The sequence below is a fragment of the Capricornis sumatraensis genome, chromosome 2, assembly GCF_032405125.1.
Source record: "Capricornis sumatraensis isolate serow.1 chromosome 2, serow.2, whole genome shotgun sequence".
NCBI classification, from domain to species: Eukaryota; Metazoa; Chordata; class Mammalia; order Artiodactyla; family Bovidae; genus Capricornis; species Capricornis sumatraensis.
The window spans coordinates 83262765-83334853 of NC_091070.1; positions in this window are offsets into that span (position 1 = coordinate 83262765).

Consider the following 72089-nt stretch of genomic DNA (forward strand, 5'->3'; position numbering starts at 1 on the left):
GACTGCCGAGGCCTTAGGAAGCACGGCAGCCACCAGCCAGACACACTTCTCTTCCTCAGTGAGCTGTTACCAAGGCAATGAAGAAAGATCCTTTATCATTCTCTATGTCTCGATATCTGGTCACTGCACAAAACCTCCCTTCCCGGACTGGTGACTACAGCTCTGGCTCAGCCTGCAGAGCTGTCCTCTCTAAATAGTCAGATAGAAGCAGCTTGGCGGGGTGCCTGGCTTTCATTTTGTGGTTGAGTCCAAAAGCTCCAAATATATGTGACCCTGAGACTATAAAGGAAGATCAAAGGTTTCCTGGCAGTCCGGGCTGAATGCTGCCTTAAGTCCCTGCATCTGAGTGGCCACTAAGGCTCAAGGAGATGGGAGCAGCCTTCTAATTCACCCTGTTGTCTGCATCCACCCGCCAGGCCTTACTCTGGTATTCGGATGCCTCCCTTGGGATCCTGCCGCCCCAGGGCACCAGGAGATCCAGCTCTCTGGGAGGCCAGGAAACCATCCCAAAGCCGTGTCTCCCTGCTGAGGGACACAGCATTCGCCCAAAGCCTGGGCAATCCTCTTAGGGCTGTTCCCCATTGTAAACAGCATGGTAGGAGTTTCCAAGCAGGAGAGTGCACAGAGGCCTGGTTGAGCTCTCTGGGAAGCCCTGAACCATCTACCCAGAGGCTCCTCCCTCCTGCCTCTCTCTGCTCCCCTTTCACTCCCCGCCCCCCCCCCCCCCCCCGCGCCTCGCCCCCACCCCCCCCACCTCCTCATTCTTTTCTTTGGCATTTGCCTGTTATTTTCTTTGAAGGAAGGAATTATTTTGCCCCAGGAAACTCATTTATAGTGAAATGAGTGAAAGGTCTGGGCATCTGGCCCCACGTGGGGCTTGTTCTCGGGTTATTGCTTTAGCACCGTTTCATCTGGCTCTCTGGAGCTTGGGACATCTCCCTGCCAACATCACACCTGGTTTCAACTGGAAGGGAGAGGACTTCAGATTTTCATCTTCTGGGCCTCTTTGTTATTATTGGAGCCAAGGTTTGGCCTGGGCTCAGATGGGGGCGTGGGGATGCCTGAGAACTGAATCTGGAAAATGTCCGGGAGGCCAGGGAAGAGAAAGCTTCCCAGTGCCTTGGAGTGCCTGCCCCTCCTGCCTGGCACAGGGCTGACCTGCAGCCAGACCAGCCTGGCGAAGCCTCTGGTCTTAGGGTCATTGCTGATTTTAGATGCACGAGAAAAGGCCTTCCTAGGCCTCTGAAGATGAGGAATTTTAAGTGATTTGGCTTAAGTCAGAGATGCATGAAAATGTGAAACAGCAAAAGGGTTAATCTGGGAGAGAACCATATGCTAAATTTCCTGAGTAGGAAGATTGCTTTTTGGGACAGTTTATAGGTTAGTGGTTAATATTTCCTTAAAAGCTGGCTTATTTCTATCCCTTATTTATTATTTTTTTAAATGTCGCTTTGAGAAAAACCAAATTATCCTTTAGCATGCCTAAGAGGATTTTGTCTATCGTATGTTTCAGGATCTTTATGGTGTGCATATCTAGCAAAAAACATTTCCCATAAAAATACCAAGGGAGGGCATTTCGATGGAATTTTAAGCTTATTTAAAATTAATTGCAGATTCATTTCACTGCACATTTGTTGAGGGTTTTTCTTTTTCATTATTAATATGAAGAAATGGTGAAAGCGCTGCCAAAAGTCTGCGAGGAGAAAGTGGCTGCTGTAAAAGGTTTCTAGAAGTAGCAGACATCTGCCTAAGATAGGCATTCCTAGGGTAACCAGGCTTTGGCCTGTCTCTGATTAAAGGGAGCCCATGGCTGGGTTGGGAGTGAGACTCGTGGGGCCTCCACCCTGCTTCCTGCTTCCCTCCCTCCTCCCCTCCAGCCTGGGCAGCAAATCCCAAAGAGGACACAAACGGCAAGTCTGAGGTTGCGCAGAATTCCAGGATGGTGGAAAGCACAGACTGGATGGCCGGAGAGCGGTGTGCCTGGGGGTGGGCGTGGGAAACAGATTTCTTCCTGGATTGTCTCAAGGCGAAACTCACATAGGCTTCTTAGCTCTGGGTTGAGTTACCTGGGAACTTGGAAGGGTACCTCCCAGCAGAAGCAAGTTGGTCACTAGGTTAGATAATCACTCTGGAGGTCTTTGTGAGGAGACCATTGTAACTAAGTTCAGTTTCCTTGAATTGCTGAGGTCCCAAAGATGTATGCATCGGAATTTGGTCTTGGTAAAGTCTATGGGTCCTGAAGATGAACAAAAGGACTTGGTAGGCATTTAATGCGCCCACTTATTTCACACTGGGAATTGAATAGGGTGAGGGACTTTTCCCAGGTCACTCAGCTGGCTGGGGAAGAAGCAGGATTAGGGCCCTGGCCCCTGATGCCCAGTCAAGTGTGCTCCATTCCACATCCATGCTATGGGAAAATAAGCTCTTAAATTGGAGAGCAGAGACACCAGGAGAAACTGGGAAAAGTTGATGAAAAGGCATAGTCCCATCTCATGGGAAACATGGGGGTATTGAGTGGTATTCAAGACTAGTTAGTGAGAAGATTGTTTATTTTTAATAAGTTCATTAGTTTTAAAAATAAAATTTAAGAATATTTGTTTATTTATTTGGTTGCACTGGGTCTCAGCTGTGGCATGTGAACTCTTAAGTCTCGGCATGTGGGATCTAGTTCCTTGACCAGGAATCGGGCCCAGACCCCCTGCATTGAGAGTACAGAATCTTAGCCATTGGGCCACCAGGGGAGTCCCTAAATATTTCTGCTTTTCCAAGATTGGCTTAGGGCCCAGCTTTCTTATTATTCAGCTGTAAAACAAATGGGCATTTATCACTGGTCAAGATGATATGTGGACTTGTGAGGGTGTCATTCAGATCTCTCATTTTGTGGCCAGTGCCGTCATGAGCACCGCTGTGCAGAGACCAAGGGCGTGATCTGAGAGGGTCCACCCCTCTCACCATCCTGTGCTTCCTGACCCCTGTAAGTCCCCACTCTACCTGGACGCCCACAGTGCCATTTCAGCTCCCTGGGCATCAGTGCCAGACAGACCCGGTGTCCAAGATTCCTTGAAAATCTGAGTGTTCTCTCCCTGCACAGTTACTGCAGGAACTGGCTGCAGGACTTTGGGGGAAAGAGTCAGGAAATGGTTTACCGTTTATACTTGGGATCATAGTGCTGGGGTCTTTCTCAAGGCAATATGCTCTGCTCTCCAGTCAAGGCTCTCCTTTTCAAACTCACAGTTCCTGAGAACCATGGAAACCGGATGCAAAAACATTGCATCCCAGTGTGACAGCTGCTGCTTGCTAGCTCTCAGGTTTTTGGGGGCTTTCTTCCTTCCTTTTTTCCCTTCCTCTTCCTTCCTTCCTTCCTTTCTTTCTGGCTATATGTGTCAAATAATGCTCTAGTCCATTGTCTATCTACCATGCCTCAGAACAGCACAACCAATTAGCAATCACCAATTAGATTTTCACAGGACAAGGTGGCTTGATTGCTACTCTAGCCTTGCTGCCCTATTACAGCAATTATGTCTACCTTGCTCCTGCTGATTGAACGCTTGCCTTAGCATCATCTTGCCTGGAATCCTGTCATCTCCACTAGGATTCTAGGGATTCCAAGTCCATGGCAGTATCTGCTATTTTCAACCCTGTCCTACTGAGAATTGCTACAATCACCACTGAGCTAAAAGATGCTGGTGAACCCCTTTCCAGTGCCATCTTGATTGCCTTAGAATGAGGTTAGGCTCTGGTAGCTTTGAGAAAACAAAGTGAGCTCTGTGCTTTCACATAATAGACCAATTCTAACAGTCCCACTTTTCTGAGAATTGTACCCCTTCCTCAGTATCATGCCAACATTCTATCATCTTTATCTCCTGGGCCACAGGCCATCACTGAGCCCAGTCTTGAATAAGGCCTCAGTCCTTGCCAAGACACAGACATGTTCCCGTGTTAATAAATAGAAAGGATATTCAGCCTTATCTTTAGCCAACTAGAGCAAGCCCAGACTCTCAGGACTCACACCCACACGTGGTCCCATGGCTCTTACAGGTGTTCGGCACCAGGGACAGCCACTCCTCTGAGGGGCAAGCAGTTTTCTCCCAGAGCAGCCACTGTGCTTCTCCTCTTGGGCTGTGCTGAACCCTGACCCTGGTTATTGGCTTAAGACAACAAGTAATGGTGCATGAAGATCTTGAGAAAGCCAAGAATCATTTCGGGAGGTGCCTGTCTCAGGTAAAGTTTCTCTGTGGTCTCCAGGCCTGGGGAGGCCACTCTTCTCTAGCAAAGAGAAAGGAGCTTCTTTTTTATCCTGAGGATTCAGGTCATCTGGGGTCCAACATTCTTGGGCTGGCTCACCCAATGTCATCTGCTCTACATCTCAGGGCCCATTCTCGCTAGGAAGGTTTTGGGTTTGATCTCAGAGACGTGTCCTCCTGGTAGCATTGCCACCTGTACTATTAGACCTGGGACCTGAGTTGGAGCCCAGGAGTCCTTGTGAGTAAAAGAGATGAAGGTGTCCACAGAGGCTCTCTGGCTCTCACAGTGAACCTTGAGATGATTGCTACCTGATCTGGGTCTGTCATTTTCTTTCTCTTCCCTTTCTTTTAAAAAATAGACTAATTTTTAGAGAAGTTTTGGAGTCACAGTAAAATTGAGCAGAAAGTACGCATAGTTCCCAGATACCCTCTATCAACCCCAACACACACACAGCCTCCCACACAATCAATGTCCCACACCAGAGTGGCACATTTGTAGAGTAAAAAGTGAGATAGAAAAAAGAAATTAAAATAGGTCAGTAATCACAATAAATATAAAGTAGCTAAAAATCTTGGTAAAAGATAAAAATTTATTTCTTAAATATGCAAAATTCAGCTTATATGCTGTCTACAAGAAACATAAGGATACGCAAAAACTGAATGTAAAAGTGTGGAAGATATATGCAAGGTAAGTACTAAGCCAAAGAAATGGTGTGGTGATATTACTATCAGACAAAATAGTATTTAAGGGAAACAGTGTAACTCACAGAAGCAGAGTATCTCATAACCATAGGACATTCTTGACCAGAAAGATGTAACACTTCTAAGTGACATGCAAAAAAAAAAAAAGATTTAAAATATGTAAGGCAAAAATGGACAGGACTGTAAGGATAAATTCACCAACTTATGACCAAAGTAGATTTTTAACATCCTTTTCCTATTAAATGATTTTTCTAGGAGATAAAAAATTAACAAAGATATAGAATATTTGAACAAAACAAAGTTTGACCTAATAGAAATGGACTGACTTTTGCACACAAAAAACAACACACATTCTTTTCAAATATTAGTACCTACAGAATATTTATGGAGATTAAAAGTACTCTTGCCTGGAAAATCCCATGGATGGAGGAGCCTGGTGGGCTGCAGTCCATGGGGTCGCTAAGAGTTGGGCACGACTGAGTGACTTCACATTCATGTTTCGCTTTCATGCATTGGAGAAGGAAATGGCAACCCACTCCAGTGTTCTTGCCTGGAGAATCCCAGGGATGGGGGAGCCTGGTGGGCTGCCATCTATGGGGTCGCACAGAGTCAGACACGACTGAAGTGACTTAGCAGCAACTATAAGAAAGGCCATGGAGTAAGCCTCATAAATTTCAAAAAGATTACTGTCATACAGACCACATAATCTAATCACAAAGCAATTAAGATGTCAATAACCATAATGACAGGAAACTACAATGAAAAAGGAAACACTTCTCAATAACTCATGGGTTAAAGAAATCATAATATAAATTAGAAAATGTTTAGAATGTAACCCTAATGAAAATATTACACATCAAAACATTTGAATCAGTTCTAATGAGGTGGATGAAACTGGAGCCGATTATACAGAGTGAAGTAAGCCAGAAAGAAAAACACCAATACAGTATACTAACACATATATATGGAATTTAGAAAGATAGTAACGATAACCCTGTAGGCAAGACAGCAAAAGAGACACAGATGTATAGAACAGTCTTTTGGACTCTGTGGGAGAGGGATGGGTGGGATGAGATAGGGTGGGATGATTTGGGAGAATGGCATTGAAACATGTATAATATCATATAAGAAATGAATCACCAGTCTAGGTTCGATCCAGGATACAGGATGCTTGGGGCTGGCACACTGGGATGACCCAGAGAGATGGTATGGGGAGGGAGAGGGGAGGGGGGTTCAGGATTTGGAACACGTGTACACTCGTGGCAGATTCATGTTGATGTATGGCAAAACCAATACAGTATTGTAAAGTAAAATAAAGTAAAAAAAAAAAAAAAACACCAAAACATGATGATGCAGCCAAAGCATTATGTATAGGAAAGTTTATAGCCTTAAAAGTAATTCTATGAGAAATGAAGAAAGCCTAAAAATTATTGGGCCAAACATCAAATTTAAGAAGTTAGAATAAACTCAGAAGGTGAGGGAAAGTGATAATAAAGATAAGCAAAGAAAGAGAAAAGAAGTATAAGCTAGAGGTAATTTTAAAAATCCTATATGTTAGTGTTTGAAAAGATTAATAAAATAAACATTTGTCAAGATTGATCAAGAAAAAAGGGACACAGTTGAAGGAATGGAAAAGTAACCCCAATATGTAAAGTGTTAGTCACTCAGTCATATCTGACTCTTTGTGACCCCATGGACTGTAGCCCACCAGGCTCCTCTGTCCCTGGGATTCTCCAGGCAAGAATACTGGAGTGGGTGGCCACTCCCTTCTGCAGTATGAAAAGGGGTCTCATATCATTCTTAGCTTTTTAAAGATGAGATTTAAGATTCCTCCTAACTTTGGCCTAAGTTCTTCGTGGGAAACTTGAGCCCCGAGACTGAATGTGACTCGAACAGGGACAGAAGAGCTGATGGACCTGTCTGCCATCACCCTTTTTCTTGTCTGATCTTGTCTCTTCCTTTACATAGCCTGACATTTCTCACAGAAGAATTGTCCCTTTGATTTATAGGCTATAGCACCTCTTAAAATAGTGGTTGAGTATTGCAGAGTGTGTATCTCAGGGTTCCCTTCAGTCAATTCTATGCTATGGAGCCCCTACGTTGTGCGAAACATGGTATCAAGATAAATGAAGTGAGAGTGAAAAATTAGTGCTCTTAACCTCTAGTAACAGAATTTATCGTAGAGAGGAATACAATAGCTTTGGAATAATAGCTTGGTAAGCCACTGGGACAGAAGATGAGGGTGCTCTTAGGAGTCTAAGCCACAGAGGTGATGTTTAAGTTGCTGTGAGTGAGAACATGAGAGAAATCGGGTTTTGCTCATTTGAGGGCTAGGGAGGGAAGATCGGAGGAGAGGGACACAGGGGAGAGGAGGCAAGAGGTTGTGAACCTGGGGACTGCATGAATGGACCTGGTCAGAATATATTCCCTAGGGGTGTGGAGTGAATGAAGGACTTCTCAGAATGAAGCTTACTACTCTTTAGTCTGAATAAATGTGAGATGCTGCAGTGAAGCATGTCTATGTCTTTACCGAAAATATTTTCACTTAACCTACTTCCCACTGTGAAATTGTGAAAATGGAAGGCTGGTGGCTTGTCACTTCAGGCTCCAGGATGAAAAAGAAAAATGAGTAGGAGCTGAATATCAGTGGTTATGATGAGAATGTGAGCTCATTCTCTTGGGTGAGGAGATGGTTTGTATCAGTTATGACTGAATTCAGCTGCAACTAAGAAAAAACCCTCCAAGGAGTGGTTTAAACAAAGAATTGGTACAGTGTCTCAAGTTACCATGGGGGACTCAGGTTCCTTCTGTCTTATTGCACTGTGTGTGTGGCTTCTGTCCTCATGATTGCAAGGCTGCTTTTCTTCTACAGACCTCTTGTCCACGTTCCAGGAAAGAAAGGAAAAAGGCCAGATGCATGAATCTGTCCTCTTTTGAACAGCTTTCCCAGAAGCCCCATCCAGTGACTTCTGCCTGGGGTGGGTCACATGGTCACACTTAGCTGCAAGAGAGTCTAGGAAGGAGATTATTTCAGCCAGGCATATTGCCTCCCTGAGCAAAATCCGGGTTCCATCATTAAGGAGGAACTGGAAAATGGCTATTGGGTAGGCAATTAGCCGTGTCTGCCATGAAACTCATCTAAACTAGAGCTAAATGGGCTGGGAGATCCCAGGAGCCATCTGAGTTATTTGGAGATGAATAGGACAGACTTTGAGGAGCTCACAATTTAGGGGGGAAAATAAGTGCCTAATTGGAACAACAAGAACATTGAATTGCATTTTAATGCAATGGGGTTAAGAGAAGTGATAGAAGTGAACACAGTGGGCTCTGAGCACAGAGGCAAGAAAGCTTCCCCAACCAAGCTTGGGGAGGCGGAAGAGCCCCAGAGCAGAAGCTGGCCATGTGGCTGTGTGCCCGTGGCTGTGCAGAGGGAAGGACCCTCCTTGGCAAAGCAGCCCCTGTAAGTGAAGTACTAGGGTGAGTACGGTTCTGTGTTACGAGAGTGGATCACAGACAGGTGTATGGGGACCCTCAAGCCTAAAGTGGGAAGAGTCAGAAGGGAAATTGAAAGCAGCAGCAGGAGCAGATAGTCAGGAGCTGTCTCGGCTAGGCTGTGGATCTTGGCCTGCATCCTCAAGGCTCTGGGAAGCGACTGGAGGGTGCTGCTCAGGGAGTGACCTGGTCAGAACTGTGTTTCGGATGGCCATTCTGGCAGCCCGATCGTGGGGGCACAGGCTGTTCAAATAGGAGGCAGAGAAGTAGCGAGGGTGCAGGGGGAAATGAAGGCTGCACAGGTGAAGGGATGGAGGGAAGGGGTCCCTCCAAACTCTCAGATGTGGGGGCAGAGTACATGCTTCCCCCTCCCCAGGTCTGTTGTGCAGGTGATGAGTCTGTGGTGGTGCTCCCTGTTAATTCAACCAGGCGTGGGGGAGGGGAGAGGGGCTGTAATTCGGGGAGGGTGAGGCCAGATGATCTCTTGCCATTGTGTATGGATTCTGAAAAGAGAACTTTAATCAAGGGATTTCGGATATGAACAGAACCTATCCTTTCTCAAAGTTGAAGAAATTCCCCAAGGGTCACAAGTTTGCTGAACGCGTTTCCTGCCTCCTACATCAATGCTCACTCAGCTCATGGACTGTACCTTTTTGTCTGTCTATCTGTCCAGTTGGCTTGACTGTCGCCTCGGAAAGAAAGGAGACTCTGTTCTGGGGAGCGGGATTGCTGAGGGGCTTTGAGGTTTAGCAGCAACTAGCCTTGGCTGCACTGTTAAGGGTCGAGGGAGGTTGCAAGGAGGCAGAGGCCGCTCAGGAGGGGAAGGGGTGAGCCACTGGGCATCAAGGAGGAGTGTAGGGATACTGAAGACTGCCGGAGAGGAGGCGAAACACTGCCAAGGACGTCGCCCCAGTAGCTGCGGTCCTCACAGCAGCCCGGGAGGCTGGCGGTCCTTCATTTGTGCACTGAGTGACCCTCACAGGTGACCTGGGTTCAAGTCGTCCAGCTGACCTCGAGCTCAGAACCCTAGAATCCTGTGCTTGCTGGACCGACTGCCTTCTCAGTGCTCACCCACCCAATTCGGCCTTTGCTGTGGTGTCGGCTGATGGACCGGACCCTCGGCTGGAGAGGGCTCGGCGATCGGTCCGCAGGTGGCGCTGCGCACCCAGGCAAAGGCACAGCGCGGGCCGCGGGCCTGGGGGTGGGGCTCTCGACCCGCTTGCCCAACCTCAGCGCTCCGGCAGGAATTAGAGGACAGGGTGCTGGAATGAAAGGGCTTCCAGACTTCACAGGAAATTCCCCGAATTTCCAGAGCGGCCAGCGAGGACAGCCGAGCGCGTGCATTCACGGCTGGAAGCGGAGACCTGGGCTTCCCAGCAGGAACGGGGCCTCCAGAGCGTGTGGCATGGCCGCGTGGAGACCCTGGGACTTCTAGGGGTGTCCTGTCCCGCTTTTCCTGGGTCTGTGATGGGGGGTGGGAGGCCGCAGGTCTCTGCCACCTCCAAGGCCACGTTTAATGTGGAATCTGCCCAGATGATTCCCACCAAGGCCACTGCCACAAGAGATCCCACTTAAGATCTGCGAACAGGTTTACAACCACGTTTTGCTGAGAAGAGTAATGGAGGTATCCAGGCGGAGTTTATTTTGCGTGGCTGGTGAAAGCCGAAAGGCTGGTAGTCCCTTGCTAGCAGTGGTCTGGGCGCTTCGCACCTGTCTAGCGACTTAGCTTACTCAAATGTTAAGTGAGCGGATGAGGCTGGGACTTGGCCTTTGAGCTTGGAGCTTCTGAGATTTTGGAAGTAACAACCCCTTGCCACAAGGCTGAGCTTAGCTCACCTGTTTCAGCAGATTGGGGTGGGTAGCTTAGGAGTTCTTCTGGAAGTTATTTCCAGTCTAGCATAAGGGAGGTAGAGAGCCTCTGATGTCAGGCTTTAGAGGGGAGGAAAAGATAAAATTCAGACATCGGGTGTGGTGTCAGGCCCCAGGGGAGGAGGAAGGGGGAGTATGGCACAGTGAGTGCTGCCTGGGGACCAACAGAAATGAAAACAACCAAAGGAGGGAGTGCAAAGACTCCACTCTCCCACTTGGCCCACCATCCTGAGGTTTCCTTAGGACCTCCTGCTGCAAGACCCTTTGCCACCCCAGGACGTCAGCCGCTGTTGTAGGAAGTGTTGGGCACTAACCTGAGGTGTGAACTGTGGGAGGGGCCTGCTTGTCACACTCTTTCGATTTCTTGCCCACCCTGCCTGCGGTCCAGGTTGGGGGTAACCGAGTGAGTTGTTGTTCAGATGTTAAGTTGTGTCCAACTCTTTGCGACCCCATGGACTGTAGCACACCAGGCTTCCCTGTCCTCACTCTCTCCCAGAGTTTGCTCAAACTCATGTCCATTGAATCAGTGGTGCTATCTAACCATCACATCCTCTGCTGCCCGCTTCTCCTTTTGAGATGGGAATCCGAGTTCTTGTCCGCAGAGCTGAAGAATGGAATCCATGAACACACAAACACTCATGGTAGCAAGCACATAGCGTCTATTAAAGAGGAGGAAAGTACAAAGCTCTCAGCATAGACACTGAAAGGGGGATAAAGAGTACCCCCCAAGGTGGGACTTACAGCAGTTTTTATATCCTTCCTTAAATCATATTATTTCTAACCGATCAATTTAAAGGTCAAGATACTTAACATCTTTGTGGCTTCTCTTGATCCTTGGATTAAGTCACCACCCTTTTTCATACCCTCTGGCCATTTAACCATGGACCAGATGTATGGGTTTAAGATTAATGATCACCAGTTGTTTTTCCCTCAAGCATATGGAACAGAATTTAATTACTGCCCTTCCCTGGATCTGAGTGCTGATTATTTATCAGACTAAAGACACATTCCAGGAATTCAAGACAAGTGGGATATTTATTGAAAACAAGACTGAGGTCTCAGAGTTCTACACTGACTGCCTAGTAATTTCTACCTCACTTTTGCCTCAATCTTTCCCAGCATCAGGGTCTTTTCCAGTGAGTTGGCTCTTTGCACCAGGTGGTCAAACTATTGGAACTTCAGCTTCAGCATCAGTCCTTCCAATGAGTATTCAGGATTGATTTCCTTTTGGATTGACTGGTTTGATCTTACTGTATTCTCCAGCACTGCAATTTGAAAGTGTCAATCTTTGGTAGTACTCAGCCTTCTTTATGGTCCAACCCTCACATCTTCTGAGGGATTCCTGCCTGCAGTAGTAGATGTAATGGTCATCTGAGTTAAATTCACCCATTCCATTCCATTTTAGTTCACTGATTCCTAGAATGTTGACGTTCATCCTTGCCATCTCTTGTTTGACCACTTCCAATTTGCCTTGATTCATGGACCTGACATTCCAGGTTCCTATGCAATATTGCCCTTTACAGCATCGGATCTTGCTTCTATCACCAGTCACATCCACAACTGGGTATTGTTTTTGCTTTGGCTCCATCCCTTCATTCTTTCTGGAGTTATTTCTCCACTGATCTCCAGTAGCATATTGGGCATCTAATGACCTGGGGAGTTCCTCTTTTGGTATCCTATCATTTTGCCTTTTCCAACTGTTCATGGGGTTCTCAAGGCAAGAATACTGAAGTAGCTTGCCATTCCCTTCCCCAGTGGACCACATTCTATCAGGCCTCTCCACCATGACCCGCCCGTCTTGGGTTGCCCCGCGGGCATGGCTTGGTTTCACTGAGTTAGACAAGCCTGTGGTCCTAGTGTGATTATATTGACTAGTTTTCTGTGAGTATGGTTTCAGTGTGTCTGCCCTCTGATGCCCTGTTGCAACACTTACCATTTATCTTGGGTTTCTCTTACCTTGGCGTGGGGTATCTCTTCACGGCTGCTCCAGCAAAGCACAGCTGCTGTTCCTTACCTTGGACGAGGGGTATCTCCTTACCGCCACCGTTCCTGACCTTCAACCTGGGATAGCTCTTCTAGGCCCTCCTGTGCCTGCGCAGCCACCACTCCTCGGGTTGCTCCTCCTGGCCACTGGCCCTGGCCTTCAGCGTGGGTGGCTCCTCCCAGCTGCCGCCCCTGGCCTCGGGCTCCGGGTGGCTCCTCAAGGTCACCACCCCTGGCCTTGGGCACGAGATGGCTTTTCCTTGCCACCCCTGATCTTGGACGCAGGGTGTCTCCTCCCGGCCGCCACTTGCCTCGGACATGGGGTAGCTCCTCCTGGCCACCGCCCCTGACCTCGGACGCGGGGTGTCTCCTCCCGGCCGCCGCCACTGACCTTGGACGCAGGGTAGCTCCTCTTGGCCGTTCCTGTGCCATCGCAGCCTGGCACTCTAGGCCGCTGCCTCTGACCTCAGACGTGAGGTAGCTCCTCTCAGCCACGCTTAGTGGGAATCCCTCAGAAGAAATGGAGTAGCCATCATGGTCAACAAAAGAGTCTGAAATGCAGTACTTGGATGCAATCTCAAAAACGACAGAATGATCTCTGTTCGTCTCCAAGGCAAACCATTCAATATCACAGTTATCCAAGTCTATGCCCCAACCAGTAATGCTGAAGAAACTGAAGTTGAATGGTTTTATGAAGACCTACAAGATCTTTTAGACCTAACACCCAAAAAAGATGTCCTTTTCATTATAGGGGACTGGAATGCAAAAGTAGGAAGTCAAGAGACACCTGGAGTAACAGGCAAATTTGGCCTTGGAATGTGGAATGAAGCAGGGCAAAGAGTTTTGCCAAGAAAATGCACTGGTCATAGCAAACACCCTCTTCCAACAACACAAGAGAAGACTCTACACATGGACATCACCAGATGGTCAACACCGAAATCAGATTGATTATATTCTTTGCAGCCAAAGATGGAGAAGCTCTATACAGTCAACAAAAACAAGACCGGGAGCTGACTGTGGCTCAGATTATGAACTCCTTATTGCCAAATTCAGACTGAAATTGAAGAAAGTAGGGAAAACCGCTAGACCATTCAGGTATGACCTAAATCAAATCCCTTATGATTATACAGTGGAAGTGAGAAATAGATTTAAGGGTCTAGATCTGATAGATAGAGTGCCTGATGAACTAGGGAATGAGGTTCGTGACATTGTACAGGAGACAGGGATCAAGACCATCCCCATGGAAAAGAAATGCAAAAAAGCAAAATGGCTGTCTGGGGAGGCCTTACAAATAGCTTTGAAAAGAAGAGAGGTGAAAAGCAAAGGAGAAATGGGAAGATATAAGCATCTGAATGCAGAGTTCCAAAGAATAGCAAGAAGAGATAAAAAAGCCTTTTTCAGCGATCAATGCAAAAGAAATAGAGGAAAACAACAGAATGGGAAAGACTAGAGATCTCTTCAAGAAAACTAGAGATACCAAGGGAACATTTCATGCAAAGATGGGCTCAATAAAGGACAGAAATGGTCTGGACCTAACAGAAGCAGAAGATATTAAGAAGAGGTGGCAAGAATACACGGAAGAACTGTACAAAAAAGATCTTCATGACCCAGATAATCATGATGATGTGATCACTGATCTAGAGCCAGACATCTTGGAATGTGAAGTCAAGTGGGCCTTGGAAAGCATCACTATGAACATAGCTAGTGGAGGTGATGGAATTCCAGTGGAGCTGTTTCAAATCCTGAAAGATGATGCTGTGAAAGTGCTGCACTCAAGATGCCAGCAAATTTGGGAAACTCAGCAGTGGCCACAGGACTGGAAAAGGTCAGTTTTCATTCCAATCCCAAAGAAAGGCAATACCAAAGAATGCTCAAACTACTGCACAATTGCACTCATCTCTCATGCTAGTAAAGTAATGCTCAAAATTCTCCAAGCCAGGCTTTAGCAATATGTGAATCATGAACTTCCTGATGTTCAAGCTGGTTTTAGAAAAGGCAGAGGAACCAGAGATCAAATTGCCAACATCCAATGGATCATCAAAAAAGCAAGAGAGTTCCAGAAAAACATCTCTTTCTGCTTTATTGACTATGCCAAAGCCTTTAACTGTGTGGATCACAATAAACTGTGGAAAATTCTGAAATAGATGGGAATACTAGACCACCTGACCTGCCTCTTGAGAAATCTGTATGCAGGTCAGGAAGCAACAGTTAGAACTGGACATGGAACAACAGACTGGTTCCAAATAGGAAAAGGAGTACGTCAAGGATGTATATTGTCACTCTGCTTATTTAACTTATGTGCAGAGTACATCATGAGAAATGCTGGACTGGAAGAAGCACAAGCTGGAATCAAGATTGCCAGGAGAAATATCAATCACCTCAGATATGCAGATGACACCACCCTTATGGCAGAAAGTGAAGAGGAGCTAAAAAACCTCTTGATGAAAGTGAAAGAGGAGAGTGAAAAAGTTGGCTTAAAGCTCAACATTCAGAAAATGAAGATCATGGCATCTGGTCCCATCACTTCATGGGAAATAGATGGGGAAACAGTAGAAACAGTGTCAGACTTTATTTTTTTTTGGGCTCCAAAATCACTGCAGATGGTGACTGCAGCCATGAAATTGAAAGATGCTTACTCCTTGGAAGAAAAGTTATGACCAACCTAAATAGCATATTCAAAAGCAGAGACATTACTTTGCCAACTAAGGTCCGTCTAGTCAAGGCTATGGTTTTTCCTGTGGTCATGTATGGATGTGAGAGTTGGACTGTGAAGAAGGCTGAGCGCTGAAGAATTGATGCTTTTGAACTGTGGTGTTGGAGAAGACTCTTGAGAGTCCCTTGGACTGCAGGGAGATCCAACCAGTCCATTCTGAAGGAGATCAGCCCTGAGATTTCTTTGGAAGGATTGATGCTAAAGCTGAAGCTCCAGTACTTTGGACACCTCATGCGAAGAGTTGACTCATTGGAAAAGACGCTGATGCTGGGAGAGACTGGGGGCAGGAGGAGAAGGGAATGACCCAGGATGAGATGGCTGGATGGCATCACGGACTCGATGGACGTGAGTCTGAGTGAACTCCGGGAGATGGTGATGGATAGGGAGGCCTGGCATGCTGCAATTCATGGGGTCGCAAAGAGTCGGACATGACTGAGCGACTAAACTGAACTGAACCCTCACATCCCTACATGACTACTGGGAAAACCATAGCTTTGACCTTTGTTGTATGGACCTTTGTTGGCAAAGTGATGTCTCTGCTTTTTAATACACTGTTTAGGTTTGCCATAGCTTTTCTTCCAAGGAGCAAGCATCTTTGAATTTTGTGCCTGCAGTCACCATCTGCAGTTATGTTGGAACCCAAGAGTTAGTTACAGCTGAACTTAGTTGTGACAGCACCCAGGTGACACAGGTCAGGAGATTTTGGGAGAACTGAGATAAGGTTGGGGGCGGGGTGGAGGCTTGATAGGGTGGGGCTGCCGTCTTATCAGAAGGACTGAGTCAAGAACCTGGAATCTTCTTCAGGATCAGCTGAGTATCTTCTGTCTGCTTGGAGGCTAAATTCTCAGATGCTAGGGACACAGCCCGGCTCTCATACTCATAATCTTCATTACACATCATTATTATTTTGGTTATGGTTAGTAGCACCTTCCTTGTATTGGGTGCTTCCTGCAGCATCTATGTCAGTCTCCATAACAATCTATTAGGTGGAGGCTCTTGTTATTCTCGGAGAAGGTGATGGCACCCCACTCCAGTACTCTTGCCTGGAAAATCCCATGGGCAGAGGAGCCTGGTAGGCTGCACTCCATGGGATCGTGAAGAGTCGACACGACTGAGCGACTTCACTTTTACTTTTCACTTTCATGCATTGGAGAAGGAAATGGCAACCCACTCCAGTGTTCTTGCCTGGAGAATCCCATGGACCGGGGAGCCTGGTGGGCTGCCATCTATGGGGTTGCACAGAGTCGGACATGACTAAAGTGATTTAGCAGCAGCTTGTTATTCTATTTCATGGAATAACAAGCTCTGGCAGCACACCAGAGCATGTGTTGAGCCAACAGGAGTGCTGAAAGTTAGGCAACGCACTGTTGGGCTCCCATTTATGTCATGGGGGCAGTGTGCTCCAGAGAGTGCAGGTCACTTGCCTGAAACCCACTGTAAGGATCAAAGCCAGTGACCTGAAGACAGGGTGGCAGCCCAGAACAGACATCTCCTTGTGGGTCTCTCCCTGTGGGTCTTCAACCCACCAGCTCATCCACATGGGAGTAGTGGATGTTCAGCCCAGGTGGTTGAAGTTCAGGCTAGTGGAGTTAGAGGATGAAGGAGAGGGCCTTGAGCAAGCTCTGGAACTGTAGTGTGGAACTTCAGGCATCCTGGGTCAGAGTGTGCTGACCTGTGGATAGGGTCACTCAAGAGGCCCTGCCGCCCCACCCCAGAGTCCTTGGCCTTACGTTGACTTTTACCCTCTGACCTGATGTGTCTATGGAATCTAGCCTGGACTGTCCTCCAAGCTCAGGCGTTGATCTGAAGGGACCCAGTATAGAAGCCGCAATGATCCAAGACCCGTCTGTCTCCAAGAATTTAGTGGTATGTGTTCTTGTGGGTGAGGAGTCAGGTCAGTGTGCCCTGATGAGGACATGCACAAACCATTGACTCCTACTCACCTCCATCTTCCCTTCTGCCAGCGTATTAGATGGAGGTCTCTCTGCTTGAACTCAGAAGTCAGGTTGGGCCCCAGTGTAGGGCTGCAACTCCCCCCCAAGGAAGGACTAAGAGAATCTTTTAAGACCTCAGCTGGGTGTGGTATTGGCTAAACCAAGCATGTGCAAGGCTGGAAGTGATTTCTCCACCCAGTTTTTCACCCATGGAAGCTCTTTTCAATCATCCATTTGAACTGTTCCCCAAATATGGTTTTCACTGTGGAAGGTGGACCCCATCTCCCTCCAAGCTTCAAGACTGCTCCTGAATCTACCAGTCTGGGCCTTATTTTGAGCCTTTTGAAGGTACTTCTGTGTGTGTGTGTGTGTGTGTGTGTGTGTGTGTGTGTGTGTGTGTGTGTTTTCTCTCTAGAATTAATCTATTAAAAAAATTAAATAAAAATACATGTTTATTATATTTATATATACTTTTCCATTATAGTTTACTACAAGATATTGATTATAGTTCCCTATGCTATATGGTAGGTCCTAAAAAACAGATACTTCTTGGGACTTCCCTGGGGGTCCAGTGGCTAAGATTTGGTGGTCCTGTTGAAGGGGGCCTGGTTTCAATTCCTGATCAGGGCACTGGATCCCACATGCCACAAGTAAGACCCGGTGCAGCCAAACAAAACAATAATTTTTTGGAAAAATGACAACCCCCCCCCCCCCCAGATACTTCTGGTTTTTAGCCCACACTATCCTTAAAGGATGCGGTGTTCTGGATTTTATACCTTTGTCTAAAGTGTCCAGTGGCCAAATCTGCTGTATAATATACATACGTTGCTCCTGTTAGGAAGGGTGAGGCAGATCCCTGGGGGCAAACCTGGGCAGATCTCCAGACAGGTTATGAACCAGAAAAGCCAACTATAGATGGAGGGCACAGCGCCTCACAGCCTGAACAGTAAGCAAGCAACAAAATACGCTCCAAAACAATATCACTTGCTGATTTGGGGCACATTAAATGCACATGTAAATAAATAGAAAGAGGCTTGGAGGTGATCTTAGGAAGCTGAGGGGTGGTTGCCTTTGGGGAGGGCGGAGGAGGGGCTGGAATGGAGGTTGGTGCATGGGGACTTTAGCCTTATTTGTACTATTTTTCCAACTGTTTCTCCCAGCCGTTGCTCTGCATCATGGGGAGCGGGCCTGTGGGTGCTCCACCTTGGAAACCCAAACACCTGCAGAACATCTTGCATACCAGGCGCTTTACCTGAGTGACCGCACGTGTCATCAGCCAGCCCTGGGTGCCTGCGGCCGGCCCCCGAGCCTTTGGTCTGATTCTTCTCAGCTCCTGCCCTTCCAGACTCTGGACCTAATTTCTGCAGTGTCTCCGCAGGTGGCAGCCCGTTGAGCCAGGCTGTGTACTGCTGTTCTTCTCTGGCTGCCCTGACATCCCTTCCCTTTCTCTCTCTCTCTGTCTCTGCTCCTTCTCTCTCCATTGGCACAGGTCATGGCTGCCAACGGGGGAGGACTAGGCAGAGGGGAAGATGTTTCCAGTTTTGTTTCTAATCTGGTTCCTGAAGCTGCCCCTGGGCTGGATGCTACAGGACTTTCTGGGGGCCCTTCTGAACCCATCATGATCCCCCAAAGGCCTGATTATTGTACCCCAATTACTCACTTATCCTTTGGATGTTTGTCGGTCATCCACCATATGCTTGGAGCTGTACTAATCCCAAAGCCTGCTGCTCAGTGGACTCGGAACCCACCCACCTCTTCCCACTCCTGCGGCCACTCTTCAGGCCAGGCCACTGTCCTCTCTCATCATCAGCTTACAGCAGCATCCCAACTTTGTCCTCCACACCTTTCGCCTTTCTCCAGCCAGAGCAAGCTTTCTAAATCAAATCTGATCATGCCCTTCCTTTGCTGAAAATTCCCTATGGCTTCTCATTGGTCTAGAGTCAAGTCAAACACTTTGATAGGGCCCACAGGACTGACGGGTGTGACTCCAGCTCACTCCTACAACATCCATGCTCCAGCCACCCTGAACACTCAGGACCCCACCCCCAGGCTCTAGTCTCTGAGTCTTTTTGTTGTTCAGTTACTAAGTCACGTCTGACTCTTTGTGACCCCATGGACTGTATAGCACACTAGGCTTCCCTGTCCTTCACTCTCTCCCGGAGTTTGCTCAAATTCATGTCCATTGAGTCAGTGATGCCTTCCAGCCATGTCATTCTCTGTCACCTGCTTCTCCTCCGGCCCTCAATCTTTGCCAGCATCAAGGTCTTTTCCAATGAGTCAGCTCTTTGCATCAAGTGGCCAAAGGATTGGAGCTTCAGCTTCAGCATCAGTCCTTCTAATGAACACTCAGGGATGATTTCCTTTAGGATTGACTGGTTTGATCTGAGCCTCACACATGCCTTTCTTCTGCCTGCAACACTCCCTGCTTCCTCATTCTCTCTGGCTCATCTCACTGAAGCTTCAGGTCTTAGGCAGCTCTTCTTTCTGACAGAAGCTTCCCTGAACCTTATCCTCCCACCTGAATTCTCTGCGTCTTTCTCTCAAGGCATTTCTCACACTCGGTATAATTGCATGTTAAATTTGTCTGTTTCTCCCACCGGACTCTAACGCCTTGAAGATAGTGTCTTGCATAATCGTAATGACAACCCCACAACAGAGTGAGCTCTTTCTTAACCAGGCACCATGCTAAGCATTTTCTATGCCTCCCACCATTTTAATTTTCACCTCTCTTTGAGGTGGGAACTATCATTATTTCCATCTTAGAGGAGGAATTGAGCCTTAGGTCAAAAATGTGGCATAGTCAGGCAATTAGATGGTGGAGCCAGGATTCAAACCCCAGCAGTGTGACTTCAGAGCTTGCATTAGAGCAGGGGTGTGTCTGTCTGATGCATGATTATAACCCTAGCTCCTAACACAGCGCCTGCCATCCAGAAGGAACTCAATCACTATTTCTTGAATGAATAAATAAATCAAGAGATGTTCAGTGATGGGCAGCAAATGTAATCCCTGCTAGGATTAGTTCTCTTTAAATGCAGTGAGGGTAAGCAAAGCTACATTATTGATCCACACCAGAAAGAGCTAGCATACATAACTAAGGCAACCTCAAGATTCTCTAGCCAGGCAGCACCACTGCGTCTGTCTGCTGGGCTGGGCTGGGCTGCCTGGCCAACGGGATTTGGTGAGATGGGGCTGGACATACAGAGAAGGTCCTGGAGCCTGGGAAGGTATTGAAGACCCTCATGGCCAGGTCAGGAAAGAGTCGTTTGAGGAGTTTCAGGTTAGCAGAGACTCGAAAGGATCGGAAAACAACATTTACTGTGGGGAGATTGATGGGGAGAGAACAGTCCATAGGACTTGGATTTATTTTATTCTGTCCAATGTGAAATTCCTGCCGATGTTTTAAATCAGTGGTTTGTGGGCTTCCCTGGAGGCTCAGTGGTAAAGAATCTATCTGCCAATGCAGGAGATGTGGGTTCAAACCCTGGCCTGGGAAGATCCCACATGCCTCAGAGCAACTAAGCCTGCGCACTGCCAATATTGAACCTGTGCTCTAGAGCCTGTGCTTTGCAACAAAAGAAGCCACCGCAATGAGAAGCCCCAGCACCACAACGAAGAGTAACCCCTGCTCACCGCAACTAGAGGAAAGCCAGCACAGCCATGAAGACCCACGGCAGCCAGAAGTAAATAACCAATAAAAACTTCAAAAAATGTCAGTGGTTCCCAGCCAGGAAAATTTTGATCCTCAGGGGATATTTGGAAATATCTGGAGATATTCTTGGTTCTCACAACCTGGGGGGTGGGGAGTGCTATTGGCATTTGGGCAGTAGAGACCAGGGATGCTGCTAAATACCCTACAATGTACAAGACAGCACCTCCAATCCCAACAAATCGGACCCCAAATGTTGTTAGTGCTGAGGCTGAAAAGCCCAGATTTAAACAGTGGAATGAATGGGTGAACCCAGAGAGTAAGTGATGTCTGCTGAAGTGCCTTCTCTGCTGGCCTCGATTCCTAACAGTGCAGGCTGTGGTGGGGAGGGACCAGAGGTGACGGATGCCGTCTTTACTCCCCCATTCTCTCCCCAACCTGGAAAACATTACCAGGGACTCGGCCCCTCTCTGTGGTTTCCCTCCCCTTCTCCTCATTCCTCACAGTTCTGTTATCACTCCAGGATCAAAAGTCTGGAACATTTGGTGCCCATACTTGAGGACAGTGAAGGGGGTGGATCTCAGGTGTGAGCACGCTGGGCTCTCTTCCTCCAGGGACCCTGATGTAGGAGTATGCACACTGCTCATAACTTTGGGGGTCACTCCCTTCTGGGAGTGAGAATGGGATGGGGAGGACATTGGGGGTGGTCTCAGGGGTTTACCCAGGCGAGTGCGTACCTGGTTTTGCCATGCCCCAGCCCCTGGCAGCCTGACTCCTCCTTTAGGGGCCTGTTCGTATTCACTGTGGTGTGTCCTGAGTGCATCCTATGTTCAGAGACATTGTCAGGGACTGTGTGGTTAGGAGGATGCTTCAATCTTCAAGGCACATATAATCTCTTAGGAGAGAATAGGATTCTCTATCTCTCACTCTACTCTGTTATTTCAGGTCCTAAGAAAAGCAAACCCCAAGATAGAGTTAGATTTACTGGGGGAAACACCTGTGGAGGATGAGGGATGAGGAGCAGGCAGGGTTCCGACACCTGTGAGAAAGAGGGGCAGGAGCAGAGGCTGGACAGGAAGCATCTTATTTGCTGGTCAGAGCTGGCACCCTGCATGAATGGTACCAGTGCCTGCTGTGTCCAGCCCCTGGCTCTCCTGACCCTTGACCCTTGGCATTGCTTCTGTGGCCTTTCCAGGCACCTCTGTAGGAACCCTGGACCATGCCTTTCTCAGAAAGCAAGAAAACAACTGAAACCCAAACTCCTGCCTTGGAGGTGTCCAGGCCCCCAAGTCGGGCTTCATGGCCAGCATCCCACCATAGTCTTCTCCCTGGTACTGGCCTGTCATCCTAACCAGGTGGATGGGATCTGCTGCCCGTTTAACCAGGCCGCCTCCTCAGCCCACTTTTGCAAGTCTGCTGAGACCATCTCCTTGCCCAGAGTGCCTTTTCTTTGCCGTTGTTGTTGTTGTTAGTTAGTGAAGAAGTCATGTCTGACTCTGGTGACTCCGTGAACTGCAGGCTGCCAGGCTCCTCTGGCCATGAAATTCTCCAGGCAAGAATACTGGAGTGGGTAGCCATTCCCTTCTCCAGGGAATCTTCCCAACCCAGGGATCAAACCCTCATCTCGTGTCTCCCGCATTGGCAGGCAGACTCATTACCACTGTGCCACCTGGGAAGCCCCTTCTTTTTGTTTAGTCAAAACTAAATCTACCTATTGCCTGGTCTGAGTCGACTCTCACTCCTTCCAGAATTTCTTCAGCCCCCACTGATGTTCCCAGTCCTGGCATTTCTGTTTTATTCAGAAGCACTGCAGAGTTCCCTGGTGGTCCAGTGGTTAGGACTTTCACTGCCACGGTCTGGATTCAGTTTTCAGTACAGTTCCGCTGTTACAGCAGCCACATCTCTCGCGTGGCTACCAGTGACTATATTGGCATGCAGGGACATACTTCCATCATCTCAGAAAGTTCTCTTGGATGATACTGAGAAAAAGAAAGGCATTTAAAAAAATTAATGTACTTATATTTGGCTGCACTGGGTCTCTGTTCCTGTGTGCAGGCTTTCTCCAGTTGCAGAGAGCAGGGGCTGCCCTCTAGCTGCGGTGCCCAGGCTTCTGATTACCGTGGTGTGGCTCATGGGTTTGAGAGCTCGGGCTCAGTAGTTGTGGTACACATGGTTAGTTGCCCTGTGGCATGAGGGATCTTCCTGGGCCAGTGTCCCCTGAATTGCAAGGCAGATTCTTAACCACTGGACAGCCAGAGAAGCCCCAGAAAAGGCATTTTTTAAAAGCAGGTGTGAGGTGTAGCAAGAACTCTCTTCAATCTTGAATCACTCCCATTTAGGGGCTCTGGCCAAGAGAAGCCACATCTTTAAGGCTTCCTTGTTGAGCTGAAAGGAAGCCCCTCAGAACCATTCCCAGTCACTAGAGATGCCCCTGCAGTGTGCACAGGCCTTGAGGTCACAGGAGCAGTGGTCTTGGGGGGGGGGGGAAATTAATAGGGCCCTGGTCCCCTCCCAGGTCTGGGTCCCTGCCCTCTGGCTCTGGGGTGCATCTCTGGATGGTCAAATATCTCTGGCTAGTCATGGCTACTCTCCACTGCCTGCAGGAAGGGGAGGTCTGTGCTGTATCTGCGTCGCCCTGGGTGCAGAATTCCTAATGTACTCAACAATTGACATTCTGCGCAGTTTTATCAATTATTAAGCAGAAAGCCCAAGGAGAGTCTGTAGAGCCATGGAGTGTGGGTAGGGGAGGGAGTGCTAGGGAGGAGAAGCAGATGGTGAGGGCGTGAGGCACTGGGCAGAAGGTTTGAGCGCTGACTCTTCCACAGAGAATAGAACCTCGAGATCAGGGAGTGGATGGGCCTGACCCACTCCTGCCCATGAGTCTTTGGGTGATGCTTCTCCTTTCAGTGGGCTTCTGAAAAACCTGAGGGCGCTCAGGAGTTATCAGGATGCTGGTGGGACTTGAGGCTTGGTTGATGGGAGCGGTGGCGAGGCCTGCAGTAAGCTGGGCAGCGGACGGGGCCGAGCTCCTGCAGGTTTGCAGGGTGGTCATCTTGAGCAGGGGCACCCAACCTCCAGGCCACGTGTTGGCATCTCCGGTCAGATCAGTGGCGACATTAGATTAGAAATAAAATGCACAATAAATGTAATGAGCCTGAATCATTCCCAAACCATCCCCTACCCCCTGGCTCATGGAAAAATTGTCTTCCACCAAAATGGCCCCTGAGGCCAAAAAGGCTGGGCATCGCTGCTCCTAGCGGGGGCAGGTACACTTTTTCTTTAAAGGGTTAAATGTTTTGGGGTTTTTGGGCCTATGGTTTCTGTTGCAACTGCTCAGCTGTGCTATAGCACATTAGCAGCTGGAGACAGGTGTAAACAGGTGGGCATGGCACTGCTGCCATCAAGCGTTGTCTGTAGAGACAGGTGGCAGGCTGGTGCCCGGCCTCTCATCTAGGGCCTCAGTCCTCAGTGTGGGATCCTGGACTTGCCATCACTTGGAGTCTTGTGAGTCATGCAGAATCTCAGGCCCCACCCCAGATCTCTAGAAACAGATCTGCTTTTTAATAAGTCCCCTGAGCCTAGAGAAGTCTGAGGATAGAGTTTAGAGTTATTCTGGGGAGATCTGGTCAGAGTCACAAAGTGTAGAAATGGCAGAAAGCAAAATTTCATCTCAACATCAACTTTCTAATGGGACTTTCCTGGCAGTCCAGTGGTTGAGACTCCATGCTTCTGATGTAGAGTCTGTGATTTCCACCCCTGGTTGGGGAACTAGGGTCACCCATGCCAAGAGGCACGGCCAAATAAGCAAATTGCAAGCTTTGTGTGTGTGCGTGTGTGTTTTTTTTTAAGATGGACTTTTTGTCAAACAGAGCTGTCCTCAAAGGCAACAGGAACACCCCATCACAGAGATGTTCAAGGAAAAGCTAGATAACCATGTGTTCAGGATGGTAGCGAGGACTTGGGCAGGATAAATAGTATCATGGATAAGTGTCCTTGCTGGGAGGCAAGCTGCATGGGTTTGGATGTTAGTTATGCAAGAGGATGTCTCCCCCATCCTTATTTCAGATTCCCTATCCATAAAATGGGACCATCAAAAACTTCACAGAATTGTACTGAGACTTAACTTCAGTAAATACTGCAACAGCACTTCCTATACACTAAGTGCTAAATGTTACTAGAGTTTACTTAATTCTATAACAGACATCTATATTTTTGTGCTTCCCTGGTGGCTCAGCAGTACAGAATCCTCCTGCCAATGCAGGAGATGCAGGTTCCATCCTTGGGTGGATGGAATCCATAGGAGAAGGAAATGGCCACCCACTCCAGTATTTTTGCCTGGAAATTCCCATGGACAGAGGAACCAGGCGGGTTACAGTCCATGGGGTCACAAAGAGTTGGACAAAATTAAACAACAACATTCATATTTTTGGTTGGATTGAGGACCAACCTTCATGTCTAAGGTCTCTTCCTTCCAACCCTGAGATTTGAGGTGAGAAAGAGGGAATATTTGGGGAGCAACAATCCTAGCCAGTGTTTTCTGGGTATTTGGTGTGAGCCAGGCATTATGCAAGCATCGGTTAATGGCTCTCAAATTACTTTCAGATACTTGTTGCCATGGAAAAGCAGACAGATTATAATCTGTTGCTGCCCAAACACTCTGCGGTGTTTCAGCTTTAGAAAGTCAGACTGAGCCCAGAGCTAAGTGCATTGTTTTGTCATCAATAGCTAAGTGCATTGTTTTGTCATCAATAGATTCACTCTGTGTTGAGGGGCCAGAACTCTTTAGAGCTTGTCAAAGAGCCACCTCTTTTGACCACATCACCAGCTCATGTCTCAAAATGGCAGGGGCCAGAACACTTGACTGCAGGCACACACACTCAAATGAGCCTGCTGACCCCCAGTTCTATTTGTGTAGAGGCACCCATAGACGTAACGCACCCTCTATCCTTGTTGGTTTGCATTTTATGATCCCCAACCATAGGGTTTAACCATAGACATTGATTTGATTTCTTGCTCTGCCACTTTATAGCTGTGTAGTCAAGAGCGAGCCTCCTGACCTCTCTGAGCCTTGGTTCTTTCCCTTATTAAAGGGACTGATGATAACCCATGCTTCATACTGCTGTGGTGAGACTGAACTGTGAACATGTGAGACTTCCAGAAGCCGTGCAGATGTTGGCTGTCATTTTGATGAATTGTATAAGCCTCTTGAAGTATCTTTCTCGCCCTCAGTGCTTGCCACAGAATAAGGGGTTAAAACAGACTTATCAGGGCTTCTCTGATAAGAGAAGAGACAAGAGACATGGGTTCAATCCCTGGGTTGAGACGATCGCCTGGGAGAGGAAATGTCAACCCACTCCAGTATTCTTGCCTGGGGAATCCCAGGGACAGAGGAGCCTGGCAGGTTATACAGTTCATGGGGTTGCAAAGAGTCGGACACAACTGAACGACTCAGCAGGCACGCACACACTTATCAAATATGAGACGAACAAATGATCTTCTCCTACACTGTGGGAAGGAACGGCTCCTGCGGAGGAGTGAGGTGAAGGCCCTCTCCCTGCCCTGTCCTCGGGCCCACCCCTACAGCTCTCAGCATCATTTCAGATCCAGGGTCCCTTGTGTGCTGCACAAGTTTCCATCAGCCGGTGGCAGGCCTACCCACCTTTCTTCCCCATAACAGCTTTGCCTTGATTTTGTGGATGCCAACGCAGAGTTCTTATCTTCCCAAAGAAACCTTTCAAAAAACAACATACTGAATTTTTTATGATATGTGTGTGCTTTAGTTTCAAAAAGTTGGTGGGAAGGAAAGGGAAGATTGGCCTTGTACCCAAAGGCAGTAAGCAGTCAGGCTGGGGACTCCTTTCTCACTGCTTTAAACTCTCTTCCATCTCCTTCCTCGCCTCCTTCTCCCAGCATATGATTTTTGGTGCTTTTTGGTTAATTAATTTAAAGTGACGATCGTCTCAGATGAAACTGTAAATGAGTTTCAAATGGCGCAGCCGGGCCACCCACTACTGGAAGATCATATTGCAGTGACAACATTAAAACTTGAACAACCCTCAACAAGGCGGGAGGAGGGGAATCCTGAAACCTCAAGTAAAAACACATTTCCAGCTCAGTTCCTTGCTGCAGCCCTTAAAAAAGTGGAAACAGATGGATGGTGGCTTTGATAATGAGAGAGGCAATCAACTTTAGATTAAAAAAAAAAAAACACCCTAAACCTACCCAAAAAGGATGAGTCTGACAGTAAAATCCCAGACACATAACGTTCCATTTAAGAGGCTATTGACATATTAGTCGGGAACAGAGGGGGTTCTGAGAGAGGTCAGTCCTCCCCTCCCAGAGCACTCTGCATTGTTCCCTCGCCTCTAAAGCTAGAGCACTCAGCCCCCTAATTGAAAACACTGCTGTATCTTTGGATGTCAGTGATGGTCAGATTTCCCCTGGAAATCACTAAGTGTTCTCGGGAGGCTTGGCTGCTGCCTGCTGCCAGATTCTGGAGAGCCGAAAAGACATTTCTGTTTTTAATTTAACTTAATTTTTTTTTTTTTTTAATTTTGGCTGGGGAAGGTGTATGTGTGTGATTTTGGGGGGAGGCAGAGGACTAGATACCAGGAACAGAGAGAAACAGTTCAATATCAAGAGAAAAGGAGATGTTGAAGTCATGAGATCAGGACTTATCATGCTTCAATTTGGCAAGCTGTGTAGCTTGGGACGAATTCTGGCCTGTCTCATGCCTCCACTTTTTTTGTCTGTAAAATGGGGCTGAAAAGGCCTGCCAGGCAGGTTCTCAGTGACGAATCTGGGTAGCATGTGCGAGAACCTGTTATATAGGAGCTGGGGGTCTGGGGCTATTTTTTCAGCTCTACCACTTGCCAAGCTTGGGTGCCAGTTCCTGCCAGTTCCTTTTGTGGGCCTGTCTGACTGGGGCTGCATTTCTGTGCTGCCCAGCGGCAGAGGCTGGGAGGGAAAGATAATGGCTGGTGTGCATCTGCTGGGGTGGCCGCCCTTTGTCCACACCTGGCGTCCACACATTGCCGTGCCCTTGATAAATCATGGTCGAATGAGTGAATGAACCCATGAGGGGGCTTGCATAAGGAGAAAGGTAATGCTGCGAGAGAGTGGTGAAATGAAATTGACTTCTCAGGAATGGCAGCACATTCCTCAGGGGACTTTGTCAGAAGAGATGGGCTGTGTGAGTTTCTGTGGTCCAGAAGGTTGCTGGAGATCCCAAAGAGAAGAGAGACTCAAATGGAAAGAAGCCTTGGTTTGGTCCAGAGAACATTTGCACATTTGACAGTTCAATCTTTTTGGAAAATAGGGAGATTTGGTTCTGATTCAAGGTTCTGCTCAGGCTCATTTCAAAGGCTTTTCGGTCATATTTATAAGCATCATGAGGACTGGGCCTTGGCCTGTCTTATTCGCTGAGTGTTCTAAGCATCCAACAGGTGGCTGACGCACAGGAGATGCTCAATAAATAAGTAATAAGTAAATGCAGGAATCTCTCTCTCTTTTCTCTCTCCATACCCCCATCCCCACTCCTGAAGCCAAGATGAACACTGAGCTTTGACGGCTTCTGTACAAAGCGGGACTTGAGAGTGGCAGCTTTCTTGGTTGGAGAACTGCTCAGGACAGGTAGCTGATACACCTACCAAACTGCCTAGTGGGAGCTGGAGGGTCATGTTCTCACCTGACTGGTGTTCCCAATAGATGTCCTCCTCTGATCCAGGTAGTGTTCCAACCACTAACTCCTCTGTGCTTTGCAATTTCCCAGGATGTCAGAATCCATATGTATTTCTTTCTCTTTTTTTTGGAATATGATTGCTTTACAATGTTGAGTTATTTTCTGCTATACAACAACATGAATCAAGCATATGTGTGTGTGTATATATATATATATCTTCCCTCTTGAGCCTCTCTTCCACCCCTACCCCCATCCTACCCCTCTAGGTCATCACAGAGCACTGAGCTGAGCTCCCTGAGCTATGTAGCAGCTTCCTTCTAGCTATCTATTTCGCATAGGATCATATATGTATTTCCATGCTCCACTTTCAATTTATCCCACCCTTTCCTTCTACAAGGACAGGGTCCACAAGTCCTTCTCTACATCTGCGCCTCTATTTTTGTGCTGTAAATGGGTTCATCCCCGTACCAGTTTTCTAGATTCCATATTTAAACATGTCTATGATGCTAAAGCTGAAACTCCAGTACTTTGGCCACCTCGTGCAAAGAGCTGACTCATTGGAAAAGACCCTGATGCTGGGAGGGATTGGGAGCAGGAGGAGAAGGGGATGACAGAGGATGAGATGGCTGGATGGCATCACCGACTTGATGGACATGAGTTTGAGTGAACTCCGGGAGTTGGTGATGGACAGGGAGGCCTGGCGTGCTGTGATTCATGGGGTCGCAGAGTCAGACACGACTGAGCGACTGAACTGAACTGAACTGAATATATTTATATATGTGAATGGAGGATATTCGTTTTTCTCTTTCTGGCCCTTCACTCTGTGTGACAGGCTCTAGGTTAATTCACATACTACAACTGACTCAAGTCCATTCCTTTCTGTGGCTGAGTAATATTCCACTGTGTACACGTGCCACACTGTCTTTATCCATTCATCTGTCGACGGACATCTAGGTTGCTTCCACTTCCTGGCTGTTGTAATAGTGCTGCAGTGCGCACTGGGATACACGTGTCTTTTTGAATTATGATGTTCTCAGGGTTATTCTCAGGAATGGGATTGCTTCTGGCAAGAAGGTTGTTTACTTCCAGGTCCTCAGGGATGAAAATAGCAGCAAGTGAGAACCGGGCCCTGTTGTTGGAGATGTGAGGGCTTAAATCTCATTCTGATGACTGGTTTGGACCCTGGTTGGTGCCCCAGCGAGACAGTGTGTGTGTGCTTGTGTGCGTGTTCAGTCATGTCCGACTCTTTGCAACCCCATGGAAAGTATAGCCCGCCAGGCTCCTCTATCCATGGGATTTCCCAGGCAAGAATACTGCAGTGGGCTGCCATTTCCTTCTCCAGGGGATATTCCTGAATCAGGGACTGAATCCATGTCTCCTGTTTGGCAGGCGTGTTCTTCACCATTGAGCCGCCAGGGACGCCAGCAGACGACAGCTGGATGATATGTATGGTGAGCTTGACCCGAGCTCTAGTTTTCTCCTCTGCTTCTCTCCTCCTCCCTCCTCCCCTACTCATCCTTACTCTGAAAGTCTAGGCCTTGGGAGGCATTAGGTTGAGGGGAGATCAGGAAGAAGGTTGGAAGGAATTCTTCCATACTTTATAGCAAGCAGCTCTGGCAATACCACGTTCCATCAGCCTCTGGTGACCAGCATTGAAGAGCGTGGATCCCCTAGCTGTTTCTTTCACTGGATGAGCACTGGGGTAGTTTTGAGATGAACTGGCTATTGTTAGAAACATTTAGAAAAGTCTCCCCTTTCCTCCAGTTTCCTCCTCTCTGCCAGTCTCAGCTCTCACAGCTGGAAGAAATTTCTCCTTCATCTGCTGTATTCAGTCTTTCACTAAGCTCCATCAATTTTGCCTTTGAAAATTTTTTTTGTACCCGCCCCTTCTCTCGTTCCCACTGCTAATCCCCGAGGCCTGGCTCTCATTCCCTTTGCATGCCGAGCTGCCTCCAGCACCTCTTGGCAGAGTTCCCTGCCTCTGGTCTCTCCGTTTCCAACCCAAGCCAGTCTCTTCTCTCTCAAGCTCCGTGTGCATCTTAGGGTGCCTCAGTTCAAATTCTGCAGACTCTCTAAAGCACTTGGCATCGCCTAGACGGCTTTTGCAGCTCCCACTGCCTCAATTTCTTCTCAGAGCAGTGGCTGTATTAGTTACCTGGGGCTGCTGTAACAAGTTACCACAAACGTGGCGGCTTAGAACCACCAAAAGTTGTCCTCTTAGAGTGTGGGAGACCGGAAATCTCAACTGTCTTAGGGGCCTAATCAAAGTGTCAGCGGGGCTGCGCTTCCTTGGCAAGGCTCCAGGGGAGAATCCCTATCCTGCCTCTTGCAGCTTCTGGTGGCCACTGACGTTCTCAGCTTGTGGCCATATCACTCCTCTGCCTCTGCAGTCAGTCTTTCTGCCTCTGAGGTCACTTTGTCTTCCCCTGATCTGTCTGTGTATCAGATATCCTTCTTAAAGGGATTGTACTTCGAGCAAGTCTGGATTATCCAGAATAATCTCCCCATCTCAAAACCCTTAACTTTATCACATCTGGAAAATCCCTTTTGCCAACTAAAGTGATATTCACAGGCTCCTGCCAGGCTCCTCTGTCCATGGGATTTTCCAGGCAAGAGTACTGGAGTGGGCTGCCATTTCCTCCTCCAGGGGATCTTCCCGACCCAGGGATCGAACCTGGGTCTTCCACATTGTAGGCAGATCCTTTTACTGTCTGAGCCACCAGGGAAGTGGATATCTTGGGGAACCATTGTCTAGCCTATCTCAGGCTTCTTATCCATTCAACACTTCAACAAATATCTATTGAGCACCTACTGTGTGCTGGGCTGTGTTCTAGGCAACGAGGTTCATAAAGAGCGTTTTTTTTCAGACCCATTAGCCCTCAGGGTGAATGACCCTTATCTCGGCTCCTTACCTCCTGGTGCTTGCCTGTTCAGTCGCTAAGTCATGTTCTGCTCTTTGCAGCCCCGCGGACTGTAGCTCACCAGGCTCGTCTGTCCATGGGACTTTCCAGGCAAGAATACTGGAATGGGCTGTCATTTCTTCTTCAAGGGGATCTTCCTGACCCAGGGATAGAACCCTCATCTCCTGAGTCTCCTGCATTGGCAGGTGGATCTTTCCCACTGTGCCACCTAGGAAGCCTTCCCTCCTGGAATGTGGTATTTTCACATAGCAGGATCATCACATTGTATCACTGTTACATGCCTGTCCCCTTCCATTTCTATGAGCCCCTTGAAGATTAAGCTAACTTACTTATATTTGTACTGAATGCTAGATGGGACTCAGTGAAGGTTTGTTAAATCAATGAACAAGTCTCTTATGGCTTCCCTTCATTCCTGCTAAATATATTTCTAATTTCCTTGGATGCTATGTGAAATCACTCAGTTGTGTCTGACTCTTTGCAAGCCCATGGACTATAGCCTGCCAGGCTCCTCTGTCCATGGAATTCTCCAGGCAAGAATATTGATGTGGGATGCCATTTCCTTCTCCAATAATACAGTTCTGTCTCAGAATTAAATATTTAGGGTCTGGCCTTCTTGGTGGTTGTCTCCTTGGGCCTGGGTGATGGGATATAGCTGTTGAGGGCAAATGCTGTCCTACTTTGCTCCATCCCTGGAAGTGTTATATACAATTGTTTCTTCAATGCTTCCCGCTAGCAATTTCTATTGCCCATTGGCTTTGGGAGGAATGTGAGAGAGAGGAAGTGGAAACATTAGAAGACTGTGGTCCTCATCACTCCTGGGTCACATTTTCCCGAGGGCTTTACTTCTTGGTGTCATCCAAGCATGGCTCATCTATAGCTACCACCTCTGGTAGGACAGCACAGTTCAGATCTGGTAAGACAGTGCTCTTTGCTTCCCTTGGCAGATGAGATGAATCATCTCCTTTGTAGGGCCTTTTCCCACAAGACCTAACATAATAAGAAGAGGGACAGACTGTACTCTGTATGGCCTTGTGATGTTGGTTTACAACTTTAAAGTTAATCCTTGTTTCCCTGTCTTAGGAAAGCAAAAATGTATTTTGTACAATAAATTAGTGGTGCACTGGAAGCTCATGAATCTGTACACAGCCCTTGGAAATGTGGGGCATGGTTGTAACCAAATGTCTAGAAAAAAGCATTTTGAAAGGCAGTGTGACTCGTAACTTCACACCTAATTGTCTTTAAACCTTGGCCCTTCCTTGTTTCAGCTTTCTGTGTGTCCCCCACCCCCACCCCCCACCATGCACTGGCATTGAAACCTCACCAATACCTATTTCCTTAGCTACAGCATTATATGTTGCTTTTCCAGGTGGAAAATGAAAGTGAAAGTTGATAAGTTGTATCCAGCTCTTTGCAACCCCATGGACTATACAGTCCATGGAATTTGTCAGGCCAGAACACTGGAGTAGCCTTTCCCTTCTCCAGGGGAATCTTCCCAACCCAGGGACTGAACCCAGGTCCTCTGCATTGCAGATCGCAGGCAGATTCTTTACCAGGTGGGCTACAAGGGAAGCCCAAGAATACTGGAGTGGGTAGCCTATGCCTTCTCCAGCGGATCTTCCCGACCCAGGAATTGAACTGGGGTCTCCTGCATTGCAGGTGGATTCTTTACCAACTGAGCTATCAGGGAAGCCCATTCTTTTCCAGGTGGAAAAGAATCTAACAACAAAGGTCATCTCACACACACACACACACATACCCCACATCCTTTTAACTCTCTGGCCTCCAATAGAACCTAACAAAGTAAATAGATAGACTGAGCTATTTAACCTAAATTTAAATGTATCACCAGATATCTATTGCAGATAGATATTTGGATGTTGGCTAGTTGTTCCGTGCTTTCCAAGCTCTGTCATTCACTCACCTCTTAGATGGCTTGTCACATCCCTTTACCACTCATGATGTCATTTTATTAACATTTGTATTTAATTTGCCTCAAATGTTCACTTGTAGAAACTTATTTTAAAAGGAAATACTGCATCTGTACCACAGATAGAAAACAAACATTGCTTATTATAAATAGAATGTAACTGTAAAAATAAATACACTGAAAGCAAAACAATGTTATTCCCCCCAAAATTTAAATGAACAAGGAAATGCAGAGCAATGAAAATCAAATTGATTCACAGAATCTAACTGATTCACAAAAACGAGATGCTCAGTGAGAGAAACAGAATGGCTGTGACCATTCAGTAATAAAAGAATATTAAGCTTAATGTCATTTGATTTAATATGACCACGTGTTTCTGTGTCAATTAAATTATCACGTCTTTCAGTTTTGAAAGTGATCAGCCCTAAAAATTCCACCTCACATGCACCCACCATCAGAAAGGACACCTTGCCATTGCCCAAAGGGTAAATTTTTTAAATTACACTGTTTTTGTATATATTATTTTTGTTGTTGTTGTGCTCTGTTGTGTCTGACTCTTTGTGACCCCATGGACTGCAACACGCCAGGGCTCCCTGTCCATCCCCAGCTCCCGGAGCTTGCTCAAACTCATGTCTATCGAGTCGGTGATGCCACCCAACCGTCTCATTCTCTGTTGTCCCCTTCTCCTCCTGCCCTCAATCTTTCTCAGCATCAGGGTCTTTTCCAGTGAGTCAGTTCTTTGCATCAGGTGGCCAAAGTATTGGAGCTTCAGCTTCAGCATCAGTTCTTCCAATGAATATTAAAGACTGATTTCCTTTAGGATGGACTGATTTGATCCCCTTGCAGTCCAAGGGACTCTCAAGAGTCTTCTCTAACACCACAGTTTAAAAGCATTAAAAGTATGTATTATTAGTACATGTAAAAGAATATATGCATTCATAAATTCCTTTGTGTGGTAGTACAAATCATAATTATAAAATGAATCTGGGAACCTACCTCCTCTTAGAAACATTACTATTGAGTGTGCTTCCTCTCTGATTCTTGTCCTTGCCTCTCTCTCCTCCCCATCTCAGGTAAAAATTGTCTTGAATTCCTTTACATTTGAAAATAGTTTAACCACATATGGCATTCCCGAACACTATGTTATTTAGATACGCTTGAATATGAGCTTTATAAAAATGCTGTCATAGTGTCAGTATCTTCTAGGAGACAGAATAATCAATTATGGTATGTGTATCCAACAGGGTGTTATTTCAAGTGAAAATGAATACTTCATACTGGCATGAGACCACTTGGATTAACCTTGAGAGGCATGAAGCCGGTCACCAACTCTCATTCTGCTCAGACCTCACCTTAAGAGAAATTTAAGGGTGGGTGAAATGAAAAGGACTTCCCTTCCTCCACCTTTCGCACCGCAGTTACTTCTTATGGAGAATAGAAGCCCAAAGCTGCTCTCCTTAGAAGGCCTGCCAGCAAGACTGGCCCTTAGCTGACATGGGGGAATTTGGGTTTGGGAAGTGTCCCCACCATCCCCTGGTAAGAGAGAGTCACTCTGCCTAAGCGGTCCAAACAGTATGATTCATGCTGAACACCTGGGTTCCCCTCTGGGAGCTGAAATCTTGGTACATGGCAGACAGAGGTGCCTAGGGGGCCAGCACCCCATCCCACTCTTCCCCAGTAAAAATCACAGGCAGAGGCTCTGATGAGTTTCCCAGGTAGACAGCACTTCACGTGTGTCATGATAGCTCATTGCTGGGGTGTGAAGTGCGTGCTGTGTGACTCCACTGGGGAAAGACTCTCGTTATCTGGGCCTGCTTTCCATCTCTTTGGAGGTTGCCTCATGCACCTTTGTCTTTGCTAGTTTTTTGTTGCATCCTTTTGCAGGTATAAGTCATAGTCCTGAGTATGACTTCCCTTGTGGCTCAGCTGGTAAAGAATCTGCCTGCAATGCAAGAGACCTGGGTTCCATCCCTGGGTCAATAAGATTTCCCTGGAGAAGGGAATGGCAGCCCCCTCCAGTATTCTTGCTTGGAGAATTCCATGGACAGAGGAGGACAGTGGGCTACAGTCCATGGGGTCGTAAAGAGTCAGACATGATTAAGCGAATAATACTTAACTTTCACGTGAGTAGGATTGTCGAATCCTGAGTCTTCCTGGGACCAGTCTTGGGGATCCTGACACTCTTCCAAACCTTCTTTTTTCCTGTGCCACTCTGAAACCTGAATAGAGGGGCCTTGGCTCTGGGCTTTATATTTTACCTTGGAGGGCCCTGAATCTCTATCTCATATACACACACATGCGTGCACACATATACACACCACATACACATGCCTCTGACACTTGGGATCTGGAGCTCAGAGCTGGCCCAGCAATCTGTAACCCTAGACATCAGCCCTCATTTTATCGCCATTCAGGCCCCCAGGAAGCCCTTCTGCACATCTCTTGCTTTATGTCCTGGAAAACTGCATCAAACTGCATGAAGGTGGTGTGCTGAACTCCTCCAAGAATGTCGGAGGCAAACATCGTCTCAGAAAGCAGAAGGATCTGAGCAGAAGTGCTTGGGTAAGAGAAAAGGCAAATTAATTAACTTGTCAAATCCTTCCTCTCAGCTTGAATGCAGTAGATTCTTGTATAACGAATTATTGTTTCTCAGCAGTGCCAAATATTCATTTTCTTGCTTCTCTTCATGTTCCAGCTCCTGGTTCTGGAGATAAGAATAAGCACGGTATTCACAACACTTGCACGTAGATACTGAAGCATATTTTACTGTAGTAAACAATTCATATGGCTCTTAAATTTGTGTATATGCTGCTCAAGACACAGTATGTGCGAAGCGTGACATCAGCTCCTTACATTGGTGACTAGTTGGATGCTGAATCATAGAATTGCAAATTGTTTAATTTTTGTAAAAATATTAACTATCTAAATTTTCAAGAAATTAAAAATTTCAGCTTTAAGTATCTTTGATTAAAATATTTTGTATTCATTATTATGATTTATATTTTTGTTTAATTTTGGTAGCAATTTAAAATATTACATAGAAGAAATAACTTTTCACTGAACTCCTATTGAATTATAATTTTAATTTTTTAAATTTTTACACATATTTTTATGGTATTTTAAAAATAAAGGTACATTCACAGTTATTCCCTTGAATATACATTTTATTTTTTAATTATTCAATAATTATTGTCCATAGAATAATATTTTGTAAAAATGAACATGCTTGGAGATTTTGCTGAAGTGATGGCAAAAAAATAAATGAAATAAATATAAAATAATACATGAGCTATGGCTGTCTTTATTTTAATGCTTATCTGAATATCACCAGCCCATTAATGGAACACCCAGACACACACAGTAATGATTAGGTTTGTTTGTCTTTGATGGAAAGCTTTCAGTCATATAAAAGCCACAACTTTATTAATTTTTTATGTCTTATTATGGAGATGTTTTTGTCAAGGTAGAGCATAGAGCATCATTCCTGATGTAGCGGTTGGCTGGTGGTTTAGCTTTTGCTCATGGAGACATGCGGTGTGGGGCCCCCAGGTGCAGGCAGGCCTGTTTCCTCCCCTCTTTTTATTTTTCTGATTGCATTTTGTAAATAATGAGAGAGTCAATTCCTAGGCAGGTTGATAAGAAGTCCGGGGTGCCCAAAGAGGAGAAAGGGGTCTGGGGCTCTCAAGGAAGAGATAGGGGTCTGGAGTTTTCAAGGAGGAGGAAAGGACAAATGTTTTTTTCCTACATTCTTTAGTAAGGATTATATAACAATAATGTATCCTGCTTGAGGACATGTTTCTCCTTCCTGAAAACCTTCTGACTGATCCTGTTATCTTAAAATGTATGCTATGGGAGTGGGTCTAGTAAGATCTTTACAACCTTGAGATATTCTTTTGATTTATTGTAATAACCAATTAAAAAGAATATAATTCCCTTGCTAAGACTAGGGACTGGGGGCACTTTCCATCCCCCTTGTGATGTCTATCAGAAGCTTTCTCTGTCCTTTTTCATACTTTAATAAAACTCGGCTACACAAAAGCTCTTGAGTCATCAAGCCTGGTCCCTGGTCCAGAAGTTAAATCTTCTTCGGAGATCATGAATTCCACACCATTCACTGTAAGCTGTCGATAATATGTTATATGTTTTTTGTCTTTTGAATTGGAGGATGATTTCTTTACAATGTTGTGTTAGTTTCTGCTATAAAACAGTGTGAATTAGCTACGTGTATACATATATCCCCTCCCTCTGAGCCTCCTTCTCAACCCACCCCCCAACCCACCCCTCTGTGTCTTTACAGGGCAGTCCATCCTAAAGGAGATCAGTCCTGAGTGTTCATTGGAAGGACTGATGTTGAAGTGGAAACTCCAATACTTTGGCCACCTGATGTGAAGAGCTGACTCATTTGAAAAGACCCTGATGCTGGGAAAGATTGAGGGCAGGAGGAGAAGGGGACGACAGAGGATGAGATGGTTGGATGGCATCACCGACTTGGTGTATGTGAGTTTGAGTGGACTCCGGGAGTTGGTGATGGACAGGGAGGCCTGGTGTGCTGCAGTTCATGGGGTCGCGAAGAGTCGGACACGACTGAGCAACTGGACTGACCTGAACTGAGCTCCCTGTGTTGCACAGAAGCTTCCCACTAGTGACCCACTTTACACATGGTAGTGTATGTATTACTCCCATTCCTCCCCTCTTTACACACAGTTCTAGAAGGCCCTGCGTTCTGGTGTGGAGCGAGTGCCTGGCAGTCATGTGGACCAGGGCACAGCTGGTTCAGTGTGCCTGTGTCACCAGGGCCAAGGCCACACCAAGGCCAAGGCCAAGGGAGGGAAGAGCCCTAGGAGCCTCCCCAGTGGCCTCTGTGGGAAGCCTGGAAAAACCTCCTGCATGCAGCCCTCGGGTGTCTACACACCAAGCTGGGAACATGGATGCTGGGAAGGCGGTCAAGTGTGGGCTTGGCAAGGGGTTTCGGTTTTAGCTCTGCAACCTTCCAGAAAGGTCACTCCAGGCAAATTTCCTGAACCTCTTTGAAACTGTTTTGACAAGTTTAAAACAGGACTACTCATTCCTACTTTCCAGCCTTGTGAAAATTGGAGATTTGTATTTAAAACCCATAGCATAGTCCCTTGGTTGTGGCTTCATACATGTTTACCCATGTTTCGGGACAGGCAAACTGAAGACATTAAACAAGAGGCTAAAGTCATCCTGGTGGTTACTAGAAGGAAGAATTCAGGTATTTTGATGTCCTACCATTTTCTCAGTTCAGTTCAGTCACTCATATCTGTCCGACTCTTTGCGACCATATGGACTGCAGCATGCCAGGCTTCCCTGTCCATCACCAACCCCCAGAGTTTATTCAAACTCATGTCCATCGAGTCAGTGATGCCATCCAACCATGTCATCCTCTGTCATCCCCTTCTCCTCCCACCTTCAATCTTTCCCAGCATCAGGGTCTTTTCAAATGAGTCAGGTCTTCGCATCAGGTGGCCGAAGTATTGGAGTTTCAGCTTTAGCATCAGTCCTTCCAAGGAATATTCAGGACTGAATTCCTTTAGGATGGACTTGTTGGATCTCCTTGCAGTCCAAGGGACTCTCAAGAGTCTTCTCCAACACTTTTCCAACAGTTCAAAAGCACTGATTCTTTGTCACACAGCTTTCTTTATAGTCCAACTCTCACATCCATACATGACTACTACTACTGGAAAAACCATAGCTTTGACTACATGGACCATTGTTGGCAAAGTAATGTCTCTGCTTTTTAATATGCTGTCTAGGTTGGTCATAACTTTTCTTCCAAGGAACAAGAGTCTTTTAATTTCATGGCTGCAGCACCATCTGCAGTGATTTTGGAGCCCCCAAAATAATGTCTGTCACTGTTTCCATTTTTTCCCCATCTATTTGCCATGAAGTGATGGGACCGGATGCCATGATCTTATTTTTCTGAATGTTGAGTTTTAAGCTAACTTTTTCACTCTCCTCTTTCACTTTCATCAAGAGACTCTTTAGTTTTTCTTTGCTTTCTGCCACAAGGGTGGTGTCATCTGCATATCTGAGGTTATTGATATTTCTTTTGGCAATCTTGATTCCAGCTTGTGCTTCATCCAGCCCAGCGTTTCTCATCTGCATGTAAGTTAAATAAGCAGGGTGAAATTATACAGTCTTGACATACTCCTTTCCTGATTTGGAACCAGTCTGTTGTTCCATGTCCAGTTCTGTTGCTTCCTGATCTGCATACAGATTTCTCAGAAGGCAGGTCAAGTGGTCTGATATTCCCATCTCTTTCAGAATTTTCCACAGTTTGTTGTGATCCACACAGTCAAAGGCTCTAGCATAGTCAATAAAGCAAAAGTCAATGTTTTACTGGAATTCTCTTGGTTTTTTGATGATCCAACAGATGTTGGCAATTTGATCTCTGGTTCCTCTGCCTTTTCTTAGTCCAACTTGAACATTTGGAAGTTCGCGATTCACATACAGTTGAATCCTAGTTTGGAGAACTTTGAACATGACTTTGCTAGTGTGTGAGATGAGTGCAATTGTGCAGTAGTTGGAACATTCTTTGACATTGCCTTTCTTTGGGATCGGAGTGAAAACTAACCTTTTCTAGTCCTGTGGCCACTGCTGAGTTTTCCAAATTTGCTGGCATATTGGGTGCAGCACTTTCACAGCATCATCTTTTAGGATTTGAAACAGCTCAACTGGAATTCCATCACCTCCACTAGCTTTGTTTGTAGTGATGCTTCCTAAGGCCCACTTGACTTCACATTCCAGGATGTCTGGCTCTAGGTGAGTGATCACACCATCTTGATTATCTGGGTCATGAAGATCATTATTGTATAGTTCTTCTGGGTATTCTTGCCACCTCTTCTTAATATCTTCTGCTTCTGTTAGGTCCATACCATTTCTGTCCTTTATTGTGCCCATCTTTGCATGAAATGTTCCCTTGGTATCTCTAATTTTTTTGAGATCTTAGTCTTTCCATTCTATTGTTTTCCTCTATTTCTTTGCATTGATCACTGAGGAAGGTTTTCTTATCTATCCTCGCTATTCTTTGGAACTCTGCATTCAAATGTGTATATCTTTCCTTTTCTCCTTTGCCTTTTGCTTCTTTTCTTTTCACAGCTATATGTAAGGCCTCCTCAGAAAACCATTTTGCCTTTTTGCATTTCTTTTTCTTGTGGATGGTCCTGATCCTTACCTCCTGTACAATGTCACAGACTTCTGTCCATAGTTCTTCAGGCACTCTGCCTATCAGATCCAATCCCTTGAATCTATTTGTCATTTCCACTGTATAATTGTAAGGGATTTGGTTTAGGCCATACCTGAATGGTCTAGTGGTTTTCCCTGCTTTCTTAAATTTAAGTCTGAATTTGGCAATAAGGAGTTCATGATCTGAGCCACAGTCAGCTCCTGGTCTTGTTTTGGCTGACTGTATAGAGCTTTTCCATCTTTGGCTGCAAAGAATATATTCAATCTGATTTGGGTATTGACCATCTGGTGATGTCCATGTGCAGAGTCTTCTCTTGTGTTATTGGAAGAGGGTGTTATGAACAGTGTGTTCCCTTTGCAAAACTCTATTAGCCTTTGCCCTGCTTCGTTTTTTACTCCAAGGCCAAATTTGCCTGTTATTCCAGGTATTTCTTGACTTCCTACTTTTGCATTCCAGTCCTTTATAATGGCAAGGCCATCTTTTTTCAGTGTTAGTTCTAGAAGGTCTTGTAGGTCTTCATAGAACTGTTTAACTTCAGCTTCTTCAGCATTCCTGGTGGGGTCATAGACTTGGATTACTGTGATACTGAATGGTTTGCCTTGGAAATGGACAGAGATCATTCTGCCATTTTTGAGACTGCATTCAAGTACTGCATTTCAGACTCTTTTGTTGACTATGATGGGCACTCCATTTTTTCTAAGGAAGTCTTGCCCACAGTAGTAAATATGATGGTTGTCTGAGTTAAATTCACCCATTCCAATCCATTTTAGTTCGCTGATTCCTAAAATGTCGATGTTCACACTTGCCATCTCCTGTTTGACCACTTTCAATCTGCCTTGATTCATGGACCAGGTTCCTATGCAATATTGCTTTTCATAGCATCAGACTTTACTTCCATCATCAGTCACATCCACAGCTGGTGTTGTTGTTGCTTTGGTTCCGTCTCTTAATTCTTTCTGGAGTTATTTCTCCACTGATCTCCAGTACCATATTAGGCACCTACTGACCTGGGGAGTTCATCTTTCAGTGTCCTATGTTTTTGCCTTTTCATACTGTTCATGGGGTTCTCAAGGCAAGAATACTGAAGTGGTTTGCCATTCCCTTCTCCAGCGGACCACATTTTGTCAAAACTCTTTACCATGACCTGTCCATCTTGGGTGGCCCTACATGGTATGGCTCATATTTTCATTGAGTTAGACAAGGCTGTGATCCATTTTCTGGGCCCTGATAACATGCTGTTCTGCTAAAGCCCACCTGCTCTCCTGCCCACACTTTGGTTAGGAAGAATGTCAGCCCCGTGAAGCATCCTGGTCTGAGAACTAGTTTACTTTCTTTGGAATCTAGCTCTAAGGATTTATAGCCTGGTAGGTGCACGCTGGAGGTCCCCTTACCTGTAAGTTATTCCACCAGTAATTAGATTTCTTTCCATTGTGGGAAGCCAGCATGTGTAAATTCACTGAAACCTGGGAACAGATGATATAAAGGTCACTGGAGCCTCCACTCTGCCTAAAATGCATCTTCCATGAAAATGATTTCTCTGGGCACATAAGTCACTATGGTCCCAGGATAACCATAGCTCAGCTCTTACCATTCCCTGAATGCCATGCTCAGTGATGGAGTATTCACAGCCCCCTTGGCAGCCTGCCCACCCACCTGGCTCTGCCCTCTGAATGGAAGAGCCTCGTTGACACCTGCTGTCACAGAGGGAGGTGATACAGGTAGAGAGTGAGTGGGTAAAGAGGAGGAAAGAACCACTCCCTTTCCAGCTCTTTTTCTTCCAGGCAAGACTGACTCAAGTTCAGAGACCCTTAGTCCTTCAGGTGAACCACGTGGAAGTCAAAGACACTTTGAACCATAGCAGAAATCACTAGCCATTTGCAAGAGGATAAAATTAGGTACCTGCTTCACACTAGCCGCAAGGTAACATGTCCCAGGTAGATTAAAGATTTGTTCATTAAATATAAAATATTAACAAATTAAAAGACAATATAGCACTATGTATATGTAAGACATATAATCTAAGTTGTCCTCCTTCTCTAATGCAGGTTTACAGATAATCTCACATATATAGTCTTATAAGGCCAGGCGGAAGGCACACATCATATACTTCAGTCTTGATCTTTGTATCTCTATATCTTGGGGCCTTTCTAAGTTTGGTGGCAAACCCAGAGGTCAAAAAAGGGAAAAGTTTGACAGATTGGACCACATAAAAATCTTAAAAAGCAAAACAAAACTGTACTGTGAAAAGCACCATAAATAAACCAAAACATAAATACATAAATGACAGCTTGGGAGAAAGTATCTGATACACATTCTATCAGGAAAGCTGTAAATATCCATACCATAGCAAGCATTTCTTCAAATCAATCAGAAGCAACATAAGTGGACAAATGGGCAGTTCACACACACACACACACACACACACACACACACACACTATACAAATGGTCCATTAAAGAGGAAAAATATTAAATTATTTGACCTCTAAAGCTGGGAGAAAAATCATTGTTTGATTTCACAAATAACTAAGAAAATTTGAAGGAAAGCAACATTGTGGCTTTGTTTTTATTCTTGCCCATCCAGAGCCGAGAGTGAAGACGTGAGCTCTCACACGCTGTTGGTCGGAATGAAAACCTCCACACCCTTTTAAAAAAGAGTAATTTGTCAATAGATATGGGCTTCCCTTATGGTTTAGCCAGTAAAGAATCTACCTGCAATGTGGGAGACCTGGGTTTGATCCCTGGTTTGGGAAGATCCCCTGGAGAAGGGAAAGGCTACCCACTCCAGTACTGGCCTGGAGAATTCCATGGACACAGTCCATGGGGGTCACAAAGAGTCAGACACGACTGATTGACTTTCACATAAATTGACTTTCACAGCGCTTATTGAATAACCCGGTGGTCTCTTCTCTAGGAATTTATCCTCCAAAATCATGGCATGAATGAGTAAAGATGGAAGTACAAGGGCATTCATTGCATCATGGCTTATAAGAGCAAACTTTTAAAAAAAGTTTTAATTTCCATGGCAGAGCATGGTCTTGCTGTGTAGCGGAATCACAGTGTAGTAGGAGGCAACATTTTTCTGAGCATTTGCTGTGGTCTAGGCGCTGTTCTGAGTGCTTCCCATACCTCAGAGTCTCCGATCTCCACCCTGGGCCACTGAGCAGTACCTGTCCCTGTTAGGAACTGGTCTGGTGGGCTGGGTGAGTGAGTGACGCTTCATCTGTGTTTACAGCTGCTCCCCATTGCTCGCATTATAGCTCTGCCTCTTGTCAGATCAGCGGTGACATAATAAGTGTAATGCACTCGAATCATCCCCAAACCACTCCCCCCCATCATCAGAGGAAAAATTGTTTGCCATGAAACCAGTCCCTGGTTAAAGCTTAAAGACCGCTGCTATACACGAGCTTGTTGAACCCACTCAGCACTTTATCAAGTAGACAATGTTGTCATCACACACACACTGCAGAAAACCCACAGAGAGGTTATTAACCTCCACAAGATCACACAGCTGAGAGAAGTCAGAGCTGGTATTTGAACTGGGCAGTGAGGCTCCTGAGACAGTAACCAGGAAGGGGGTCACTGATGTAAGTTGTGCTGAGTGACACACCAATGTGCAGAAAGATATAACCTTTTGATGAAAATACATGTGACTACAAATATAATATATACTGTTTATATGTGTGTTTCCATTACAGTAATTATAGAAAAATAAATTTAGCAGAAGTGACTGAACGGGCAGAGAGAGTAGCTTGATTTATTTTCTTGAAAAAAGGGATGATATTAAAAAAAACAATAAAACTAGCTGTTTAGTTTCCTTCTTTTGTTGTATTACCCATGCCCACTTGATTTGAATGAAATAAAAATGGCCACATTTGGTTTTGTAACAAAAATATATCCTTGAAAAATATTATATCCAGTTCACACAAGAAATAAAAATTCCCAGTTTGGGAAATTTAGCTTTTGATAGTTCGTATTTAGCAGTAGATATATTACTTTAAATAAAGACTTTAAAAATGACTTAAAAGGTAGGATGCCGTCACCGTAGAAAAGGCGGAGTTATAGAGCTATGGGAGTGAACTGGTCATCTGGTGGGTTCCGGGAAGCTGGGGAAGCTGGGACCTCCTGTTCCACAGTCCATGCTGGATTTGTTTCTCTCCTTGTTTTCTTCCCAGCATCTTGTTACCATGACATCCTACTCTAATCCCCCAAACCCAGAGCAAGCCTGGTTGGGGTGGGGAGTCAGCACGAAGTTGAAGAGCTCCAACCCAGACAAGTGATGTTGCAGGAGCTGTTCTAGGATGGAGATCCTGTCCATTTGCTGGCGGCTGGAGCCCCAGGGTCACAAGGCCTCCAGCCACTGGACTCAGAAGGGGACCCTGGACACAGCAGGCACTTGTGCTCTATGGACTGTCTGGTATAAGTGCAGAGCGGAGGCCAGGGCCACGGCTGGAAAGCAGTGGGCAGCCGGGCCGTGGAACCTAATGAGGCCATGTCTAAGCAGCTTGGACAGCTCTTGACCAGTGGTTCTCAGTTGAGGGTGATTTTGCTTCCTAGGGACATCTGGCGATGTATGGAGACACTTTTAGTTCTTATTGCAGGGGAGGGGGTGCTACTGGCATCCCGGGAGGGATAGGCAAGGAAGGCTCTGAATATGCTACAGACCAAGCATTGTTGTTGTTGTTTAGTTGCTAAGTGGTATCTGACTCTGTGACCCCGTGGATTGTAACCTGCGAGGCTCCTCTGTCCATGGGATTCTTCAGGCAAGAATACTGGAGTGGGTTGTCATTCCCTTCTCCAGGGGATCTTCCTGAGGGATCGAACTCATGTCTCCTACACTGACAGAGGAATTCTTTACTGATGAGCCACCAGGGAAGATCTACAAACCAAGAATTATCCAGCTCCTGGTGGCTCAGATGGTAAACAATCTGCCTGCAATCCAAGAGATCCAAGTCCGATTCCTAGGTGGGAAAAATCCCCTGGAGAAGGGAATGGCAACCCACTCCAGTATTCCTACCTGAAGAATCCCATTGTCAGGGGAGCCTGGCAGGCTACAGTCCTCAGGGTAACAGAGTCTGACACGACTGAGCGACTAACACTTTCACAAATCTCTATGGGGCCCGGAATTAGATTCCGTGTTTGGTCTTGCTCTAGGAAGGCTGGGGTCCTGAGGGCCCCACATGTGGAAGTTCCTTGGCCGACGTGCTCCTTGTAGAGGAAAGGCAGATTGCCCTAAGGACAGGTGGAGATGACCAGGACAGTCCTCCCTGGGGCGCTGCATTTCCGAGGAGCTGGGAGGAATTAAGTTATAATACAGTGACTAACATTAATACAGTGCTTGACAGGTGACAGAATGCTTCCTCTGTGCTAGGGTTCATACAGATTGGGGTCCTCTGTACCACGCCCCCCCCCATATTGCTGGGGTCATGGACAGGCTGGGGGAGGGGAAGGCTACATCTGCTTCTCATTCTCCCATGAAATGAGTTCCTTGTCATTAACTCCCCAGAGTCTCCCTTTGATCGCAACTCTGACAGTGCAAACCCTGCTTGTTATTCCAGGTTCCTCTTATGGGTGGGAGGCCTTCCCCAGCAGATGTGAAGGCAAGCAGATTCTTTCTCCCAGTGCTGTGGTTTCCTGGAGTCTGGCGAGCTGGAGCTAGGATGCCATGACATCAGATGGGTTAGGTGTGGGTTTTACATACCTGGTGTGTGTCTTATAAGCTCGGAGGAAGTTGCGTTGCTCAGTTGCTGAGCTGTGTCTGACTCTTCGTGACCCCATGGACTGCAGCATGCCAGGCTTCCCTGTCCTGCATTATCCCCCAGAGTTTGCTCAAACTCGTGTCCATTGAGTTGGCGATGGCTGTCTAACCATTTTATCCTCTGCTCCTTCTCGTTTTGCCTTCAATCTTCCCCAGCATCAGATTCTTTTCCAGTGAATCGGCTCTACACGTCAGGTAGCCAAAGTATTAGAGCTTCAGCTTCAGCAACAGTCCTCCAATAAATAATTAAGGTTGATTTCCTTTAGAATTGCCTCTTTTGATCTCTTTGTAGGAAGGATGGGCAGCAAAAGCTGGCCAGGGAGGTTGGGCATTCAGGAAATGGACTGGATTTCATGTGTCAGGCATTTCATATACATTATTTTACTTGTTTCTCAAGACAACTCCTTGAAATGGGTTTTATGATAGTATCTATTTTTCATAGCAGGAATTCTAGTTCAGAGAGGTTTATTAACCTGTCCAGGCTCATGTAGAAAGTTGAGCTCTTGGAAAGTATTTGAGTCCAGGGCAGTGGGGTGGTGCTCTCGGGGCCGTTGTGGGTTCTGCAAGGGCAGATGAGGACTGGATGAGGGTAGAGTGGCAGGAGAACCACACGCCTGGGACAGGTCAGGCCAAGGTTATGGACAGCGTCACCATGCCATTGAGCAGGGCAGCTTCAGGCTAGAATGGAGGAGTGGGATCAGTGGCCACTGGACAGGACATCACCTCTCTGGGGATTGGAAGAGACAGAGTTCGGGGAGCTGGGAGTGAGCAAGAGAGGACAGAGGACACCTGAGAGGGGCCTGCAGACCAGAACAGGGGTGGAAAGAGCTCTGGGGGACTGAGTTCCTTACTGCATCTCACGTGTGCCCTGTGATGGGGAAATGAAATGTCCCATGTAAAATAACACATGACCCCCAGGGGAGCATCTCCCCTCTGTTGATGTACATGGTTTAATGAACTACAGGGTACCACTAGCTTCTTGGCTTCTTCGAGTGATTTAGAAAAAGCGCCCTCTGGGCAGATGCCTAATTCAGAGCTTGGGCTGGATTTCTGCCCTCTTGGCTTGGCCAGGTGTTGACATAGGCCAGGTGCTGATGTAGGACATCTATAGAGCAGGCCCATCATGGGCCTGGTGGGGCTGTGTGACCAGATGAGAAACCCAGGAGAGTGGGTTGCTGCATCCAGCCTCCAGGAGGGTGGGGACTGACTTGTACCTGTATCTGTATGTACAGCACCTGGCACTGGGCTGGTTTGGCGTGTCCGCTGAGAGAATGAATAAAAGAGGGTTGCTTCCGTCCATGGGATTGCAAAGAGTCAGACATGACTTAGCAACCGAGCAACAACACACCTTCCTTTTGGTTCCTTGAGTGAGTTTTCAGCCTTCTTTGGAAGAAGATTTGAGGGTGAGGAAGAGGATGCTATGGGGCATGTAAGACGGAGGCTAAAAAGGGGGGAACCTAGACTCATTATGTCAGCTTCACAGTAGATGCTTTAGAATTCTTAAAAAAAAAAAAAAAGCTGTATGTTATTGAGTGATGGTGAGTTACTAGGAGCCACAGTGCTCACCCTTCTGTGATGGGCAGTTTTATATATCACTGTGCCTAGACCTGAGTCTCCAGCTATTCAATCAAATGCTAATTTAGGTATTGCTATGAAGGCGTGTGTGTGCTAAGTTGCTTCATTTGTGCCTGACTCTTTGTTACCCTGTGGGCCATAGCCCACCAGGCCCCACTGTCCATGGGATTCTCCAGGCAAGAATACTAGAGTGGGTTGCCTGCCCTCCAGGGGATCTTCCTGACCCAGGGATGAAACCGGCACTTCTTAAGTCTCCTGCACTGGCAGGCAGTTTCTTGACCACTAGCATTGTCTGGAAGCTGTGAAGGTAGATGTCCTTAAAGTCCAAAACCAGTGACTTTAAGTAAAGGAGATGATCCAAGGCAACCCGGATGGGCCTGATTCCATTAGTTCAAAGGTTTTAAGGGCAGAGCTGAGGATTCCCTGAAGGGGAAGAAATTCTGCCTGGGGCCTATAGCTGGGTCTGAGTTCCAGCTTGCTCTTCCTAAGGGCCTCCCCTGTGGATTTCTGACTCACCCAGCCAGCCCCACAATCTCATAAGCCAATTCCTTGCAACAAGCCTCTTGGTATGTATCTCCTGCTGGTTTTATTTCTTGGCTGAATGTGGGCCAATATACCTTCATATGGATCAATTTATCTAATCCGCTCAAAAACACTGTTATGATTCTCATTTTAAACTGGAACCCAGAGAAGGTGAGCAGTGCCAGCAAGCAGCTAAGCCAGGACTCAAACCACAAGCCTTCTCCCTCAGAGCCCATGTTCTCAGCTGCTACTGCAGAGACTCGCAGGGTGACAGCCGTGTAGGTAGTAGCCAGCGCAGGATAGCTGACAGGCTTTCAGATGGATGGGGCAGTCGTGACTGACTGACTGGGACACTGTTGTGAGGGAGGCGGTGGCAGCTGCCCAGAGCAAGTCACCATGGCACTCAGACCTGGGGGACACACACATTTTGACATCCCCTCCCAGCAATAATCTGTCCTTTCCTCTGAGTGCCCTGACATTCTGGGTGAGCACAGAATGTTCCCTCAGTCTTGCGTTTGCTTGCATATTATTTTGCTTTCGAGTTATCCTTTGGTGGTTTGTTCCATTTGTTTTCTCATAGGGCTGAGCTTATTAAAGCTCCCTGACAGGTTCACTCTCCGTCCTCTGTCCCGAACTCTTTCCTCTGATTCATTCACTCATTCAAAATGATGTTGAATTACCCTGCTTAACAAAGCAGCACCCAAGAAGAAGATGGGGTGGTGGCTCAAAAGGAACTGAGGGGCCTCCAATATCTTGGGGGGTGCTCCTTGGCTGGGTACATGTCATACTTGAGTGAAAATTACCCCTGAGGAGAAATAAGTTAAAGAAAAACCTTCGGGTCCAAGTTTGGGGTGCTGATTTTCCCACCGTTTAAAATAATGGAGTAGACACCTATGGCATTTGATTTGTCTCTGTGTAACAGCTCGGGCTGGAAACGCTGATCTGTGCTCACTCCCGGCTCTCCTGCCCGTGGCCCTGCAGTCCTGAGGGGGCTCAACGCGAGCAGACCAGGGGCTGAGGAGCAGAAGGCATTTCCTCCTAACAGTGGCTTCTGGAATACGCAGAGTGGAACTCGAGCCACAGTCGTCGTGTGCGGGGTAGGTGTGGGGTGTGTACGCATGTGTGTATTTTTGTCTGTGCCAGAGGAGGTGTGGGCAGTGGGCGTAAAGAGGGTGACTAATAATGAGCAGGAACTGGGTAATTCTTCCAGCCTGAGAGGTGAAGTTTGAAGCCACAGATGACACTGGGGTTCTGAACTCATGGGCCCCCCAGGAGTATGATTGGGGATGGAAGGCTCGGTCTAGGGAAGCCAAAGGGGGACAGAGACCAGTGCCCATGGCTTAATGACAGTTCCAAGGATTAGGGTGTCTCCATTTTCTGTCTCTGTGTCGCTAGCTTTGTGTCTCGGTTTCTGTCCCATGTGTGTGCCTATCCGCTCTTTTTCTTTGGAAGCAGAAAAGCAATTGAGCGGTTTAGAGAATCACCAGGAAGAGAAATACTGGGACCTTCCAAAGGCACAGGGACAGAAGGAAGAACCACAGGCATACTCAATTCTCAGAACCACTGCCGATGCCCTGCTGGCTCCTGGGTGTCACCCAATGGCACTGTGGCCTGCAGCTGCTGGACCCTGGCTGCTGCCCAGACCAGAATCAGGAGAGCTTTTCATAGACCTGGCAGATCGAAGCTGGGAGACTTAGAGGTGACATGAGTCCTCAAGGGACGCACCAGCTGGCTAGGTGGGGCCAGCTAGAGGCAGCCTTGGGATTTGGGTTTTTATGCTGGAAGTAAAAGAGACAATTATGGTCAACTCTTGTGCTAGTTGGGCACCAAGTGTAGACAAGGAATTTCTAACTTTAATTTTACCCTGAAACATCAGCAATCCCCTCCCTAAATTTCCCTAGCGATTTTAGGGTGATTTCTAACCCCTAGTAAGATGGATAGGAGCTTCCCATGTGGTGCTAGTAGAAAAGAACCCGCCTGCCAATGCAGGAGATGTAAGAGATAGGAGTTCAATCCCAGGGTTGGGAAGATGCCCTGCAGGAGGGCATGGCAAATACTCCAGGATTCTTGCCTGCAAAATCCCACAAACAGGGGAGCTTGGCGCTGTGGTACATGGAGTTGCAAAGAGTTGGGCACAACTGAAGCGACTTAGCACTCACACATGCACACATGAGGTGGGTGGGTCAACAAGACTTTTCCTGTGTCTCCAGTTCATCAGGTACAGAGTCTTCCGGAAAATGGGTCAGCCAAGTGGCAATGGAGTGGGAGAGAGGAAAAGGGAAAGTAAGGACTCAAGAGAATGTGAAAAATGAAGATACTGGAACCTTCCAGCTCTACATCCCTATTTTGTTTTTACTTGGAGCCATAGATGTTTTTGTTTAAGCTGAGATCTTGACTTTCAGACGCAAGCTGTCATGGTCCTCAAATTTGGGAAGCAGTGATGGTGGAGTGGGTGACACCCAGAAGAGGAGTTCCCATCTTCTCATTGTAAGCTGGTTGCTATTTTATTGCTATGGCCAGTTAGAGCCTGCTCTGGGAGGGGAAACTTCCAGAATCCTGGGAAGTGACTATCTCAAGGTCTCATCCTGGAAGAATGGGTGTATGCATGCATGCTCAGTCGCTTCAGTCATGTCCAACTCTCTGTGGCCCCATGGACAGTAGCCCGCCAGGCTCCTCTGTCCATGGCATTCTTCAGAATACTGGAGGGGTTTGCCATGCCCTCCTCCAGGGCATCTTCCTGACCCAGAAGTCGAAACTTCATCTCCTGCAGCTCCTGCAGTACAGGCAGGTTCTTTACTGCTGAGCCACTGGGAAATCCCCCTGGAAAAATAGTCTGACCCAAAGGAACAGGTGAGGAGTGATCTCTGTATTTCTCAGCCAATTTCTAGAAAATGACAGAGAGGGCCAGTAGTGAGTTTAGTCTCCCAGAAATCACAGGCTTTGCAGCCCTTGGGATATGCGAACTTTCTGGTTTCCTTCTTCTGTACCAGAAAACCAGACCTGCCTCTGCCAGGCTTGGGGCTGCAGATGGGACTTGGAACCAGAGCTAAGGGGAGAGACAGCCTGAGACCCATGACCTCCTCCACACAGGGAGAGGTGGCTCCTGACTGGTGAGAACTGGCTGTGCCTAGGTGTGGGTCTGTGTATATCTGAGTGTGTGTGTGGTTGGTGGTGGGGCACAGAGCTGAGGCTGGCTCTGCTGAATGCCTGCTCTTCACATCCTCGAAGGGAGAAGGCATTCTCCTTGATGCCTGGGAGATGCAGAATATCGGAGAGAACACATTTGCTCCAAAACAAAGCAAATCCTCAAAGGTTCTTTCCCATTTCTGATTCTAAAAAATGACCTGCCCTTTCATCGGCTTCTCACATTCCCAGCCTGTCTATGTCACTGTCGTTTTCCAGTTTCTGGCGTTTCAGAGTCCATCCTTGCCCTTTTGTCTCTCCGTCTGTCCGGGCTGGTCTGCATCTCTTTGTCTTTGCAGGGTCTGTGTCCCTGCCTCTATCTGTCCCTCCCTCCGCCTTGGCGGGCTTCTCTCTCATCTGTCGCTTTTCGCTCCTCTCCTCCTGACTAGCACTGAGCAAGTGGCTGTCAGCCGTCCCTCACTAGAGCTGAATCCCAGAGACGACCAGTGTTGGATCTGATGAGAGATTTTGGCTCCCCATCTGATTTCCCTCCAACTTGGTTTTGAAGCTCCACGCAGTTCGGGGACGTCTGGAGGCTGGCTGGGCTGTGCTGGGCTCTGCAGCTCTGGGCCCCCAGCCTCACTTGGCTCTTGAGTCCCACCCCTTCTCCTGACTTGGAGTGATCCCGTCATCCTGTCTTACAAATTGGGACTGCTCCCTGCATGTGGGCTTTGGTGACAGCCACCAGATGGCAGGGACTGGTTTTTATAGTAACTCATTAACCTCTTGCCATCCTACAATTAAGAAAGCATTTAATTGCTTTTTCTCGAGCCATCCTCTGAGTGATTTGGGCAGCTTGTGTTCATCATGGGAACCAATTTGCAGCTAGAGCCTGAGAGAGTGGGAGCAGCTGGGTGTGGTGGGCTCAGACGTGGTGAGCATCCCGGGCGGCCCTGGTTTGCCTTTGGGGGCCTTTGGGTGGAGGGGAGCACAAGCCTCAGAACCTTTCCCACCCTGACTAGCTTCCTGCTGGGTTGATGAACCCGTGGATTAGCACTGAATGTACCTGTGAGGCCATCTACGCTTCCCATCTCGTTTAAAAGTTTTTAAAAATTTATTTACTTGTTTATTTTGGCTGTGCTGGGTCTTCGATGCTGTGTGCAGGCTTTTTCTAGTTGTGGAGAGCAGGGGCTACTCTAGTGGTATTGTTTGCGGTGCTTCTTATTGTGGTGGCTTCTCTCGTTGCAGAGCACGGGCTCTGGAGCACGTGGACTTCAGCAGTTGTAGCGTACGGGCTTGGTTTCTCCACAGCAAGTGGGATCTTCCCAGACCAGGGATCGAACCCATGTCCCCTACATTGGCAGGCAGATTCTTAACCACTGGACTACCAGGGAAGTTCCTTCCTTCTCATTTAACTGTGGGGGAGACTAAGACCAGATAAGTCAAGGACCTTGCCCACAGTCACACAGCTAATCAAAGGCCTGATCAGGGGCTTCAGCCCGAGCATTAGTTTCCCTCTGCCGTGCTCGGGGTGACTCCTTGCTCTGCCAGCATTCCCTGGGAGACGAGCCTCTGCAGTGTCTCTCACATACCATGTTACTCACATACCTCGCCTTTAGGTACGTACACTGTCCAAGGATTCTCTATTCAGGAAATAGCTCAGAGCCTCCCCTGGATGGATTAACCACCTTCATCCAGAGAGGCGGGGCCCACCCACCTCTCCCCCACACACAGGCAAACAGCCCAGCTGGCTGCCCTACTGCAGCCCTGGGGGTCACTGAATGCACAACACCGTGACCCTTGGAGCTCTAGCCCGCAGCAGAACTCTCACTAGCCTTACTTAGGTGCCAAGCGCACATCAGCTGACCAGCTCACGGCAGAGGCCCCCAGGCCTCCCAGAGACCATCAGCATCTTGCCCCATCCCTTGGCCAGGCGCTGCCTCCACAGGGCAGGTCCCGGCATCTGTCATTGCTGTGACCTTGTTCCCTTACTGCTGGCACCTTTCCGACCCTGACCCCACCTCCCCAACCCCACACCCTTCCACTGGGTCTTGGGTGCTTCTGCTCCACAACAACAGATACCTCAGTACCAGTAGGATGGACAGATAGTCGCACCACCCAGACATCCTAGGTCTTGCCTAGGCTGCTGGGAGGGTAGTCAACAGGCCACCTCTGGGGGCCATCTTAGGCTCAGAGGGCTGCCTTGCACATAGTCGTGCTCTTCCGGTGGTGGTAGCAGGGGGCCGTCCCATCTGATGACTGATCCATGAGGAAGGACAGGATCAGTTATTTTAGTCCAGTGCAGGACAGTTCTGATGGGCCATTTCAGATCCAGAGCTCCCCATGAAGTCAGCCAAGGGCCTGCCACTGGCCTGTGTCCCAGCTTCATTTCTTCCCCCGAATTCTGCTTCATCCCAATCACAACCCTAGGTATTAATCCCAAGAACATTCCTGCTTATGAAGAAATATTAAATGTGGCAACTCCGTATTTAACATTTTGAAGACGTGCCAGACTTTTTTAGATTCCCACCAACGTGTAAGGGTTCCAATTTCTCCACATCCTCGTCAGCAACGTCCATTTTTGTGAAAATGGCCATCCTAATGGGTGTGAGCTGATATTGTGGTTTTAATTTGCATTTCCCTAATGACTAATAATATTGAGCATCTTTTCATATGCTTAATGGTCATTTGCATATCTTCTCTAGAGAAGTGTCTACTTGTATTCTTAGTCCATTTTTTAATTGGGCTGTCTTTTATTGCTGAATTATAAGAGTTCTTTGTATATTCTGAGGAGTAAATCCTCATCAGATATATAATTTGCAAATATTTCTTCCTCTTCTGTGGATTGTCTTTTCATTTTTAATAGTGCCCTTTGACACAAACAAAATTTTTCATTTTGAAGAAGTCCACTTTATCTGTTTTTTCTTTTGTTGTTTGTGATTTAGGTATCACATCTAAGAAAGTGAAAGTGAAAGTCACTCAGTCGTGTCCAACTCTTTGTGGCCTCATGGAGTTCTCCAAGCCAGAATACTGAAGTGGGTAGCTGTTCCCTTCTCCAGAGGATCTTCCCAACCCAGGGATCGAACCCAGGTCTCCTGCATTGCAGGCGGATTCTTCACTGCTGAGCCACCAGGGAAGTCCCATATCTAAGAAACTGTATCCTAATTCAAGGTTAAGTGAGCCCCCGTCAGGGGCTTTTTCCTCCAGGGCCCACCACACAAAAATGAAAAAAAAAAAATGAAGTTGCTCAACCGTGTCTGACTCTTTGCGACCCCATGGACTTTAGCCTACCAGGGTCCTCCGTTCATGGGATTTTCCAGGCAAGAATACCGGAGTGGGTTGCCATTTCCTTCTCATGTAGTAAGTTTTAAAAAACTTAAAAAACGTTGTCTCCAGCTTTATTTGTATACAATTGACATATAATTTTGTGTAAGTTTAAGGTGTTCAGTGTGATGACTTGATACACATATACACTGCAAAATGATTACCAGAATACGCTTAGTTAACACCTCCGCCACCTCACACCATTACCATTGTGTGTGTAAAAACATTTGAGGTGCAATCTTTCAGCAACTTTCAATTATACAATACGGTATTGTTATCTGTAGTCACAAGGCTGGGCATTAGATCCCCAGAACGTGTTCATCTTATAACTGAAAGTTTGCTCTTTGACCCATATCTCCCTATTTCCTTCACCCTATGAAAAGTTTTGAAACCCGGCATGTAAGTCCTTCCCTTTGTTTCTTCTTTTTAAGGGTTGTCTGTGCTTTTCTGGATCCCTTACATTTGCATGTGAATTTTGGGACTCAAGGGGACAGGAGAGGGAGGGGAGCTTTTAAAGCTGCTGACAGTAAGGCCTGTGATATGGGACTCCCAGCCCCGACCCCCGGCCCCCGCCACGTTCTTCATTAACTTTAGTTGTGTATGTGACTAACTGGGCAAGCATTTACTTATTTATGCATTTATTTGCTTGTTTACTTAGGTATTTTGTGAAATAGGGTAAAGGGGCTACTTCTGGTGTTCCTGTTGACTCAGTGTGGAATGGGGACAGAGACCTGGAGGCAGGAGGTCCCAGCAGGGAAGACTCGGGGAGTGAAAGCCTTTCCAAACCTGGGACAGCGCCTGGCCCCTTGGGCTGTTCCACTGGGGATCTGAGAAATCCACGCCCGCCCCCCCCCCCCCCCCCCCCCCCGCCATCCGTCGGCAGGCCTGTCGGTGGTAACACAGCACAGAAATGGAGCTGCTCCCTGGACAGGGCGTGGGAGAGAGCCATGTGGCACCTGCGGCAATTCTGCAGAGCAGAGTTTGACAACAGGGCCCCTGCGTGACTTTAGAAGGGTTAGCAGTGTAACCCGCGCCTCAGTGGGGGAGGGCGGCTCTCCCCCGCCCGCCGCGGACAGATGGGGTTCACGAGCTCCCCGGGACTCCGTCTGTCACGTCTCCCCGCCGCCCCGTCTTCTCTGGAGCCGACAGCTGGGCTGGCTGCCTGTGCGGAGTGGCAGCCCCTCGGCTGCCTGAAGCCAAGCTCCTCTCAGCGCCGTCTCTCTCTGGGCCGCTCCTGGGGCTGCTGCGACGGCTGATGAGGCCCCGCGTGACTCGTGTCCTCTGCGCCCCAGGGCTGCGCTCTGAGACCCAGGGAGGCCAGGGTCTGGCCAGAGGGTGCAGGTGTGCTGGCGGGTGGGTGTGAGCATTCCAGGTGTCCCGCGTTCAGGAGTGCTGTTTACTCATCCTCCCCTCCGAGTCCTTCAGGGAGACAGCGTTCTGCCTCCTTTCCTGGGACTGGAATTGTCCCCTACTCAGCGCTGCCCAGATCTGGTTCCCAGATGCCTCCGCGAATAACTTGGTGGGAGAGGGCTTGCTTACTGGTCCTAAAACCTGGAAGAATCCTGGACGTTCAGGGCCATGGGTGAAAGGCAGCTTGGTTCAGGAGAGGCCGCAGACTTCAGAATCTTCTTCAGATCTCTCTTCAGATCTCCTGCCTGAGATCCATCTCAATTCTAACTGGCTCTGTGACCTTGGACAGGTCACTTAGCATCTCAGCTCCCATTTCCTTCTTTGGAAAAACTTGACAGGGTTGTTATGGTGATGAAATTAACATACAATAAAATACCAGTGACTTGTAGGCCCTGAAGTGCTGAATTTGCATCTGCTGAAGATGGGGCTCCCAGGAAACCAAGCGTCAAGTCGGAGTCCTTCAGGAAGTAGTCAGGATATTAGCTAGGGTATGTCCTGGGGATCAACAGTCTTGGAAGGAAAGAGGCAGAAGCAGCTGTGGTCAGAGGGCGAGTGTTCCGAACTCTCACACAACTCTGAAGCCAAAGTGAACTTTCACACCCTGTGCTGGAGGTCCCCATGTTTGATGATCCACTTTTAAGGACTTCTAGGACTCAGCGTATAGTGGTCCTCACAGCAATGGTTTCTTTACTACAGTGATAATAAACAAATAAACCTCTTGGGCACAAGCTTCCAAGACCCTTCACCTGGTGGAGTCATTCTTCCAGCAGCAAATAGTGGCAACATGTGTAACCTGTTCTCAGCCAGGGGTACTCATTCGAGACTCAGGACCAGGGCTTTTGTTGGGCGGGGGCGGTGGGGAGAGGTGGTGAGGACTGGCCATCCAGGCACCTCTGTCTGCCCTGCACCACAGTTCCCGACTCCCAGGAGGAAGGCAGGAGCTCAGCATGAAGCATAATGCTTGGACAGTGTAGGTAGAGTGAGCCACTCTCATCAGGGAATGGAGGGGACCCTCTACAACCCCAGTTCCCAGATGCCAACCCGGGGTCAGCCTGGCCAGCAGGCCTTCAAAGGAGGACAGCTTTGAGTGTTTATCAGTTGAGATCAGTTCAGTTCATTTCAGTCACTCAGTCATGTCCTACTCTTTGCGACCCCATGAACCACAGCACGCCAGGCCTCCCTGTCCATCACCAACTCTCGGAGTTCACCCAAACTCACGTCCATTGAGTCAGTGATGCCATCCAGCCATCTCATCCTCTGTCGTCCCCTTCTCCTCCCTCCTCCTGCCCCCAATCCCTCCGAGCATCAGAGTCTTTTCCAATGAGTCAACTCTTCACAAGAGGTGTCCAAAGTACTGGAGTTTCAGCTTTAGCATCATTCCTTCCAAAGAACACCCAGGACTGATCTCCTTTAGAATGGACTGGTTGGATCTCCTTGCAGTCCAAGGGACTCTCAGGAGTCTTCTCCAATCCCACAGTTCAAAAGCATCAATTCTTCAGTGCTCAGCTTTCTTCACAGTCCAAATCTCACATCCATACATGACTACTGCAAAAACCATAGCCTTGACTAGACCGACCTTTGTTGGCAAAGTAATGTCTCTCCTTTTTAATATGCTGTCTTGGTTGGTCATAACTTTCCTTCCAAGGAGTAAGCATCTTTTAATTTCATGGCTGCAATCACCATCTGCAGTGATTTTGGAGCCCCCAAAAATAAAGTCTGCCACTGTTTCCACTGTTTCCCCATCTATTTCCCATGAAGTGATGGGACCAGATGCCATGATCTTCGTTTTCAGTTTAGGCTCTAAAGGATAAGTAGAAGTTCACCAAGTGGACTAAGAGAGAGGAAGGAGATTTCAGAAATGGCCAATATGATAGACTTGGGGTAACCCAAAGCCTGTGGATTCTTATGATCCCTGGTATCTTATCCTTTTGAATGATTTCTTCTAGATCAGGAAAGTTTCCTGGAGTCATGGAATCTCTGGTTGGAGTGAAGCTTAACAGCTCTCATAGCTGACGTGCATCTACATCAAGCTGTTGGGAAGTCTTGCCTGCATCCCTCTGATGACAGGAAGCTCACTACCTCTCAAGACCATGCATTCATTTGGATGGCTCATCATGCTGGCAGTCTTCCTTCCTTCTACTGAGCTGGAATCTTTTTCCTTGTTTCTTCCAGTTATTAATCCTGATATTATCCTTTGGATTGATGACAAATTTAGATCTTAATGAACTGTGAGAGTATATGGGTTTTCTGCTATTTCTCTCCAAGTATTCAATAGTTCCTCTATCAATAGTAGCAAAGGAAAGAAGGCAGTGACTGAAACTGGAGAGCCAAACAGAAGTAGTATAATGAAGCGATTAAGCGTGAGACTGTGGAGCCAGACAGTCACGGGTGGAATATCAAAGCCATGCCCCTTATTACACACCCTCAGCAGATGACGTAACCTCTCCGTGCCTCTGTTTCTTCATCTGCACAATGGGGACAAGCAGAGTCGTTGGATGGTGGTGAGGATTAAGTGACTTGATACTTGAAGTGCTCAGAACAGTGCTGACAGACGGCACTGTCAAAGTACAAGCTTCGGTTGCTCTTAAAAAGCGGCTTGTCACTGCTGCCAGGCCACAGGAATGGTGCTGCATACCTACTGAATAAAATGAAGTGAAAATAGCCAGCACGGCTGGATGAGGATCAAGCTTCTGCCTGTGAATGAAAGCCATCGACTTCACGCATACACTGCTGCTGCTAAGTCACTTCAGTCATGTCCAACTCTGTATGACCCCATAGACTGCAGCCCACCAGGCTCCTCCGTCCCTGGGATTCTCCAGGCAAGAACACTGGAGTGGATTGCCTCTTCCTTCTCCAATGGGTGAAAGTGAAGTCGCTCAGTCGTGTCCGACCCTCAGCAACTCCATGGACTGCAGCCTTCCAGGCTCCTCCGTCCATGAGATTTTCCAGGCAAGAGTACTGGAGTGGGGTGCCATTGCCTTCTCCGTCACTCATACACTACGTCTCCACAATTCTCTCTGCTTTTGTAAACTGTATGTGAGCCATTTGACTGTCCCCAAACTTTCCCATCACTCAATCAATAGACATGAGTTTGAGCAAACTCCAGGAGTGAAGGACAGGGAAGCCAGGTGTGCTGCAGTCTGTGGGTTCGCAAAGAGGCAGATATGACTTAGTAATTGAACAACAACAAAAATTTCCCGTGTATGGGGTCTCCTTTTGCTCTTTAATTAAAACTGCTGCAGGTCCGCATTTCATGTCATGAATAATGGAAAACCCGTAGTGTGGCCCCTTCTACCTAGAATCCTCCTCACAGCACCCAATTTCAGACTGTTGTCTGTCCCGTTGTGGGTCACGGGATGTTAATTTTTGTTTGTGGGATTTTTCTGTTTTGTTTTGTTTCCTGCTGTTCTGTGCAGCATGAGGGATCTTAGTTCCCTGACCAGGGATCGAACCTGTGCCCCTGCAGTGGAAACTTGGAGTCTTAACCACTGGCCCACTAGGGAAGTCCCATTTGCGTCACATCACAGCACAGGGAACTTCAGTGTGGATGCCACTCATGGCTGCCCGGAAGGTCCAAGGGCTGCTCCCTCCCCAGTGTCTCCTCCCCCAGGCCTTCCATCTGCCCCCTGGGTTCCTGGCTCCTCACTCCTGTGGGACTTCTCCATCTCTCTCTCTCACTTTGTTCTCTTTCCCCTTTCACTCCTCTCTCCTGGGCTGCCCTCAGAAGCTCAGGATTCCTTCCCTTTATTATGAAGAGCTGTGTTTGGCCCTCCAGCCTCTACTTGGACTGGCCTGTTTCTGTAAATGAAAACCGTGGGCAGGAACCTGCAGAGAGTCTCACATGTTAGCTTCCTTTTGCTATGATCAGATTGTCCATGTGGCTCCTGTCCCACCACCAGACTTCATCAGTAAAGGGATCCAGACCATGATATATTCTTTCCTTGATTTAAATTATCCTACACCCCTGGCCTCTTTAAAGACAGATGGAGTCACTGTCTTTCACTTTTTAAAGTGATTTAAAATCCTGCCTGCTAATCATGGGCTAGTCTTCCTTCCTCCTCTCTGACTCTCCAAATTCTGCCTGCCTGCCCTGTAGGAATGAACTGAGTCTGCCTCCTCCATGAAGATTCCCTGATCATAGGACTTGGAATCCCATGGCAAGGCCCCCACTTAGCCATTACTTATCTGTTACCTGGAATTAGATAATTCAGGTCCCTTGCTTATATGACTTGTCAGTTCAGTTCAGTTCAGTCACTCATTTGCGTCCAACTCTTTGCAACCCCATGAACTGCAGCATGCCTGGCCTCCCTCTCCATCACCAACTCTCCGAGTTTACCCAAACTCATGTCCACTGAGTCAGTGACTTGTCACTGCAGTTCAAATGCCCTTTCCCAGAAGTCTCATGAGACCCAAAGTTCCTGGCCTGAGGACAGGAGGAGCAAGGAGTCAGAGAGGCATGGGTTTAATCCTGGCTTCCACATCTGTTGGCTGTGTGGCCTTCTGCTGGTTACTTAGCCTCTCTGAACTCTTTCTCTCATCTATAAAAGTGAGGGTGGATGCTTGTATCACATGGTTGCTCTGAATATGATAAAAAACCAGAAAATAAGTGTTGGTGAAGTGTTAGTCATTCAGTTGTGCCCAATTCTTCATCACCCCATGGACTGTAGCCTGCCAAGCTCCTCTGTCCATGGAATTCGCCAGGCAACAATACTGGAGTGGGTTGCCATTCCCTTCTGCAAGGGATCTTCCTGACCCAGGGATCAAACACATGTCTTCTGTATTCCAGACAAGGTTGGTGAGGACGAAGAGAAAAGGAAACCCTTGTGCACTATTGACGGGATTGTAAAATGAAACAACCACAGTGAAAAACAGTATGGTGTTTCCTCAAAAAATTAAAAATAAAACTATCATATGATCCAGGAATTCCATCTCTAGGTACATGCCCAAAGGAATTGAAAACAATCTCAGAAAAATATTTGCACACCCATGTTCATAGTAGCATTACTACAGTAGGTAAAAGGTGTAAACAACTTGTGTTTAAAGCAGATGAGTGGGTAAACAGAATGTGGTATATCCATGCAATGCAATATTATCCAGCTTTTAAAAGGAAGGAAATTCTGGCACATGCTGTAGCATGGATGAACCTTGAGGACATTATGGTAAGTGAAATAAGCAGATCATAAAAAAACAAATACTGTACGATGGACTCCACTTGCACGAGGTACGTAAAGCAGGTTAAAAAGACAGACAGTGTGACAGTGGCTGGCCAGGGCCAGAGGTGAGTAGAGAACAGGGAGTTATTGTTTCATGGGTCTAGTGCATCAGTTTTACAAGGTGAAAAGTTATGGGGATGGATGGTGGTGATGGTTGCAGAACAGTGGGAATGTATTTAATACCAATGAAATGTGCATTTAAATATGGCTAGGATGGTAATTTTTGTTATGCATATTTTACCACAATTAAAGAAGAAGAAAATAAAAGAAGCATGTCAAGTGCCCCACAGAGGGTCTAGTACATAGGACGGGTTTATCAATTTTAGATTCCTGTTCTTTGGAAGAACCACAGAGGGGAGGAGCAAACAGACAATGGGCTTGGATGATGCTCTAGCGGACTAAACACTGAAGGGCAAGGGTACCCACTGGAGAAGTCAAGGTCGGGGGTAAGAACCAGCTGGGTCCAGACACCACCTGACAGACAAGCAGAGCCCTTGTCTGGGGCCGATGCAGGGAGCTGACATGTGGCAGAAACAGGAGCAGCTGGCCTCCTCCTTTTTGCCCAAACCAACGGAAAAGCAGCTCTCAGGACTCCTCCTCATGGTATGTCCTCCTTCCCAGAGCTGCTGATTTGGTTGGACTGCTGCCTGAGGCCCCAGGGCTTGCCGCAACCCAAAGGGGAGGAGAGGTGGAGGAGGGCAGACTTCAAGGAGAGGCACGCACACAGCCCAGGAACTTAGGCATCAAGGAGGCTCCGGAAAAGACAGACTGAGGAATGGGGATGGAGGAGGAACTAGCCCTGCCCCTCTGAGCCCTGGTTTTCTCATCTGTGCAAAGAGAGCACTGGGCTCTAGGATCCCTAGGAGGAGGGCCTTCCACCAGCAAGCTCAGGGAGTTTGGCTGAGTGTGTGTATATGTGTGTGTGTGTGGCCTTGGAGAGCCCTTTGCACTCAGATGTGGCTAACTCAAATCTCATTGATTCTGAACATACAATTTTTTTGACTTGGACTAGGCTGAAGGCTATGCTTGCATAATTTCACACAGAAGAGGGCTTAATTGCTCACAAGAAGTGTTAGTGTGATGATGAAAGAATCATTTCTGTAATGCCAGGCTGCCTCTCCCCCCACGCACAACTTTAAGATCCCACCAGCATTGATGTAACTCCCTCCCCACAGACCCCTCTGTCTCCAGTTGTCTCTGACCTTTCCCTGTGGGTCTGGGAGACTTCTCCAATTCTACCATTCAACTTATTTATCTGAGATTCTCTATGTTCATTCTTTCATTCAGTCTATTGATTATGATTTTAATTTTTATAGTCATATTTTCCATGTCCAAGAATTGCTGCTTTTCATTGCAACTTTTTACTCTGGATATGAGTATCATCATCTTAACTCTTTCTGAACATGTTAATTCTTATTCTAAATTTGTCTTCTGTTTCCTATCTGGAAGTTACTCTCTCTTGGTAAGGTCAGGGCCGCTCTTTTACAGTGTAGGTTTTCCTTAGATGTTCAGTGATTCTTGGTGGTCTCTTCCCATTTGCATGTAAGAATCTCTGTTTCTTGCAAGACTCCCTGTGCCAGGGTCCAGCCCCGGTGGATCCAGGGTGATTCGAAGGGGAGACGGATAGGCGAGGAAAATTTATTTATTTAGAGATATAAGATTAGATTAGCAAGAAATAGAGTTTTTTCTTTACTCTGCATCACCCTCAAAGTACTAAACAAAGTTACATTCCTGTAGAACAAAGGTGCAGTGGGTTATAACAAAGAAAGTGCTTAACTCAAAGATCTAATGTTGCTAATACCAGGTCTACTACCTGTTTTTCTATATACCAACTGTATCTACAAATAAAAGATGTGAAAATTTGGCAGCAAGTATTGGCTCAACAAATGAAACCTTTAATCAGTCCTATTCTAATGATTTTGGCTCCTCGGAAGCCCCTACATTCCTAGGATGTTTTAAGCTTCCTGTGCCTCCTGCGGTCAGGAGGCCTCGAACAATCACATGCGCAGCTGTACGAGTCCTGCAGGCAGGCTAGAAAGCCATCAGAGGGGTTTTTGGATTGAAACACTCGTATTATGCCCAGGAGATTTATTATCTAAAAGCTCTAATTTTTTCCAGAAAAAGGTGGTGGGGGGACAGCCCCCTGTTAATGACAGAAGAGTAGGTGGAAAGCATAACACAGTAAAGCAGGCAGACTCTGGTCTTGGCGGGTGGATGCTCAGGAAATTCCACGGGGAAGCCCTGAAGCCTGATCATGTCCTTGCGTTTTGTCAGGCTTCCTTCCGCATGACCTTGTCACGGGCGGGATTCCTCACACTGGCCCCCGGCATCCTCGTGTGTTGGACGATTTTTCTCTGCACTTGTTCCTCTGTCAGCTCAGTCAATTCAGTGCTTTCTGGTTACTCTTTCACAGGAATTCCTCAGAATTTCTGGTTTGCTAACTCTGCTCACCCTCCCTCCTTTCCTTCCTTCATATTTTCAATGTTGGTAGAAGTAGATCTCTGATTTCTCTGCTCTCTCTTCTTCCATTCCTGCTCCTTCTTCTTCTTCCCCAAAATGTATCACTTCAATGATCAAACACTTTGTCAGTGCTCCGTCTGATGTCTCTTTTGATTTGACTCTTTTGTGTCTCTCTTCACAAACCTTGGAGTAATCCAAAATATAATTATCATTTTCCTCTTTTTATCAATGAAGAAACTGAGAGATTAAATGCCTTCCTTGGAGTTGCATAATTTGACATCACATCCTCCGACTCCAGGTTCAGTCTTTTCATCTTCTCTTCCATCTTTCTGAAATCCCAGAGACCTTCAACCTGCTCCCTCTACTAAGAAAGTACAGTTCAGATCAGTGACCGCTGTGCATTTGAGTCTGAATGAGCAATGTGCAATTGTATGCTCACAGTGGGAGTTGGCCCAGGAAGACCCTGATGCATTGTGCTAGCAGAGATGGTTAGGATTTGTCCATGAGCTACAAATCACTATTTATTTAAAACTATTTCAGAATTTAGATTAGTCAACAAGTTAGAACAGCTTTCTTCCCCAAATGAAACTTAACTCATGATGATTAGACTACATTGCCTGACTTATTGAATTGTTTATTGATTTTTTTTTTTTCCGGGTAGTAGTTCTTAATAAAATTCTTAATAAAGTAAATAAAGTAGTGTAGTCATGATGTGGGGTCTAATCAGGAAACCACCTCTCAGAAATGATGGAACATGGGAGCTGTTGTGTTTGCACTGGAACTGAGACTTTCAAGCAAAAGGGAAAATTTCCACTATGTTCTCAGGGTCAGGAGGAGGGTACCAGGTCCGTTGAAGGTTGGGACTTGAAATAGGAGAAAGTCAAGTCCCTAAGACTCTGGGTGGGTGCTGAGTTCAGGTTTGACACTGGCCAGTGAGTGCATTTCTCAAAGGGCCCTTTGTATCATCACCCTTGGGGTCCTTGCCCTAAGTCCCTAGGGAAAGTGGGCTGGGAAGCTGAACAAGGGCCCTGGACATGACTGTGCTCAGTAGAAGCAGCCAGTCAAGGATGGTGGAAAGATGTGCACTTGCCTGTGGGTGTGACAACAGAGGAGCTGGGAGGAGCCAGAGGGGCAGAGCTAGTTCCCTCTCCATCCCCATACCTCTGTCATGCCATGTGTGGTTAACAGGCCCCTGCAGGACCTGGGACCTGGGGCCCAGGAAGGGAACGAGGTGTAGCTCAAATCCAGAAACCTCTGTGATTCTCACTCAAGTCACCACTGGTCCCTATGGGATCACATAGCAAGAGTCACATAAGAGAAAACTGTGAAGAAGCAGAAGCGGATTTCAATCATCCCCTGGACTTCTCCCCCTGTCTGCTCTGGGCCTTCTGAAGCTTGGTTTGGATGGCCGTCTTCCCTATTACTGCTGAGAAATTCACCATGGCCCAGCATCTCTTGGACTCACCAGACACCTGGGCCACTTGCTCTGGATGAAAGAGCTTGTGGAGTGTCTGTGAATGAGGCCTCAGCATCTGGCCCTCCTGGGACTGGCCTCTCCACCGACAGGTAAATGAAGTCTTCATGGGATAAATCAGGTGCCAGATGCAGATGGAGGTACGTAGGCTAAATGAGGTGTTCCAAGCTGGGTTCTGAACTTTTAATAGTCATAGGCAGCCACAGAAGAGATTGTTCCAGGCAAGATGCTACAAGGTAGATGTACACAATGTGTAGGTACCAAACTGGGATGAAACTCCCTGTTAGGGTGGGGACTCCCCCTGAGACCAAAGGTCCCTCCCTGATCGCAGCAGGGACTCTCTTCTCCTCTTTGGTCTGGAGGTTTCCCAAGCACAAACGCAGTCTAATGCAGTCTTTTTCCCTTCCCTCCATCCTACACATGGGTTGGTCTTTCCCAAGGGCACAGTCTGTGTCTTCTCCACCCAACCAGGAGCTTCAGAAGTTTATGTCTTCAAAGAATTTGAGAGCTTCCCAAGGGCAGGGAACCTCCCAGCTTCCCTGGGAGGTTTCCCAGAACAGAGACAGTGTCTCCCAGCTAAAACAAGAGTTTCATGCATCCAGGGACCACGTTTCTCATTTTGTCTCCTCTCTTACTAGGCAAGACTGAGCCCTGCACACAATGGGCACTCAGAACTTCTTACTGACAACCTAGAACCATGGTGGTGGTCCTGGGGATGGTGGGGGCTTAGTGCTGAACTGGAGATAGCATTCACCCTTTAATCACCTGATTCAAGGTCCTCTTCCCCAGGGAACCTTGGTCTTCCCTCTCCATGGGTTCTTCATAGTGCAAATGTTCTCAGGAAAAAGGGCAGTGCTTGTCAACAGCACCATACACATGGTTTTAATTCAATTTTCTTCAAGCGAAAACTGTTTTAGGACTCACCTTAGCCCTGGGAATTATTGAGCAGTCATTACAGAATTCATTAGTTTGCTAACAACCTTTCAAGAACTTCCCACCTGTGATGCTGTGGCTGATGCTATGACAAGTCACTCCAGAGTCTACCTAATTTGTTCTGGGAGGCTATGTGTGTGTGAACATGCATGTGTATGTATGTATGTGTGTGTGTGTGTGGTTTTCAAGGTAATGATGCAGGAAGTGGGAAGCAGGCAAGAATCATTTATTGCATGACAGGCAGCAGGATTCCAGCTCTGCAGGCTGTGTGACCTGGGATAAGTCACTTGACCTATGTGGGCCCCTGTGAGTTTATAGCCTGGAAATGAAACAAATCATCCTGCTAATCAACTGACCTTTTGAGAACAGAGTCTTCCCCTCTCACTGTCTCCATAATAGGAGAAAATGAAATAAAAATGATTGCTTCTCTTTTCTTCCACAGTTTTTTTGAGATGGGGAGAGGGAACCCTATTTCTATTCAAGATCTCAGTTTTGAATTTCTCCTCAATGAAAAGCCAAGGGAAATATGCTCACAGGGCTGATATGAGTCTCTGATGTGGGTCATCATGGTGGTGTTGGCACTCAACTCTGAATAAGTTTGCCCGTTTCATTTGGGCTGGCTCATACAAGATCAAGGAAGCCAGGCCCAGCTGTTACACATCCAGAGTTGACCACATCCTGAATCTGAAAGACACCAAGTCCCAAGCGCAGGGCGGAAACATGTTTATACCTGTTTAATCTCATAAGTGACTGACCATATCACGTTAGATACATCTTGCCCACCAAAGGTCATCTTCAATGTTCAACAGCTCATCATGTACCAATCAGCACCTCACAGGAAAGGCCAAACGCTCACTGGTTGAGCTCACTTGGCTGCTCAAGTGGACTTAGCTCGAATCCCAGCCTGGCTTTGGGTGTTGGGCATTTTGGTTTATTCATGTTTTCTGAGGCTCAGCATATTTATCTTCTATTACATGGTGACTGATGGGGACTGCATGGAAACCCTTCTGAGCTAGAAGTGCCACCACTTTAGAGACTCTAAGAAGCTCTGTCAGCTACAGAGGAGTCTGGGAGCGGTGGCTGAAAGCCAAGCGCACACGCACTCAGCATTCTCCTGGAAGCCCCCATCGCAGGTTGTTTCAAGCTGGTATTAAGTGTTCGGTTTTGTACTCTGTTGAGTATAAAGGACTGAACTGGTTCCCTATGGAGTTAAAGAAAACCATCCTCTCTAAATGTGGAGAGACTCTGTTCCCCATCTGCGAATTATTATTTCTTCTAGGGATGTATGGGACTTCCCTGGTGGCTCAAACGGTGAAGAATCTCCTTGTAATGCAGGAGACTGGGGTTCGACCCCAGGGTCAAGAAGATCCCCTGGAGAAGGGAATGGCTACCCACTCCAGTATTCTTGCCTGGAGAATTCCATGGACAGAGGAGCCTGGCTGGCTACAGTCCATGGGATTGCAGAGTCGGACATAACTGAGGGACTAAACACACAGGGACGTGTTTGGTGGTGTTTCTGTGTGTGTGTGTGTGGAGTGTATGTGTGTGTGTGTGTCTGTCTGTCTGTCTGACTGTTCTTGTCTGAACTTTTGCTCTCAGGAGACAGGAAGTGGAAACTGTGCCGAGGGGACACATAGCCCTGGCCTTGACCCTTCACGGTGCAGGTGATGGAAGGGAGCACCTGGGCGTGGCGCAGCACAGCTTTGGCTGGGTTGCTGGCCCCTCGTGAGGGATGCTATGTGGTCGTGATTTGGGACACTGGACTGTGTACCCTTATGAATGTCTTACCTGGACTAAACACTGATAGGTTTTGTGTTTTTTTGTTTTGTTTTGTTTTGCTCTGAAACAAATATAGCTTGGCACTATCGAGTGTCTTGGGATGAAATTAATCCTTTGGATAGAGGATGGAGGTGGTCTAGAAACCAGGCCAGAAGCCACTCCCATGAAGGCCTTGGTTTGGGATTGGGTTTACATCACTTAGGAACTGACTTTTTAAGACTTAAGAGGTTTAAGGCATAGCCACTCCTAGTAACAGTCATACATTTCCCTCTGGGTTGCAATTCCCTTTTCTTACCCCTAAGACTTCATTCAAGTCAGCTGGCAGTGGGGTACCGAGAGCCATAGCGTCCGCTCGCTGCTGCTGAAGGGAGATTCAGGTGCACGGAGCACACTGTGATAATCACCAGTCTTCCGGAAGCAGTCCAGCTCCTCAGCATGGAATCACAGGTCCTCCAGGACCTACCATTTTCCTCTCCTACACTAGTGCCTCAGCACCTCCTCCCCATCCCTAACCCCTGCTCTGCACAGAGCAGGTGATCAGGAAATGGGTGTCCTTTTAATGGAACGGAGCAGCTATTTTGTTCCAAACCCTGTGGACCCCCTTGAGTCACCTTCTCCCTCCATACCTGCCTGCTCTCCAATGCCACGTCTCTTGACCTTTCCACTGTCAGGACCTTTCCTTTCTGTCTGCCTCTGTATTTCCACTCTTAGACTCAGGTGAAGGGTCCTGCTTGGACCATTGCAGTATTCTCCAAGCAGGCTGACCTATGCTCAGATTCTCCCCCGTTTCCTGTCTGCTCTTCAGGTTGCTGCCAGGAGATTCTCGGCAGGTCATTGCTTTGGTCTTGTTCTTCTCTGGCTCCAAGTCCTTATTGGCTTCTCATTGAGTGTAGGTAAAATCCAGTCTTCCCAGCCTGCCCTTCCACAGTCTAATGTCAGCCTACTTCCCCCAGCAGCACTGAGGATACTCTAGCCAAATGTTGTGTGTGCCCCGGTGTCTGGAGTCACTGTTAGTGAGACCCTCCCTCTCCTTCAAGGAGCAGTTTCAGCGTCAGCTTCTCCCATTCTCTTCCCTGTTCCCCTCGATTCAAAGGCTCCCTCTTTTCTGCACTGCACATATGTTCCGGTCTCTTGACATGTATCATGCATGACCGTGTAGTGCCGTTTGCACACCTCCTTACTTAAGCCCAAAAGCAGGGCCTATGACTTAGGCACCTTAATGTCCCTGGTGCCCAGAGCACATAGTGGCAGAGAACAGGAGCTCAATCAATGTTTGTTTAATGAATAAATACATAATTCAAATCCAACGCCCTGCTGTCTTCCAGTGAACTCAAATCATCCTAGGCAGAAAGCATATTTACCTTTGTAACCTGTCCTCCACCATTGGTCAAAATTAGAATAAGAGCTTTGAAGATGAAGAGCTGTCACGCTCTATCTGGCACCTTTCAGACTCACGGTTGGGAGTGACTCACAGTTTACCAGCCCTGGGTCTAAGATGTTGGCAATAGCATCAGCTGCCCATAGAATGACGCCTGGGCTTCCAGGCCTGCTGTAACCCGTCCCTGGAGTGCTGCTTCTGACTTCAAGGCCCTGGGCCCTGGGCTGGTATCTCCTTCTCTGATCTGACCCTCCCCCAGGACTATCGGGCTTTTGATTTTGGTGTGTGTTCCTCTCTTGCTTTCATTTTTCAGCTCTTATCTGCTAGGAAGCTTTGGGTACAAGCAACAGAAAGCACTTTGGCTAATGTCAACGCAAGGAGTTTATCATAAAGAGGCAGCTGAGCTCATGGAATTGAAGGGCAGGCTAAAGAGCCAGCCCAGAGGGCCTGGAACCAGAACAACATATGAAGTCACGTATGGGTCTCAGAAACAGGAAGAATTGATAAAAGGACAGATCTTAAAAGGCTGCTATTGCTGCTTCTGCTGCTGGTACAAGTAAGTGCCAATGACTTTTAGTCTTTTTGTCACTCTGGTCCAGATTCAAGCTCCAAGGAGAATCCAACTGGACCTAGAATGTGCTTCCTTTTTGCCGTCCACTGCCCTGCCCCCGGATCCTTTTCTGGTTACCAGCCTACCACTCACAGTTCCACCTGTCACTCGTCGCCCTCCAGTCCTGTACAGTTGCTCATGAGGGGTCTCCGAGTTGCCCCCTCCAGACTTCTGCCTGATCCCAGTGACACAGCCCTCTGAGTGGTAATGCAGGCAGCAGCAGGAGAGCTAGACACCAACTGTCCTCCTGCTTCGAAAATGAAGTGTTTACTTGTTTAGCCAAGATGACGGGTCATTGGTGGCCAATAGCATAAAGCAAATTTGGATTCAATGAGTCACTTTAAATTTCATAAACCTTACATTTCCTTTCCCCCGGCACAAAACATATAGTCTGATTCTGAAAACTCACAAGCGATTTGTTCTTATAAGTGCAAACCTGAGACCAATTTACTAATTAGCGATTTGTTCCCCCTTCCTGGGCTTTAGTGACGCCATCTTTAGGCATAACTGCTAGATTCAAACTGTCAGTCCCCCTTGTTCCAGTACCAGCAGAAGTGTCCTGAGAAGCAGTTCTGAGCAGAAGTCATAAACACAGCGCTCTTCATTTCTACCCATGGTCCTTGTGGGTTCACTTCATGCTCGTTTTCTCCCTAATGAAAGGCAAGGGAAATATCAGCTAGAAATTTCATAATCAGAGTGTTTGCCTAGTTTGCTATTTTTAAACACCACGGGCTGTGCTTGAAATGAAGGATATGCCTGAGGCTGGTGAGCGTGGCTGGTGGATGAAGAGTGAGTTTCCCGTCTGCAAAGCTGTGCTGGAGAGGACAAGAAGCACGCGTAAATAATGGATTAAGAGTGGCTCCAATGAGAGCCTATTTGTCCAGCAGCCTCAAAACGAAAACATGCCGCCAATGACTCATTGGATAATAGTAAATATGACGGGCTCATAAAACCGCTGGTTCCCACGGGGGCTGTTGCACAGCCTTTGTCTGGTCTTGAGCTTGTTACATTTAGAAACTACCAATTTAAAACTCCCTTCCCCCATTAAAGACGTGGCTCCTGGATGGAGAGAGTTATTGGGGTGATTTGCAAAGTCTGGATGGCACAGGGGGAGGCGGCCTGCCTCCCAACTGAGATGCTGCTCCTCTTCTCTCCAGTCTGTGCCCAGGGGTTGGGTCCAGCTCTGCCCTGGGCCCCATGGAGACCTGGATGCTATATGGACTTCATTAAGGGGAAGGCAGAGACCTCGGCCCCAGGGAACCTGAAACTGAAAAAGAGACATGGCCTTGACATAAAGTGAGGGTTCTGAGTCCAACCTGGGAGACGAGTAAAGAACATAAACATGTCTCCTCTCCACCAAACTAAGCATTTCCAGCCAGAGTACCGCTGATACCACAGGAAGAATACGAGATTCTGTAGGACTATGGCTGTTGGGAAGGGGATTGTTTTCAAGTTTGGGGAAGCTCCGTGGGCAGAGGGTCTGAGTGGGTTCTCTGAAGTCAGAAGCTTCACCGGGACCCAGGAGGGGAGGGGGCAGGCAGAATAAGTTGCAGAAATGTCAACATTACTGTTAGCTGAAAATGAGATGGAGTTTCCCACCGGTGGAGGTGTGCTGGAGGGAACTGATTCTATAGTCACTGATTTCCTTCGGCTGCTGATGCCGTAGGCACGGCTTGGATGTCCACTTGTGGTAACAAAACAGAAGCCCTGAGGATTGGCTTCAGTTTGCGGGTGGGTTGGTTGCCCTAAGAGTCAGGTGCTTTATGCAAATTCCTCAAATGTAGGAGTAACAGTGAAAGAGGGAATTAGCCTCAGCTCTGTTGCCAAACCACTCAGGCAAAGGGGCAGAGGTGGGGAGATTAGAGTGGGTTGAGTTCTTCTGTGTTCTGGGGATCAGGCCTGATACTTTGCATAACAGCTCTTGACCAGCAGTAAGGGATTCAGGGACTGTGTGAACTTGGGCAAGTCACTTACCCTCTCTGGCCTTCAGTTTCCTTCACAGTCAAATCACAGCGGAGGTGTAAATTTTCGCTTGTAATTCACTAAGTATTAATCCACGTATCCATTCAAGAAACCATTTCCCATGGCACCTTGATGTGTCAGGTACTGGGGAAACAAAGACAACTGGAACCAGGCCTGCCCTTGAGCAGCTTGTGGCTCATACGAACGTATGTGATGGGGTGGATGTGATGCCCACCATGGTGGAATCAGT